Source organism: Schistocerca americana, chromosome 2, assembly GCF_021461395.2.
Source record: "Schistocerca americana isolate TAMUIC-IGC-003095 chromosome 2, iqSchAmer2.1, whole genome shotgun sequence".
In the NCBI taxonomy this organism is placed as follows: Eukaryota; Metazoa; Arthropoda; class Insecta; order Orthoptera; family Acrididae; genus Schistocerca; species Schistocerca americana.
This window is the reverse complement of record NC_060120.1, coordinates 189,033,511-189,105,599: the sequence shown is the minus strand read 5'-3', so window position 1 is coordinate 189,105,599 and position 72,089 is coordinate 189,033,511.

Below are 72,089 nucleotides of genomic sequence, written 5' to 3'. Positions count from 1 at the left end.
ATTCCGAAGACTGGAAGAGCTGACAAGTGCGAGAATTATCGCACAATTAGCTGACAGCTCATGCATCGAAGTTGCTGACGAGAATAATATACAGAAGAATGGAAAAGATACCTGAGGATCTGTCAGATGACTCTAAGCACTATGGGACTTAACATCTGAGGTCACCAGTCCCCTACTCTTAGAACTACTTAAGGACATCACACACATTCATGCCCGTGGCAGGATCCGAACCTGCGACCGTAGCAACAGTGCGGTTCCGGACTGGAGCGCCTAGAACCGCTCGGTCACATCGGCCGGCTCAGATGACGTCCAGTTTGGCTTCATAAAAGGTAAAGGCACCAGAGAGGGAATTCTCATGTTGTGGTTGATAATGCAAACAAGACTAAAGAAAACTCAACATAGGCTCATAGGATTTGTCGAACTGGAAAAGCCTTCGATAATGTCAAATGGAGCAAGATGTTCGAAACTGTGAGAAAAGTAGTGGTACGCTAAATGGAATGACGAGTACTATACAATATGTACAAGAACCAAGAGGGAATAATAAGAGTGGACGTTCAAGAATGAAGTGCTCAAATTAAAAAGGCTGTAAGACAAGGATGTAGTCTTTCACCCCTACTGTTCATCGAAGAAGCAATGATGGAAATAAAAGAAAGGTTCAGTGGTGGAATTACAGTCCAAGGTGAAAGGATATCAATGATACGAATCGCTGATGATATTGTTATCCTGAGAGAAAGTGAAGGTTGTTTGGTTTAAAAGGGGGGGGGGGGGGGGGAAGGGACCAAACTGCTTGTTCCCAATAAAACAATGACACAAGGGAAAGAAGACATACAGCACAATAACAGGGGAAAGAAGAACAACAAGAACGACAGACGGACAAAATAGGACAAGAAAACCACAGAGAGACGCAAGAAACTGGTAGAAGAGATTAAAACATGAGAGCAGATTACAATGGATGGCTGACCACGAGAATAAAGAGGAGAAGCTAGCTACTCTGCAACACACTGAAACCTCCAGCCTAAAAGCACTATGGTGGAGGACACAAAGGGACAAAGGACATACACTAAAACTTAGGTCGAATGATAAAACCCACCCTCTCGTATAAAACATAGAACCAAATCAGCCGATGAGGCGTTGTCTGCTAAAATTAATGGTAACGAGCCTGGTAACCGAAGATCGTGACGCAGGGCATCCAAAATAGGACAGCTAAACAATATATGGGCCACTGGCGCTGAGGTGAGTGTTCATGGCGCAGGAGATAGCCGTGGGTCACCCAAGCATGGCCAATGCGGAGCCGACAGAGAACCATAGAGTCCCAGCGAGAGGCTCGCACGGAGGACTTCCACACATTCATAGTCTCCTTAATGCACGCAATTTGTTGTGCTTACTGAGGTTATGCCATTTCGTCTCCCAAAGCCGAAAAACCTTGTGGCGTAAGACTGAACGCAGGTCTGTTTCAGAGATGCCCATCTCCAGAAGCGGTTTCCATGTAGTCTGTTTGGCCAGCCTGTCAGCAAGTTCATTGTCCTGGGGTCCATACAGACACCACTGAACGACTGGATGGTCACTACCAAAGGATGGCGAGAGTAGCACTGGTCGATAGCTTGGAGACTTCTCAAGGAGTCAGTACAGAGAAGAAACATCTCGCCAGGGCATGAGCGGATGTGCTCAAGAGCACGAGATATGGCCATCAACTCTGCAGTGGAAACACTGCAGCCGTCTGTGAACATAGGCGAAGCCAACATGACCATCAGTCATCGACCCGTCGGTGTAAACCACTTCTGAGCCCTGGGACATGGCAAGAATCGAGAGGAAATGACAGCAGAGAGATGCGGGAGGAACCGAGTCTTTAGGGCCATGCGAAACGTACACACGAAACCGCGGCCCAGGTATACACCATGTAGGTGTACGCGGATGGACCCGGAGGGGAGATGGCAATGGAAAATAGTTCAAATGGCTTTGAGCACTATGGGACTTAACAGCTGAGGTCATCAGTCCCCTAGAACTTAGAACTACTTAGAGCTAACTAACCTATGGACATCACACACGTCCATGCCCGAGGCAGTATTCGAACCTGCGACCGTAGCGGTCGCGTGGTTCCAGACTGTAGCGTCTAGAACCGCTCGGCCACTCCGGCCGGCTGTCTACAGCAGACCCATGCTATAAACTGCACTACAGCCCCTGTTCCAGCACACCGCTCACTGAAGTGCCTTTCTCCTCGACAAGCCGAGGAAGCTTCACCTGCTGCTCTCCTCCCCTATAGTTCTCCGAAACCCTGAGCGTCCTCAGCTCGTTGGTGATCGTTCCGCGGAGCTTTACTACAAGTCATGTTCACAGCACTCCCCGCTTTCAAAGTTCTCTCATGTAAGCAAACTGGTATAGCCAGAACCATGTTAGATTATAAAATGTTAGAGGAAATGAAATCCTCTCATACCGTAATCTCATTAATCCTCCAAACTATCTCAACTCTCCTCTTGTCGCATTATTAAAGATACAGGGTAACAATTATCGAACTATATGATAAAAACATAAATTATTTACAAACTACGGGTGCACACTCTTTATTCAACAGGTAAAACTCACTACAGATATTCAGATTTAGATTATGACATGTTCGATATGCCTGCCATCATTGGCAATGATGTGGCGCAGACGAGTAGCGGAATTCTCATGACCCGCTGTTGTGTCGGAACATCGGTGCTGTTGGTGACACCTCCCGAATGGCTGTTTTCAGCTCAGCAATGGTTTTGGGGCTATTGCTGTACATCTTGCTTTTAACATAGCCCCGTAGCGGTCGCGCGGTTCCAGACTGAAGCTTATAGAACCACTCGGCCACCTCGGCAGGCTGATGGTAAAGGAAAGGACTTCAGTTCATACAGGAGCATCGGGTACGAACTGTGATCGTAAGCCCTGACCTGGGCTATCGATGTGGGAGATGAGCCGCCGTGGGTGGGAGAAGGAGACGATAATTCGTATGCTCAGGAGAACTACGAATGTGTGCAACATAACTGAGCAGTTGTGCACACCTAACCTTCAATGGAGGGACTCTGGCGTCCATCAGGACGCTGGTCACCGGACTTGTCCTGAAATCTCCCGTCGCTAGTTGAACGCCACAGTGGTACACTGGGTCGAGTAAACGCAACGCTGAGGGCGCCGCCGAACCATAAACCAGACTCCCACAGCCAAGGCGGGATTGAACAAGGCCTCTGTAGAGCTGCAGCAGCATAGAGTGATCTGCACCCCAGTAGGTGTTGCTCAGGCAGCGGAGGGTGTTGAGGAGCAGCCAGCACTTCCGCTTAAGCTGACGAAGGTGAGGAAGCCAAGTCGATCAGGCGTCGAAAACCGGTCCGAAGAATCGATATGTCTTCACTACAGTGAGTGGATCGTCATTAAGCTAAAGTTTTGGTTCCGCATGAACGGTACGACGCCCATAAAAGTGCATGACACAGGACCTTGCGGCTAAAAACTGGAAGCCTTGGGCCAGAGCCCATGACTGCGCCTTGTGGATGGCTCCCCGTAGGCGCCGCTCAACAACACCCATAAAAGTGCATGACACAGGACCTTGCGGCTAAAAACTGGAAGCCTTGGGCCAGAGCCCATGACTGCGCCTTGTGGATGGCTCCCCGTAGGCGCCGCTCAACAACACCCATACTGGTGGAGCAGTACGAAATGCAGGAGTCGTCTGCACACAGAGAAGGTGAGACGGACAGTCCTACAGGTACTGCTAGACCGTTAATGGCCACTAAAAATATACACTCAATACAGAGCCCTGTGGCACCACATTCTCCTGGATATGAAAGGGACTATGGGAGGCACCAACTTGGACACGAAAAGTACAGAGCGTCAGGAAATTTTGGATAAAAATCGGGAGCGGGCCCCAGACAATATGATGTCACCAGGTCGTGTTGTAAACTTTTCGTAAATCAAAAAAGACAGCAACCAGGTGTTGGCGTCTAGAAAAGGCTGCTCAGATGGCAGACTCAAGGGACACAAGATTATCAGTGGTAGAGCGATCCTGACGGAAACTGCCCTGGCACAGAGCCAGTAGGCCACGTGACTCCAGGACCCAACCCAACCGCTGACACACCATACGTTCCAGCAGCTTATGAAGAACGTTGGTGAGGCTGATGGGCCGATAGTTACCCACAGCAAGTGGGTTTTTTATCGTGTTTGAGCACCCTAGTGATGGTGCTCTCTCGTCATTGCGAAGGAAAGGCGTCATTGCACCAGATTCGGTTGAAGATGACGAAGAGATGGCGCTTGTAGTCGGATGAGAGATGTTTAATCATCTGACTGTGGATTCGATCCGGCCCAGGAGTTGTGTCAGGGCAATGTGCAACGGCACTGAGGAGCTCCCACTCTGTAAATGGGGCGTTATAGGGTTCACTGTGGCGTGTAGTGAAAGAGGGGACTTTCCTTTCCATCCGCCATTTGAGGAAAATGGTTCGAATGTCTTTGATCACTATGGGGCTTAACTTCTGAGGTCTTCAGTCCCCTAGAACTGAGGTCATCAGTCTCCTAACAAACCCGAGGCAGGATTCGAACCTGCGACCGTAGCGGTCGCCCGGTTCCAGACTGTAGCGCCTATAACCGCTCGGCCAGTCTGGCCGGCGCCATTTGAGGATTCGAAAGGCTCGGGGGGTGGGGGTTGGGGGTGGGGGGTGAATTCTGCGACGCAGAGGCTCGAGCATAGTCCTCACCAAAGTGTTCGGCAATCTCTCTTGCGTCGGTAGATAACACGCCACTGATGTTAACGCCAGGGACACCTGTTGGAGTCTGGTACCCAAAAACACGTCTGATCTTCGTCAGACTTGGGAAGGTGATGTATGGCACCCAATGGTCGAGATGTACCCCTCCCAACACTGCTTTTTCCGTCATTTGATAAGCTGGCGCACGTGGGCACAGAGCCTTTTAAAAGCTTAGGTGCTCCATGGAAGGGTGCCGCTTATGTCGCTATAGACCCCGTCTACGCTCTTTAGTGGCCTCAGCAATTTCCGGCGACCACCAAGGTACTGTCTTTCGCTGGGGGCACCCAAGAAAAAGGGATCGCGTTTTCCGCAGCAGAAATGATCGTTGTAGTGACCTGCTCAACCACCACATCGATGGCACCATGTGGGGGAGTTTCAGCGGTGACAGCACATGTGAACGCTTCCCAGTCTGCCTTGTTTGAAGCCCATCTGGGCCGTGAGCATGACACCGGGGGAGGGATAGGAAGATGGGGAAGTGGTCACTACCACACAAGTCGTCAAGTGCTCTCTAGTGGATATATGGAAGGAGGCCAGGACTGCAAACTGAGAGGTCAATGGCCATATATGTGTCATGTGCCACACTGAAATGTGTGGGGGCACCTGTTTTGAGGAGGCAGAGGTCAAGGTGAGTGAGTAGGTCCTCGACATTTTTGCCATGGCCATAAACCTTGGCTCCACCCCACAAAGGATTATGGGCCTTAAAATCACCCAGAAGGAGAGAAGGTGGGGAGGGGGGGGGGGGGTAGAGTTGCGAAATGAGAGCAGCCAGCACATGGGGTGATGCTTCACCATGTGGAGGGAAGTAGATGTTACAGATGGAAATGTCCTCACTCTGACAGCCACAGCTTCTAAAGGTGTTTGAAGGGCAACTGGTTCGCTACAGACAAAGGTAAGGACGAAAATACATACACTACCTGACAGACTGTCACAGGCAGGACGGTTTTTGTAGTACCCCTGATAGCCACAATAGGCGGGGGTCTGCATTGCAGGAAACCATGTCTCTTGAAGGACAATGCAAAAAGCAGGTATACTACTTAAAAGTTGATGTAACTCATCCAGGTAGGTGAAAAACCGCCTCAGTTCGACAGGAGGATGACGCTTTTTGTCGTCTGGGGTGGCATGGAGTGACCAAGGAGGCAGATTAGGCCTCAGTATCACCTGCCGCCACTGGTTGAGTGTTTGCATCCAATCCGAGGCATCAGCAAGATCTAGGTCCTTAGGGGACGCCAAAATCTCCACCTTGTCCTTGGACAGAGAGCCCTGGTGGAGTGCTGGTGTAGGGGGCACCAAAAGCTCCCGTTTCTTACTGGCCCTCTCGCCACTCCTTAGGGGCTGGCTGGGAGGGCTTCTCTTAAGTAGCCTCAGGGACAGAGGAATACCTTGAAGCCTTTCGACCAGCAGCTAGTGGCTCTTTCAACCACTGGCTGGTGTCCACTGGACCACTGTGGAGGGGGCGGGGGGGACTGTGGAGGTTAAAGTTGCAAGGGACCCTTCCACGTAAGAGGAACTGGAGGAGGCCATTGCTTTCTCCGGCTGGGGGGAGGGGACCGATATCCCTGGCATTATGGGGGGGGGGTGATGCTCTCAAAGTAGAAGCTTTGGGAGCAACAGAAGAAGACGTGCCCACAGCCAACTGAACGGGGAAAGAAGATGGGCGGCCCTGAGGGCCCACTTGAGTAACCATAGATGATGAGCGCAATGGTGTCATCGATGGCGCGCCATCGTGGCGGCAGCATAAGAAGATAGGATGGGAACAGAGTGTAGTCGTTTATATTTGACTTTAGCCTCGCGGTAAGACAACATGTCCAGGGTCTTGTACGCCATAATTTTGCGCTCCTTTTAAAGTACTGGGCAGTCTGGCGAGCAAGGGGAGTTTTCCCGTCTACAGTTCACACAGGTGGGAGGACGCGCACATGGAGTAGTCGAATGCAGCGAACGTCCGCAGTCTCGACATGAGGCGCTGGAAGGGCACCGGGAGCGCATGCTCCCGAATTTCCAACACTTGAAGCACCGCATAGGGGCAGGGACATAGGGTTTTATGTCACAGCGGTACACCATCACCTTGATCATTTGAAGCAATGAATCGCCCTCAACGGCGAAGATGAAGGTACCGGTCGTAACCCTATTGTCTTGGGTCTCCTCTAAGCGTGGCGGACGAAATGAACACCATGGCGTTCTAAATTGGCATGTAGCTCGTCATCGGACACCCTATACAGAGTTTTGACAGCGCTATCACTTCCCCAAACTTATCCTCCAGGCGCTCGACAAAAACACAGGCTTCGTTTCCAGAAAGGAATACCCATTAGACCTGCTGCACACTAAGTAACGTGTCGAATATCGATCATGTCGTTCTGAAGCCCTACGTTCCTCCCAAGGTGTTGCGAGGGAGGGGAACGATTTGGGATCATACCTGTCAGCATTAAAATCAACCTTACCTACTTAGAGACTGCTGGGGCCATTCGGTCTCCAGAAAAAGATGACTTACTCCGCTTCATCGCAAGTCATCCACCCTGATGCCACCCACTCTGATCACGGACTCCACCAAGCCACAGCAAAGGCCACCTGGCATGACGGTCATTGCCAGGAGACCTGATGCCCGAAGAAGACAGGCATCTACTCGTTGGCATACGTGGGGGGTTTACAGCTCAGGCAACAGCAGTGCGATCCCTGTGTTGTCAGAGGGCTACCACAAAATGGGTACATGATGGCCTCACCACAACGGACTGGCTACCGTGCTGGATATTGGGCGCAGAGAAATCTAACAATGTCATGGGGGCGAAAGAGGACAGGGGACGACCAAAGAAGATGACGTACCCCGGAAAGTGTCCTCACCCAAATAGTTGAATTGCAGCGTATAATATTGTGCCCTTCCCACCACGTAATAACGTACTATTGTCTTTTTCTATCGGAATATTAAGGTTTAAAGATATAATTTAACCACTGAGTCAATGAACTGCGCTGCAAGTCAGCGAATATGTACGCCCAGAAAAATGAGAGAGGTGTATCAGTATCATCTGTATTTTGTTCTATATAAGAATGCGCGCTCGTCTTACCTTTCTCTTTTTTAATCGCGCGCCTTTCCGACAGCATCTTACTCTATCAGACTCCTGTTTTCTTCCACTTTGTTCGAATGAACTAAACTTGTATTCCTGCTGGGAATTTATTTAATCTTTCTATTATTATCGCCAACTGCGAGTACTAATGTGACCGTATTATGAATGCTTTATTCTTTCGCTCCAGAGTTCAGCTAAGATTATTGTAATTTCCAAATATTTCACCGAAATACGGCACAATTCTTTGTTATGTTTAAAACTGTGAGAATTATTCACAAAATGTTAGATTTCTTTACAAATTATTTACTTCGTTAAATAATAAATGCTTAATTTAACATTTCTGCTTTCATTGCGTAACAGCAGTCCCAAGTTTCCAATTTATAAATGTTATAGATATTTCTTTACTACATTGTTTTCTTACGGTGCCAACTCGATACTCGCGAGATTAAATCAAATTATTCTGAATTTCTCACGAGGCGAGAATACAGTTATAAATTTCTCTGAGATTACAAAAAAACACAAATTAACCGTTTTTAGCACGCTGTTTGCCTACTGATCTTCACTTCAAGAAAAAAGGGTAAAAAGAGTAAAATAAATTAAGAAGTGATGTGATAATATTGTGCGTTCAATGGCATCGTGTGCATTATATGATAAAAATAATTTTTATTATAAAGTAAAAAAATTGGCGTGTGTGTGAAATATTTAATTCATTTACTTTTAATTAAGGATAAGAAGTGAGACCTCTAATTAATCCACATACTAATAATTGTGTGTGAATATTTGATTATTAAAGGTAACTAGTCTCATGCGTATATTTAAATAATAGTAAAGCAGAAAATTTAATTGGGATACATTAAGTTTGAAGAAATTTTATTTAACAATCATTCAATTTCTGAACTATTGCCAATATATGAATATACTATAAGCTTAAGTTACAACCATCGTAATTTACGCTAGCCGAAGCATAAATTTCCACAATTCCATAGTAATATTCGTCCATATTTATAAAATATATCATAATCAAAAAGATTAAGTATAAGGTGGAGATGCAAAGCCCTGACGAGAAGAGGTTCAGGAGATCCAATCTCTTACCACTATGGATAACTGGGCAGCACGTAAGGCGTTCTTCTCCATATAGCCCGCACTTCTGTAGAATTTGGGAAGTGGCAGGTCAAACCATGAAATGGGACCTGAACTTACAGGGCTGAAAAGTGTGAGACTCCTTTTAGTCACCTCTTACGACAGGCAGGAATACCTTGGGTCTAATCTAACCCCTGACCCGCAGAGTGAAAGTGAAGAAAAATTACATGATCTGCTGAATGGAATAGGCAGTCTATGGAGTGAGAGTAAATCGAAGAAAGACAAAAGTAGTGAGAAGTAGCAGAAATGAGAACTGCGAGAAACTTAACATCAGGATTGATGGCCATGAAGTAGATGAAGTTAAGGAATTCTGCTACCTAAGCAGCAAATTACCAATGACAGACGGAGCAAGGAGGACATCAAAAGCAGGCTAGCACTGGCAAGAAGATCATTCCTGGCCAAGAGAAGTCTACTAGTATCAAACATAGGCCTTAATTTGAGGAAGAAATTTCTGAGAATATACGTTTGGACGACAGCATTGCATTGTAGTGAAACATGGACTGTGGGGAAAACGGAACACAAGAGAATCGAAGCATATGAGATGTGGTGCCACAGGCGAATGTTGAAAATTAGGTGGAATGATAAGGTAAGAAATGAGGAGGTTCTGCACACAGTCGGAGAGGAAAGGAATATGCAGAATTCACTGACAAGGAGAAGGGACAGGATGATAGGATATCCGTTAAGACATCAGGGACTGACTTGCATGGTACTAGAGGGAGCTGTAGAAGGCAAAAACTATAGAGGAAGACAGAGATTGGAATACATCCAGCAGATAGTTGAGGACTAGGTTTCAAGTGCTACCCTGAAATGAAGAGGTCGGTACAGGAGAGAAATTATTGGCTGACCACATAAAACCAGTCCGAAGACTGATGAGTCAAAAAAGTGTATCCACAGGACATGTGGCCTGTAACTGAAAAAGTGTCATGACGATCTCTCCATAATCAAATGATTCCGAACCTGGCCCTTTCGGATCTCCTGGAGGAGATTGTCAAGGGGGAGGCGGCCATGAGAAAAATATCGAACAACTTTCTGCGAGTCAGAAGTCTGAATTTGGTAGCAAAGCTAGAAAATCTGAAAAGGGAACTACCAAGGTTCACTCTAGGTACATTGAGCGCCAGTGAAGTGTAATGGAAAGAAGTTAAGGCCTTCTGGTCAGATGAGTGTAGGGTAATATCAACAGCAGCAGAATGTAGTATAGCGTGAGAAGGATGTTTTATGTAAAGGAAAGTAGAGCAAAGAGTGAGTTACTGTGAACAGTTCAATGATAAGGCGGTTCACATCAGAATCGACCGCAAACCAACACTTCAGGCATACAAGCCAAACATCAGAAGCAGAAGATGAAGAGTTCAGTATACGAGGATAATGAACAGGTAGTTCAGCACGTAAAGAGAGACGAAAACCTAACAGTCATAGGAGATCGAGATTCTGTCGTAGCGGAAGGAGTAGAACAGAGACTATGGGCTTGGTTGCAGGAATGAGAGAGGAGAAAGACTAATTGAGTTCTGCAATAAATTTCAGTTAGTAATAGCTAATACTCTGTTCATGTATCACAAGAGGAGGAGGCATACGTGGAAGAGGCCAAGAGATACAAGGACATTTCAGGTATATTACATCATGGTCAGGCAGAGATTCTGAAATCAGATGCTGGATTGTAAGATGTACACAGGAGCAGATATAGACTCAGATCAAAATTTAGTAGTGATGAAGAGTAGGCTGAAGTTTGAGGCTAGTCAGGACGACATAATGCGCAAAGAAATGGGGTACGGAAGTACTAAGGAGTGAAGAGAGACGCCTGAAGTTCTCTGAAGCAATAGATACTGCGGTAAGGAATAGCTCAGCAGGCAGTTCAATTGAAGAGGAATGGGCATCTCTAAAACGGTTAGTCACGGAAGTTGGAATGAAATATGGAGGTACAAGGAAGGTAACTACGAGAAAGCCGTGGGTAACAGAAGAAATACTTCAGCTGATCGGCGAAAGAAGGAAGTACAAAAATATTAAGAGAAATCCAGTAATACAGAGATACAAGTCTCTTGGGAATGAAGTAAACGGAAAGTGCAGGGAAGTTAAAGCGAAATGGCTGCATGAAAAATTTGAAGAAATCTAAAAAGAAATGATTGTCGGAGGGACTGACTCAGCATATAGAAAAGTCAAACAACCTTCGATGGTCGGCAACATTAAGAGTGAATTGGGAATTCCACTGTTAAATGCAGAGGAGAGAGTACATTGAATGCCTCTGTAGGGGAGGACTTTAGTTATGACGTGGTAACAAAAGAAAAACGAGTCGACAAGGAAGAGGCAGGGGATCTAGTATTAGGGTCAAAATCTAAAAGAGCTTTGTAGGACTCAAGATCGAATGACGCAGAAAGGGTACATAACATTCCATCGGAATTTCATTCTACACTTAGTACCATCAGTCTTTCGGAGAAACATTATTCACACAATTCCTAAGATAGGAAGAGCCGACGAGTGCGAGATTTACCGCACAATGAGCTTTACAGCTCATGCATCTAGGATGCTAACAAGAATAATCTAGAGAAGATCTGCTATATGATGATCAGTGTGGATTTAGGGGAGGTGAAGGCACCAGAGAGGCAGTTCTGACAGTTGACAATGGAAGCAAGCCTGAACAGAAATCAACACACTTTAATAGGATATGTCGACCTGGAAAGAGCGTTCGACAACGTGAAATGGTAGTTGTTCGAAACAGTGAGAAAAAAGGAATAAGCTCTCGGGAAAAACGGGTTGTGTCCAGAGTGTTTATAAATGAATATCAGGGTTTTAAAACTTTACAATATTTGTTATATTAAACTTGCAGTTATAAATGATATGTCAAATGAAAGAGCAACTCAAACAGTTTTACCAAGAACCTTACAAGTGTTCAGTGTGAGCACCATTTGTCACACGGCACACATCAAGTCTATAGCCGAGTTCTTCCCAAACGTTGATAAGTGTGTCTTCAGTGATTGTAGCAACAGCTGCTTCAATCAGGTTTCTTAATTCAGGGAGGTCTGCTGGTAGTGGAGGCACGTACACACGATCCTTGGTGAAGCCCCAAAGGAAAAAATCGCATGGCGTTAGGTCGGGTGAACGTGGAGGCCATGGATAGCAAGCCCTGTCATTGGGCCCCTTGCGGCCTATCCAGCTCTAGGCTATAGACTTGATGTGTGCCGTGTCACAAATGGTACTCACATTGAACATTTGCAAGGTTCTTGGTAAAACTGTTTTAGTTGCTCTTTCATTTGACATATCATTTAAAACTGTAAGTTTAACGTAATAAATATTATAAAGCGTTAAAACCCCGATTTTAATTTATAAACACCCTGTATAATATGTACAACAACAACAATAGTGGGAGACCAAGAACTAAGTGCTCCGATTAAAATAGGTTGTAAGACAGGGACGTTGTTCTTGGCGCCTACTGTTGTAAGTAGGCTGTTTATGTTTTCTCTATGTAAGTAGGCTGTTTAGGTTTTTTTTATTGGTAACGCCACCTCTGTATGAAAATCACTGGCTGTGCTGTGTGCAGTCTGTGGCTAGTTTGCATTGTTGTCTGCCATTGTAGTGTTAGGCAGCTGGCTGTGAACAGCGCGTAGCGTTGCGCAGTTGGAGGTGAGCCGCCAGCAGTGGTGGATGTGGGGAGAGAGATGGCGGAGTTTTGTAATTTTTCATGAACTGCTATATTTATATATGATGATATCAAGGTAAATACATTGTTTGTTCTCTATTAATATCTTTCATTTGCTAACTATCCCTATCAGTAGTTAGTGCCTTCCATAGTTTGAATCTTTTATTTAGCTGGCAGTAGTGGCGCTCGCTGTATTGCAGTAGCTTGAGCAGCGAAGATTTTTGTGAGGTAAGTGATTTGTGAAAGGTATAGTTTAATGTTAGTCAGGGCCATTCTTTTGTAGGGAATTTTGAAAGTCAGATTGCGTTGCGCTAAAAAAAAAAATTATTGTGTATCAGTTTAAGCACAGTCGTATGTATAAATGTTCAAAGGGGACGTTTCATATGTCGACCCTTAGCCTAGGATACCTCACTGGAATCTTCTGATTTTTCTTGTAGTTTGTGTAATTAGTGTAGCTATTGTTTATTGCTAGCGCGTAACTGTAGAGAGAATCTCCTTTGTAGTTGCAGTCTTTCATTGTTGTACAGTAAAACAGTTGTGGCATGCATGTAGATTTGCACCAAGTATTTCGCAGCTGCGCTGGCAATTAAGTAGACATTATTTCCATTGCTATGTTATTTTATTTTTGCTCTTCAAATTGTGTTTTTCTGTGTTGTCGTGTGAAATACTGTAACAATAATGGCGTGTGAAAAACGTAATACTAGGCTCCAAAGTAAATTGAGAAATGACAGTGAAAATGAAAGCAGTGTGTTAGCGCCACCGAGTAATGAATTAACTGATGTTCAAAGTAGTAATTTGATAATTGTGCATAGGGAAATGGAGCGGGCGGCAAACAATGGCGTGGACAGTGAAACAATTAGTGAAGAGGGAAGCATTATCGATCGATCGGTCGGCAACAGCTCGCCTCAGGAATCCGAAATGATAGGACACAATTTTGCAAACACTGTAGATTCAGGTTTTGCGTCCTCACCGTTTTCTCAAATGAGTCAAGACACGTTTTCCGCTTGTCAAAATGTGAATGTTGCCGGTGCAAATTCACTGCCGAAAAGCACTGAGGAACATGTTTCAGACACCAGTGCATTGTTATTACAGTTAATGGAACAAATGGGACAAAGGCTACAAAAGTTAGACACAACGCTTGAACAAAATCAGAAACAAACACAGCAACAGTTACACACAATGGAACAAAATCAGAGACAAACACAGCAGAATCTTAAAAAGTTAGACACAATGGAACAAAATCTTCACACCACGCTTGAACAAACACGTGAAGATTTAACTACTGAGTTACATAACATTGAATCGAAATGTCAAAAAGTCTGTAATGACGTAAAAACACAAATTTGTGAGCATTTTCAACCAATTTTTTCGCGGCATGAAAATGCATTACAGAATCACGAAGCAGCCATAAAAGAACTGCAAGCCATTGTTCATGAAAATCATGAGACCTTGTGGGCTAAAATTGACTCAGTTGCATCTACCGATTCGGTTACGCAACTTGCAATAACTCAGGAAAACTTAAAGGACACAGTAGATTCGATTTCAACACAAATGGACACTCTGAAACTTGGTTCAGAAAAACACACTGAGGAAATGTGTTCACTATCGGAGAAAGTAGCCGAACTTTCGGATCAGGTCACTAACTTATCTACAAAGGTAGATGATGATCTGAATGACACAAGACCTGTAGCCTTCACTGACACTGAAGAGTGCGAACAAATTAGGAAATTCAAACAAAATCAGAATCAGATTAATACGCAACACCAAAGAGAAATCCGGGAAGTACAAGATCAGCTGACACAGTTAATACAAGAATTACGTATTTCAGAGGATACTCGTGCCCCAACACGGGAAGAGGGACTTAGAAACACGGAAAGCCGCAAAATAATAACACAGGGCATTTCGGAAGTTATGAAAGAAATTGGCAATGTGCACCGAATTTTGAGATGGAACGGCCGACACGACCTAACAATGACCGATATGCGACTCGCCGACATGATGATTTTGACTATAAGCTGTTCATTACTACACGTAAATTCAAAACATTTAAGAATTCTGGCAACGACATTCATCCACAAGCATGGCTCCATCAATTCTCTCATTGTTTTCCTCCCAACTGGTCGTTGGAACACAGATTAGAATTTATGTGTGGCTACTTAGAGAATGAACCAGCTGTAAGAATGTGATCGGTCATTCACGATTGCCACAGTGAAGGAGAATTTTACCATGCCTTCCTCTCAGCATATTGGTCTCAAGCCACACAAGACCGAGTAAAACATGGTATCATAATGATGAAACATTTCGAACAATCTGAATTCTCCAGTCTTGTGAAATATTTTGAAGACATGTTGCACAAGAATCAGTACCTGTCAAACCTATACAGCCCCTCAGAACTCATCCGCATTTGCTTAATCAAATTACCTGAACATTTACGGCATATTATTTTAGCAGGACGTTGCAAAGACGACATTGAAGCTTTTCAGGGACTGTTACAAGAACTAGAAATTGACACTGATAATCGCGGAACGCGAAAACAAGGACACAACAATTACAGGTCACATCCGTCACAATTCCGTGACGACGGAAACAATAACCGGACATGACTGGTCTATTCTTACAACGCAAATCGTGACCAAAATAGACACCACCTGTACGACAACCGTTGGCAGAGTAGTAATAATTACAGGGAAAGATCACCTCTCCGCGGTAGTGACTATCACAGAGACAATCAGAGAAACAGACAATATGGGAACCAAAATAATTATTATCAAGGGAGACAGAATAACTTCAGATGCAACAGTTCAGCGCGCAGTTACGATTCAGGGAGAAATTCTCCACCACTTAACCGACAAGAAAGAAACTACAGGAACTACCAACATGACGACAGACGATGTGATCGTAACGACAGACCTGAATTGCATCAGATCTGGTGGGATTCAAACAGAGCAGTGCCCTCTCGAGGAGGTGAATTTGTAGAAGTTAGGTCTCCAAATCCCAATAACAACGCGCGCCAACAAAGAGACAGACAATGACTCACGCCGCAGGCACCCACGTGCGCCGGCTGGCTCAGAGAAAAATAACATAGACGCTAACCTTGAGAAAAATTCCGGTATTCTTTACCGACGTATACCGCATGACAATTGCATTCAAGTTCAAACTCTGAGTACTATGAAGAGTAAAGGTTTACACCAGATTTCACAACTTTTCACTTCACATTTCTAGTATGCTTTGTCAGACTTAAGAAACTGTTAACATGCAACAATGTTTGAAGTTAAATATCCCGTCTATAACCTAGGGAACATTTTTAAACAGAAATTACGAATGCATTGTTATTGTGAACAGACGACACAGTGTTGTATTTGTACATTCTTGCTTGTTAGTTGCACGATTACGTAACGACTATCAGGCTTACATACTTAGGACACATACTGGTACTGCTAATGAGATCTTAATGCAACATTTTGGTTTACTTGAAAATACTTTCTTGGTTTAATGTACTTTCTGTGAGATACCAGACGACACAGTGGTTAGTTTAAGTGACAACTACACGGTTTTATCACGACGCTTCTAATGAGTGACAATTTACAATGTTGCTTTTGTAGTGTTTCTGTTTTATTTCTGCACAGTTTTTCTGTTTTATTCTGCAAAGTAAAACATGTTTTAGTAGTAACTTTCGTGGTATAGCTACAATGAGATTGCCTTTTCCATAGCACAACAATACGTTACAGCACAGTACTTTCTTCATCATGGCAATAAGCGCAATAACTAAGATATCTATACATAAAGCATTTCACTTTTGTTTATCATGAGGTAAGTACATTGACTTCTGCAGAACTTAGCTTTCGGAGGAAAATTACTACGACACTTCCACAGAGATTATCTTACAACAAGATGCACATTTAGCGCTACAGGACACGCATTTCAGTGATTAATTTTGTACTTAAAACATTTATTTTTAAAGATTTTTGAATTACAAAGAAAGTTTTCCGTGATATATTTCATTCCATTGGTGTAATCTGTAACACCTGAGGGTATAATTACATTAATCCTCAGGGGGGTACACGCTTACTTTGTGTACCATGTGTGTGGCAACCACAAGGAACCCTAGCTAATATGGTATTTGCTTATACAACTTTACACATCGGTACCATATTTCTCCAACACACAAATTACACAGCTATCTGATCATGTAACTGAGAGATAAACTTTTTTATTACATCAGTGACAGATGTTTACGCAATACACAGTTGGGTAACTTCACACTTATGAAACTGTATTTTGTCTGTACTTTGTAAACTGTTCATATTTTTTCGGAACCATTGTGATACTATGAGAGCTTTGAATGATGTATTTGGTATGAGATCATGATTTTTAAAGTACGTTTGAGGCTGCTGACACTTTTGACATGAGCAGAGAATTTTTTTAATTATTGGAGGAAGCTACGACGATTTTGAGATTTGACTGAGGTGTTGTGATGTTATTTTTACGACGACGATGTGTATTATGCTGCTGAGGTATGTTTATGATTAATAGGCTGAGGCTATATGAGTTATTTGATTATGCTTCATATTTATAATGACGAAATATTGACGAGTGTCGATGGATACGTATATGTGTAATAAGGTAAGGAGTAATGAATAGTGGGTAGGGACTCTTGACTTGTGAAACAGGATGTTGGAAACCAAGAAACGTACTTTAAGAGTTATGAAATGTGTGACTGTATCACAATGCTGACGAATATTTTTTTTGGACACTTATAGTTATAGGATTTTGTTTCTACAGATTTGCAACGCTAATTCTTGACCTGTGAAATATTTTTATGTGAGACTGTCACTGTAGCGGAAACTGCTGTCGTAAACATTTCCGTAAGAAAGTTAAGTGGCCACCTGCACGTAATGCGTCGCGGGCACCCACCTGGGCGACAGCCGCCCGAAAAAAAGCCATTAGCCTTACAGTGGCACAGGTAGAACAAAAAAAAAAGGGGAGGCCATTATCCTTGGAAATATTCTTACATCTGCAAACCTGATAATGACAAGTGTCTTTCTACGAGAATTGAGAGCTACTGACTTACGAAATGCCACATAGCTATTGAATGATGTTTTTATGCTTTGGTTTGCGTAATTGCTTATTTCATTTGATATCTGGTTTCCAGCTGTGTTGGAGCATTGCTTTTATAAAATGAAATGCATTTGCTAATGTGAACACTTTCTGTCAACAGATCTATTAAATAATTATTTTATGATCCACATTCTTTAAAAAAGGAGCACTTGGAAAGGAAAGAACAATAAGAAGGGACTAATAACAGTAACACATAATTTTCTTTTCAAGTACTTGGTAATTTCTTTTGTAGAATAAATTGTGATGCATCACTCTAATGTTAAGATGTGACATAGGTATTAGACATGGCCATTTTAGTGTAATATTTTTTCTGCTTGAGCTATGTCATGTTTTGGTATAAGTTATTACAATTGCTGCTGCTAGCTTTGCCAATCTGTATTTTTTGTCATTGCTGCTTGTGTTAATTGTTTTATGTGATGCTGCATTGCCTCGTCCCTTAGTTTAGCATCTGAGCTCAGTAGATTTAAGTTAGCTTAAGAGGGGGTAGACTATATAAGAAACTAACTATGATGAATTGGAAGAAATGCATTTAGACGCTATAAGAAAATGGTTTGGCAAAAAAAAAAAAAAAAAGTATTTTAGGTACGATTTTCTTGGAAATAAATGATGAGGTAAGATAATGGAAAATAAAAATGAGGTAAGAAATGTGTGAACATATAAACACAGAAAGCATGCTTAGATAGAATTTTTTTGGTGGAAACAAAGGATGAAATAAGAGGAAAGATATATGAAGTTTTGGGTTGGACTGCAGTACCAAATGTTACACTGGAAACGAACCCTGTCCTTTCCTATCGGTGTTATCCCACTATGTGTTTGTGTACCCTTGTGTATTTGTTTTCTTCCTGTCTCTCTGTAGTTTCATAGAATTTTTTCTTCTTTTAATATTAAGCTACATTCACTATGATGAGGAATACTGTTACCCTCGAATATAATTGGCATTAATAATATGTTATTTACTTTGTAAAGATGTTAGATATTATTAATTCTGTTCTGTTTAATGCTCATGTGTGAAGTTGATGTTTCGAAAGTTACTCTGATCTTTTATGTATGTACTCATGTCATAATTCCTGTAACACTGATGTATATGTTATTTCGATTCTTTTGTAAAGCCCATATTACTACAAATGTTATCTGTACTATTATGTTCTTTAATGATGTATTTTGTACCTTTGTAATTGTATTCTTATGTTATAAAATTGTAATTGTCACCAGTTCATGATATTATTAACTTGTTAGTTACATTTCACTGCACACGTTTCTGTTGGTCATAGTATATGGACAATATGTGAGAAGTTGGGACTGTTCGTGTTTGCACATGTGTTACTAATTCAGCAAAGGACTGGATAACAGCATTGCTGGTTCTAAGGACAATTCCAAAAACTTTGTGAGTGCACAAGTGATGGTTTATGGACTTGCTATATTCTCCGCAAGACTCTTCGATGGTGAATGTGCACCTGCAGAATCGCAACAGATGGCTGCTGGCCATCTCTACAAGGACTACAGTGGGTCTGCACCTCTGGTGGCCCACCAATACCACAATCTCTACCAGGACTCTAGTGGGTCTGCTCTGTGATGACCTACCTACCAATATTCTTCCAAACTACGACTGACTCTGCTGTGGGTTTGCTCTGTTGTGGCCCATTACCTGTATGCATGTCAAGAGTCAGGACTGTCTTTCCGTTGGAAGGACAACACTACTTCTTCAAGACTGCATGGAAATCCACTACTTCCGTGTGCATTTTCTTCTACTGCTCAGACTTTGAGAAAAACACTATATTTTACCGTAATGAATGATCAGGACTGTCTTTATGGACTGTGACAAAATTTTAGCTTTTGACCAACGTTGTATCAATAAGTGTGTGCATTTGATATCTTTGTTATTGTAATTATGAAAAATTTTTTCAAATCTGTATTGGCCACTGCCCAATCCAATTTGTAAAAATTTTTGTGGGGAGCATGGGGGCTATGTAAGTAGGCTGTTTATGTTTTCTCTATGTAAGTAGGCTGTTTAGGTTTTTTTTATTGGTAACGCCACCTCTGTATGAAAATCACTGGCTGTGCTGTGTGCAGTCTGTGGCTAGTTTGCATTGTTGTCTGCCATTGTAGTGTTAGGCAGCTGGCTGTGAACAGCGCGTAGCGTTGCGCAGTTGGAGGTGAGCCGCCAGCAGTGGTGGTTGTGGGGAGAGAGATGGCGGAGTTTTGTAATTTTTCATGAACTGCTATATTTATATATGATGATATCAAGGTAAATACATTGTTTGTTCTCTATTAATATCTTTCATTTGCTAACTATCCCTATCAGTAGTTAGTGCCTTCCATAGTTTGAATCTTTTATTTAGCTGGCAGTAGTGGCGCTCGCTGTATTGCAGTAGCTTGAGCAGCGAAGATTTTTGTGAGGTAAGTGATTTGTGAAAGGTATAGTTTAATGTTAGTCAGGGCCATTCTTTTGTAGGGAATTTTGAAAGTCAGATTGCGTTGCGCTAACAAAATATTGTGTGTCAGGTTAAGCACAGTCATGTAGAATTGTTCAAAGGGGAAGTTTCACTGTTTTATCTGTACATCTAAGAAGCAAAGACGGAAATAAAACAAAGACTCAAGTGCGGGATTAAAGTTCAGCGTGAAAGGATATCAATGATGAGATTCGCTGGTGACATTTCTCATCTCAATGAAAGTAAATAAGAATTACAGAATCTGTTGAACGGAATGAACAGTCTAATTGGTACAGAACACGGATTGAGAGTAAATTGAAGAAAAACGAAAATAATGAGAAGTAGCAGAAATGAGAACAGCAAGAAACTTTACATCAGGATTGGGGATCGCGAAGTAGCAAAGTCAAGGAATTCTGCTATCTTGGCAGAAAAATAACCCATGACAGAAGGTGCAAGAATGACATAAGAAGCAGGCTAGCACTGGCAAAAAGGGCATTCCTGGCCAAGAGAAGTCAGTTAGTACCAAACATAGTCCTTAGTTAGAGGAAGAAGTTGTTGAGAACGTGCATTTGGAGCATAGCATTGGTCGGTGGTTAAACGTGGACTATGGGGAAACCCGTACAGAAGAGAATCGAAGCATTTGAGATGTGGTGCTACAGAAAAATGTTGAAAATTAGGTGGCTGATAAGGTAAGGAATGGAAGGTTCTGTGCAGAATCGGCGGAGCAAGTGATATATGGAAGACAGAGGGGGATGTAGATATTAAAAACTTTAGAGGAAGACAGAGATTGGAATACATCCAACAAATAACTAAGGAGGTAGGTTGCAAGTGTTACTCTGAGATGATGAGGCAGGCATAGGAGAGGAGTTCGTGGTGGGCTGTGCCAAAACAGTCTGAAGACTGATTGCTCAAAAATAAGTGTGTAAGAGGAGATATTTTTATATGTAATTGTTAAATACATACACACGTCAGTGTGTCGGTTGCTTTTTATGTCGAACAGTCTTCCCGCAAACATCACCAACTTTACTACCTGATGTTTTCTGCATGGCTGTACCTGCAGCACTAAGCGGACTAAGCATGCAATATAGACTAAACATCCACACTTCAACAACTGACCTGCAGCCGAGGAGGAATTGATCATTAATGCCTTGCTCTTCCAACAGATATTTGGAGATAGTAGCCAACTGATAAACATAGTACTCGTAATAGCTATAATTATTCGTCTGCATATGAGGTAAATAATGATATGATGTTCAGTACACTGTTCTGTCACCAATAGCAGTACCTCCAATTGTGCTCAACACATAGTGTGAAGAGCGCTGGCGAAAGCGCTGGCGCAGTATAGCTACTCCTCCACCACCTTTTATATACGGTGATTTCACTGCTAAGGACAAGGCTGGCCATCGACGTGGAAGCTACGATCGGTAAAAATCACCTACCTGGCTATTGTACAGTTCTTTGCTGCTGAGAGGCAAAATGAAGTAATATGCACACATTTGTTGATAGTATGTGATTTAACAGATATACCTGGAGGTCCCAGATTTAGCCCCTAGTAGGAGCGGCGATTTTTCCTCGTTTCATTCCTTCCAGGACGGCCCGAAGTCCAGTCGGTGTGCTGTCTTATTGATTACTTTTCTTTCCCGGGTGGCGGGGAGCGGAAAAGGCAGTTGGGGCGATGGGCTCGCCATCCCCTTCCCCCTCCTAACGCCGCGGCGAAAATAGGTAGTACTGTACCTGCAGTCATGCCAGATGATAAACTGACTCGCCCTAGGGAGCCGGAGTGTCCAGAGGCGCTGTACAACTCCTGAGAAACTATTGCCGCGAGAGAGATGCTCCTTCAATATGCCCGGGAAAGGGAATTACGAAGACAAAGGGCTGCTCTCAGGGTTCAGTGTGTGGGCCATAGTTTTGGAATGTAGCATGGAGTCCGTGCTACAGAAGTTACATGATAGCAGTAAAGTAAGAGGATTGCTAGCATTTGCACATGACATGCAGTTCCTTGTAAGTGGTGGCTCCAGAAGAATTATAGACAAAGGTAATGCAGCGCTCCTTGAACTTCAAGGATGGTGTCGATATGTCAAATTGTCATTAGCACCTCACAAAACTACGTACCTTCTGCTGAAGGGGAACCCAGCAAGAAACCCTGCGATAAAAAAAAACTGATGTGACAAGTAGAAGCGAAGTAACGATACATCTAGGGCCACTCTTGGATGGACGTCGTAACATTGCGTATCATATGGAGGAGGCAGGGAAAGGTACAAACGCGATGAACGAAATTATAACCGTTACAGATACGCTATTTCGGCTTCCTTTGAAAATAGTCAGAGCATACTGAAAGTCTATATTAGCATTAGTCTTAGGATATGGTGCAAGCGTTTGGGCTCATAGATTACAGCTTGTGAAGGCAGCCTCATTAGTGAGAATAGTTCAGCGAGGAATATTGTTAATTGTAAGATTAACTGGTGCCTACTGCACTGCCCCAAGTGAATCATTCTTAAAAATTTCAGAAATATGCCCATTGGACTCGGAAATTAGGAAAAGGGCAATCAAATAGAGGTACGGAGGACATTTGGAACTGAGACCAGTAAGAAAAAGTTAAAAACGGGTCGTACATTATAACTGCGGCAAAATGACTGGGGCACTTTAGGCACAGGTAGGAGAACGTGAATTTCACTGTAACATCAGGGAGAGACTAATAAAGAGATTCCTTACCCGTCGAGTGGACTGATACATTATGTCACTGATCTCTTCTCGTACGTTACGTATCTGTACAAAATTAAGAAGCAGATAAATGATAATTGCACTTACAGCTGTGTGGGCACTCACGACGTGGGACTGCGCGCTCTACGAAGACACGTCGATTAATGGGCGTCAGGTATTAAGGATCTTGGATCCCAAGGCAGCACAGAGGAGCGAGTCGACGTGGTGCATTTGGACGACACTGCAGCCGCAGTATCCAGGAAGGCCAAGGAACATTTCTCGAGGCATTGTACCACGCCTCAGCATGCTGCCATCCCGGCTGGACAACAGGAAACACTGGGTTCTCAAGAATGTACAGTGCGTTGGTGCTAGTGACCACGGAAGTGTGAATTGTAAAACGTAGAAGTGAAACGAGGAATCGTTTGTTATAGCGGAAATGCTGCTGACGTGCTACACTTCCCCTCCCCCCCATCTCCCCCCACCCCCTCCCCCAGCCCCCGAAGGAATCCAGTGATCAGTGGCTGTTGATCGAGTTGCATGAGGGCGGAGCCAGGAGCGGAAACAACCATCTACAGTTTAAATGCGCCAGTATAAGTGAACTGAAACAAAACAGATTCTGTAATACTAACAGTAGTGTTAGTAGTTGGATATTTGGTTTGGGAGTTCTATTCCAGTTCTGTAGTGGTAGAAGTAATTGTGTTATTAACTTTTTGTAGTATCTTTTTTTAAATTAAGTACCAGGAATATATAATTAGTATATACATTCATTATAATCCACGAAAATGTGAATTGTATGGCCTACTTTAGCTTGTCAGGTAACAGGCTGTGGTTGTGAAGATTCTTTCTCCAGCGACAGCAACCATCAGAGTGTAGGACTTGTAACGTGTGGACATCGTGCGCCTCACCGTCCATAAGTACATTCAGTTTGCGGACAGGGCAGTCCAGAATTGTACTTTCTGAAAAATATACGTTTCTAATAATTTTATTTATACTAGACTTTTATGCATACGAACCTGTGCACTTATTACCGCGCTGTATTCCCATCTTGAACAACAACATCGACTTTAACTGAATATATCCTGAGAATTTAATTGACAGACTCGCCACTGACCACACAGAGATTTAAACTACTTGTCCAAAAAGATCTTTTTATTTGTTCTGCACACTGAATATGTTGTAGTCCAATTTTTCAAGTTTGCACAGCCTTGTTTTTGACTTCAAGTGAAGTGCAAAAATTGTATAATATTTCATTAAAAATTCCTAACTCCGTTGGCAAATTTTGTGTAATATATTTTTAGTATGTGTGAGTTCTAATATCTCGAAAATTTAATTTATCTTAAGAACATTATAATTATTTTTCTTACTGTTAAATTAAGCCAATTTAAAATAAATTCGGTATTCGCTATATTAAATCCAGTCGAACGTTCCAGCACTTAGCGAACACCACAAAAGCCTCGTACTCAAATGGAGCCTCATTTTCGTAAGTGCGCAGTTCTAGAGTCGTTTTGATTGGGTACTTTGCCACACCAGGCTTACTCGAATACATCACAACACTGTAATTGAGCGAAGTGGGAAAATGGTTGGGGCACTGAATTCGTTTTCGGAAGGAGTGGTGTTCGAATCCAGATTAAGTTTCTTGTGGTTTCCCTAAATCTATAAACGTCATTCTTTTGAAACAGATACGACTGATTTTTTTCTCTGTTCTCCTCCAAATAGATAAGGACCTTTGACTCTAACGACCACTTCGTCCACATGCTAAACTTCATTATCCTTTTTTACTCGGTACGGTGTACAGTTTAAATCTATCAGAACAGCATACTCTCGGCTGAAAAGTGACAGACTCGTTGTGTATGGTGGGTTTAATGGACGCTTTCGACACTGGCTAAATCCCTATTGTACAGTAATAAAAAACTGGTATTTGGACGCTTTTGTAAACTGACGTGTGTCCTGTGTCTTGTGTTACATGCTTTAATTTCGACACACAGATCTGAAGAAGCTCTCATTGGTAAGTTAAATTAGTAAGACAACAAATAATGTCAATCCTTTGTGTTTACGTTAATTTTGAACGGCGTGTGCGTCCAATGCAGACAATGCCTCTTCGTTGTACATGTACATGCACATCTACATCTACAAAGATATTCCACATGCCACCGAACAGTGCATGACGGAGGGCACCCTGTACCACTGCTAGACTGTCTGCTTCGGTATGAGTCCTAATGTCTCGTATCTTACGTTCGTGTTTCTTACACGCAATATATGTTGGCGGCGGTAGAATCGTTTGGCAGTCAATTTCAAATGACGTTTCTCGGAATTTTCTCAATAGTGTTTCTCGAAAAGAACGTGGCCTTCCTTCCAGGAATTCCCATTTGAGTTCCCGGTGCATCTCCGTAACACTTTTGCGTGTTGTTCGAACCCACCGGTAATAAATCTAGCAACACACACCTCTGAACTGCTTCATTGTCTTCCTTTAATGCTACCTGATACAGATTCCGAACAGTCGAGCAGCACTCAAGAAGAGGTCGCACTATCGTCTGTTGCGGTCTCCTTTACAGATGAACCATGCTTTCCTAGACGTTTCTTAGTATGGTTGTTACTATGCCGTATATCGCGACACGCCTGCCTTACACACGGGCACGTACGCTTTTTCAATATACGATGCCAATTAGATGTCTATCCATTAAGCGAATTTAATAAATCGTTCTCGTTGTAGCGGAAATTATATTCAGGGTCAGCAGCTTCTGACCCACTGAGCGACATTACGCATCAAAAGGACCGATCGCGGCCTCGCCAAATCGGTCACCGTTCTGGAAGGATGGGCGTCAGAAGAGCAGCCGGCCATGGTGCACTTTCTCTGAAGGAAAGGTCTTTTCCCGCCGGGAGTTCGCCAGGAAACAATATCTAGAAGTAAACAACAGCGTCGCTAAAATTTTCCAGCACATATCTACGTGTGCACCCATATGTGCATCACTGAAAACAGTTTGACGACATTTGTGATACAATTTCTATTTTTATTACAATTTGATGGTATATTGGTGGACTAATTCCTTCAGTACCGAGGTGGATCTGTTAGGTCTTCTGTTGATGGCATAGTCTTGAATTGCACACTTTCTGAATACTATAAACTCATAAAAAACCTTGAAAAAATCGATACTTAAACAACTTCGTAAAAACAGAATGCAATGAAAACAATCTCATAATCTTTCTGAATGAAATTATACCAAACACTACACATATCATTGCCTACAAAAAGAGCAAACACGGTCCGAACAGGCTTTGCAGGCCCAATGTACCGACCGACCGTCGTGTCATTCTCAGCCCTTAGGCGTCACCGGATGCGGATACGGAGGGTCATGTGGTCAGCACTCCGTCCTCCTGGTCGTTGCCAGTTTTCGTGACTGGACATCATTTCCTAGAAAGTCATAATTTTTTATCATCTTGTAATCCCTCCCTTGTCTACTTCTTTGAATAACTGAAGTTTTCCCTCATATTTTACGGCTATCGGACGCATAATTGTTAGTTCTGGAAATAAACGAATCAATCTTCTAACATGTTTTGCATATTACCGCTCAGTAATAGTTTATAGAATAATTTTCTGGTGTAACTCATCATTTTGAAATAAAGTACTGACTGCACAAAAGCGAGCAGTAAGGACAATATGTGATGTTCCCCAGTAGTCTTCCTGCAGATACTTCTCCTACGATTTAGGAATTTTAAATGCACTTTCGCAATATATGAGGTCAGAAACAGTCTAAAAAGTTTGTATTTGTAGGAATGTTGCACTGTGGTTGTGCCGAGAAATAATTAACAATTCGATACGTTGCAGCATTTACGAGTTAATTAGCATTGAAGTTAGCCAATCAGGCTCTTGCGTGCGCAAATTCAAGCGGTTTGTCCGGTGCAATTAGTGTCAGCTGTTCTCACAGAGTAGACGATAGTACACAAGACTGCTCTACCTTTGACTGTGGTTCGTTCCTTACTACCGCTACGGCTTGACTCGATAACTTCAGTGCTAAGAAAGTCGGAAATGGCGCAATGCAAGAAAAACAAAAAACATAAAAATTGTTATTAAAAGCGGCGGGAAATCTATAAATGATCCTTTACATATTGCCACTATATTGATTAGCCACTATACAAGTATAGTACAAAATCTTATAAAAAACCAAAGTCATATAAACGGTAATTATAACCTCTCTGTAAATCGCAAAACTATGGTTTCGTACCTTGTAGCAGTTCAAGCGGTAGAGAGTGCAGTCAGAAAATTAAAAAATAAATTGTCCTCTGGTATAAATGTCATTACAGAATAAGTAATAAAACGCAGAAAATATATTGTACCTCTGCTTGTTGCTATAATTAATTCTTCTTTCAGCGCTGGTACTTTCCCTAGCAAACTTAAGCTATCAATAATAAAACCGTTATATAAAAAACACAGTGATCCTTATGAAGTAAAAAACTAGAGATCTTTATCAAAGTTGTCTTGTTTCTCAAAATTTTTTGAAGAATAAAGTACGAAAAACTCTGTTTTGTAACTAACGTGAAACATTTGCCAATAAACAAAATTATTTTAGAAAAAATAGATCGACTGAAACAGCTATACATAATTTCCTAAAACTTGTTCTAAATTTCATTGATCATAATGAATTAAACTGTACATTATTTCTATATTTATCTTCGGCATTTGATGTTATTGATCATAAAATGTTGCTTGACAAATAATACAGCTATGGCGTTCGTGCCACTGCTCATATATGGTTTAAAACGTACTTATAGATACTAGAAAGCAGAAATACTTCATGAAGGTAAATCCTACTTTCCTAGATACGAGAAAGTTACTCAAGGAGTATCCCAAGCATTGGTGTTCTTGATATTCATAAATGACTTATCAAGTTGTTTAACACAAGCTGATGCTGCTCTTTTTTGCTACCGATACTAGTCTCTTTGTTAAAGCTCAGAAGGTAAATGACTTCCACAAAAAAAAGGAAAATAGAAATAACAACTGAAAAAGCAGTTGGATGGTTTAGAGGTAACTGTGTATTTGTCAATGACAAGAAAACGGTATGGATGAATTTCAGGCATACTTAAAATGAAATAAACCCTAATATAATAGTGACGTTAGGCGAACAGATAATACTATGAACTTCAAATACTCAATGTTTTGAAATTTCCCAGAGCATCTTGAACGGGATAAACATATAAAATACCTCAATAAAGAGTTAAGTGAATTCTGTTACGTATTTAGAATGCTCAGAACTTCATGCAATGAACAAGGAGTGATGAGTGCCTATTATACATTTAAGAGTAGTCTACACGATATGGTCTCTTATTTTAGGGTATTTCAAGTCTAGCTAAACACTCCGTTACTAATCAGAAACGAACAATAAGAATTATAAAAAGGGTTGCACCTTTGAAGTCCTGTTGGGAAATATTCAGAGAACTGAAAGTTATGACTCTTCCATCTGTATAGGCCTAGGACTAAAAGCTATGACTCCTCCGTTTATATGCGTCTATGGAAGTCTATGCTTTTTTAAAATCCCATCCCCAGTCCTTTTCTTTGAACAGTGATTACCGTGACTATGAAATTAGACACTGAAATGACTTTTATGGAGAAATACACAAAAGTAGCCCAGTATCATAAAAGTGTAATACATCATCCGAAAATTCCTTTTAGTGCCCTTCCCCTAAGAATTAAAAAGATGTCAAAGCTACAGTGGGGTCGAGCGGAGAAACCTCTGTATGAAGTTGGAATAACAGTTGGATACCTGTGAAGCGTCTCTGACGTTAATAAAACATTGTCTAAGTTCAGTTATTTATTAACCATGTTTACAGTGGTATTGTTCCACATCGGCCTCGTAGACGATGCCTCATTCAGCTGCATTTTCGATTCCCGCTGACGGCTGCCGAATCAGCTCCTCGTCTGCAGACCCAGGCTAAGAGTGAGTGATCCCGAGCAGAGGCGCGCTGCCGGCGCGGCTGTGGTCCAGCACCAATGGTCTCGTATTGGCTCCTGGAGTGTGCTCGATCCTTCTCCGAATTCTATGTTGACCCTTGATGAACCAACCGTGACGTAGTGTTGTCGGAAGTTGCGTAGTAGATCGAACTCCTTCCTACCGATCATGTAGGTTTCAGCACACAGAGGCGCCTAAATGTTGAACAGACACGTGGACGAGACCCTGCTGCCGGTTTTCGCGCTGAAGTTTGGTGTTTTCAACACTCCGCGATATGGTGTTGTCAGAAGACAACCACCTTCCCCATCAGCAATGGTAGGTGGCGAAGAGTATGAGCTTCACCATCTCAAGTACATCTTCGGCTGGTTCACGACTGTTCGTGGTGTATCTAGGACATAGATTCACTACAGTATTGTAATCATGGAATCGAGTGCTATTACTGTGAACATCATCTATCCCGTTGATCGATTCCTTGAGACCTGGAGAGCTCGAGTGTTCAAAGGGACCTAACGTGAGGCTATGACGTGATGCTCAGTTCGTAATGATCTCATGTGTCCTCATTATTTTGCTACATTGGCTTAACAGGCTCTTAGGTGCTGTGTAGGTTCTCTCATACTTGCTCTTATGAAATTGGTACAGGTTCTTTTGACATCTCTTACGAGATAATGAAAATGCGTGTCACGTTTCTGTTGGGTTTCTGTCCAGAACTATTTTCTGCTGAGTTCGTCCTCCCCCACCACCCCCCTCTTTCTCCGTTTTGGCGCAGTGTTGTAATGTACTGAGGGCTAATCCATTTGATACACACCGTATATTTCCTAGTTCTTTCCCTGGCCTTGGCGTAACCGCACTTTGCTTGTAGCAAGGTGAGTGAGTTTTAATAAAAGTTTCTAATTTTCAACTCCTTACTATTCTGTGCTGTAATAAATCTGTACAATTTTAAAAATGAGCCTCAGAAAATGCTTGTAAGTGATGGCTTTTAAAATGTTGACGAGTACATGAGTTTTATGAATTCGGGGATGCCAATTACTTAAGTTAAACGTAGCCATGTGTCACTGGATATAATGCAAACTTAGAATTTGTTTGGTTTATGTATTTGATTATCTATATGATTTGTTTGAGTTTATGTATTTAATTATCTGTATGATTTGTATACAGACACTATTATTTAAATATTTTTTCGTATCGACATATGACAAGCCCTATATCATTGTATATGATAAAATAGATGATCAATAAATATCAAATATCAAAGGTACCGAATTTCTTTCTTAACAAATATTTGTCAGTACAGCCTACGCTGTAACACCCTTATAACTACAGTACTACAAGAAAAATACGTCTGACGCTGTCAGTACCTCAGAAAAGAGTTCAATATGCATCAATTTTTTTTTATTTGCCCAACAACATATCTGACAAGTAGTAGTAAAGTAAGTCTTTAATCGAATCTAAAATCATTTCTTCTGGACAATTCCTTCCGTTCAGTAGATGAATTCTTATTTGAATACTGCTAACCTGCTAAAAAAAAAGAAAAAAGAAAATAGTGTAGTTGCATCAGGAGGACTGAAAAATAATATTTTCATTAACGTTAAATGTGCAATTTAGGAACTTGTAAATGGCCAGCGTGTAGGCATCCACTGCTACTAATGGTGTATACATATCCTGTAAAGTGAATCGTTCAACATAATTTCGATAAAAGGACTCATTTAAATGATGTATGGAACATGTACGCAAATAATTAACTAACAAGTGATTCAGGTTAGTCCCTTCTCGATGGGCATTGCTAGTTCATACCTCGCGATCATACGCCATCATAGACGGTTAATTGTGTTTCTCATTTCGTGTGTTACGACAATTGGAGCAATGAAAATTTGATCGTCGGTTTCAGACCACTTTTATCGGACTAAATGTGGTAAGTGTGACGTACAAAAAGTTGCAACAAGTATTTTGGAAAACAGAGTTTGATGTTTCTGAGCAACAGTCATAGAATAATTTTTAAATGAACACTCCGCCATTTGACTGTCTTGTCATTTCTCGCATTTTAGCTGTGAGTATGATGCAGTTAAATGTCGCGAATGAAATTACAAATACTTGAACGGTGTATTAATTACCATCTTGCTTTGGATTCATAGATTCGAATAGATTATGGCTCAATTTTAACCGAATCTGTTCTGGCAACCCTTGTAGGGGAGACACTGATCATATTTATGTTCTTTATTATGCGTCAACATTACAGCTTGTGTTAGACTTCATTAGGATCACTGCTGAAAACGATGTGAGGTGAGCAGTTTCCACATCACCAAAACTATTCTCGACAGTCCTACATAAAGATTCCGGATCCTTAAACAAGCGAAAATATAGTAATTGCTTAGCTCAAAACATGTCTGAACTAATTTCTTTTTGTTGAAGATTTGATAACCTTTTACCCTGTAGCAGATGAACTTCAGCAACTTTTAGGACAAGTTAGATAGTAGACCATAAAAACAATTACACCAAGAATACAATTTACAATCGAGCAGGAACTTGCAAATGACGTTCAAAATGACTAGTTATTTTTCAATTTTCGTACGATAAAATTCAGTAATGAGGGGAAAAATTCATGTAATTAATATGTTAAGTTTACATCTATCTATAGCTCAAAAGTTGACACAGGCTGTTCCATGTACAATGCAAGGGCTATGTCTGGGGTTAATAGTGGGCAGTTGCTCGGACTCTGGCTGGTGGAATATTAGCCTTAGCACAACACAATACATTGTAGAATACCCATCTGTCGGTCTCCATCTGAGATCGGTTAATCACTCAAGGCACGGACTGTGTCCGTGTGCGTAGCTGAAATGATTATAAGGTGGCTATAATTTGGCACTTTATAAGGACTCATCTACGTACTTTGCCGTAATTTACAATCGGAGTTAGGTATCATTTGTTAAGTTGCACATCATATGAAGGTTTTATTTCAATAGTGGTACAAGTCCATTTTTGTTCATTTTGAGATACAGAGTCCTAAAGTTAAATGAGCACTGAAAAATCTGCAGTTGAGATACCAGAAATATTCAAGCATGTGGCTTCTTGCTAGAGATGAACCTTTTTTTCTGTTTGTTTGGACCATTAATTTCAGAAATATTATAGGCAGAAAAGTGGAGGTAATGGACTTGTACCACTATTGAAATAAGCCCTTGATATATATGAATATTTAAAGAAAACTGACATTGTCACGTACACCTTGTAAATAGTTGTTAAGGCTTATTGCATGAAAAGTGATGCATTGTCTTGTAAGCATAGACCTGTATCGTTGACTATCGATAGTAGCCTCTTTGCCGAGAGCAGAGCAACAATGGGGAGTCGTGGCGTAGCTTTCATGGAGCGTGGGTGGAGTGTTGTGTTGATGCCAAGGCTGCAGCACGTATCTTATAAGTTATGGTGAAGTAATTGAAAATGTTTGCCACATAAATTTTGTTTTTAATTTCCAAAAGGTGATGTTTCTAGGTTTCGTGTGTCGTGTCGGCAGAACAGTAGTCAACCGCGTCGCGACGGTTTCGGAAAAATAATGTGGACTGGTGTGATCCTTATTGCAATTTCTAAATGAAAGAAACACATATCGTTTTGACTGGCTATTACGAGCGCAGGTACTTTCTCGTTCGTATATCGTACCCGAAATTTTATGGAGCATCCGCGTCGCGATTCGGTCACGCACATGCTCGTGCTATAAGCTACTCAATTGTTTAGTACTGTTGGAAGAACTGCGCCAATCGTCGACTGGTACAACATCCGTTGAACAGTGATTATTTTGTGTTCTATGCACCATGTTTTTGCATTGGATGCCATCATTTAGACAGCAGCTTTACACGTCACAACGGTCACGTACTTGAAGTACAAATACTGACCACGTCCATTCTGGAATAATGTTAATTGTGAACAGTGCAGCCCCACCCTGTGCGAATGTTTAACAGAATACAGCGAATTCCACCAGATCAACTTGGTATTGTTGGTGTGAGTGGCTCCTGTCCCGGCTACACAGTAGTTATTACAGGATACATCATAGCAGGCAGTGCAGAGAGCAACGGATCAACCGCTGCAGGAAAGACCAGGTACGTGGGTTTAGGCACACGGTCGTTAAATATCCAGCCTCGTTCCTGTGTCTAGGCAGTGTTGTATAGTCTCGAGTGCTAAAGCCTAGCCTTTATTAGCACTGCATATCCAACCCCTCTCCTCCCGGGCGTGTTACAGTCTTTATTATCAAAACGGAGTAATGAATGATTGTTTATATCAGCAGAAGTTGGAACGCTAGTGGAAACGAAACGGCAGGCGTGACTCAGGACCTGGGTGGAAAAGCCTGCTCAAGGTGTTGGTCAGCTTAACACAGGTTGAGTGACAGGAAATGGCTGGTGTGAGATCCTGGCTGTCTAACACAGCAAGTAGTCTAAGACAGATGGTTCGGGGCACCTGAGCCCTGAAGCACAAAAGAGCAGTGGCCGGCCAGTATAGTAGCGAGGTTGGTCGGCGTTCCGAAGAATCTGCAGAGCGGGAGAAAATTCTGTCGTTTCGAGAATATGATTCGCCTTCTGCAATTACAAGGGAGGGGAGCCGAGCTTTGCTGCGAAGCCAGCGGTGGAGAGAAAGGAGTCTTTCGTTTTGAGCGACTGTGCTCGACAGTCGCTCAGTATCAGCTTTTGTTGGTACAGACGGACTTGCTGTCTTTGCTCCCAGGAGATTTTATAGTTAAATCAGCGGTTAGATATTGTACTGTTGCGAACTTATACGATTCTGGACTTCGCCTCCAGGTAGGGAGTCGCCGTTAAGTACTGAGCGTTCGGTGATTGAGAGCGCTTCTTCTGTCTATACTCACGATGAAACATTATCTGAATTCCGTCCTTGTGGCTGGGAATTCGCGTTTCTCGTCTGTAGAGCACAGAGAGAAGAAGACAATATTAGATTATACTAGTCAGAGGACCGCCTGCCGTCCTAGTGTTTGAATGAGTTTTTTTATATTTTGTGGCTGGAGGTCTTGCGTCGTCACAAACGTGTACAAGAACCATCACTCCGATTCACTGGACGCAGGACATGTGGTGATATAGCTAACTGCTTTGGCTTATTAGGGATGTAGAACTAAATAACTGTGATCACGTAATTTTATTTCCTCTGTGGTTGCACGCCACTGTAGATCATCTTTGAAAGTAGTATTTGGTACCTAGATGATGTCAGCCATCTCGCATTACTTAAACTAGATCACGTATGGATAAAAAGGACAGATTTGGGCAATTAATAAGTAATATTAGTTCGGAAATTCATTTGTATCTCTATGTCTATTTTACATTGCTATATTAACATATGTGATATATAAAGGGGTTTTAATCTACAGTAAAAGTATAAGCAGAAACAACATTTATCATTTTGTAGCTACTAGCTCCCTTAATCATTCATTTGTTTTATGTTGTAATTTATATGTTAAAGAGTAAGAAGGAGGAAATAATATCACCATTAAGAGATCCTGCTTCAGGGGGTAGTCAGACAGGGCCAAATCTTCATTTTTGCTTCCAGTATTTTCCATTGCGCACATCCATTTTGACACCCACCTGGAGTAGCATCTTGGATATGGCGACCCTGAACTCTCCAAGTTTCTGCTCATCATTATTTCCTGTTTGATCCTGTCCTGTGTCTCCCCGGACCAGTATCTGTTTAAAAATGTGTCATGAAAATATTCACATGAAGTACACGTTTTTTAAATGTTCCGTATGCATTCAGCTGGTGTTACCTTGATATGTGAACAAACGAAGTTCAGTTCGTACATCAGAGACCAATGATGAGGTAATGATAAATCAAATTGTCCAATATAAGTTTTTGGGTGTAAAACATTACCCTCGTCTTTGTAATGCTAGAATTTTCGAACAGAGATAAAATGCTTAAACTCAAAAATTTCATCAGAATTTCTTCCCCCTTGGCCTACCATATTCTCACTTGGCGCTAACGTTTCCTCTTGGGCATCCTCTCTTCTGCTCCCTGTCACGTTTTGATCACTGGAAAAAATGTCATGTGCAGCGCATTATCGGGTAACAATTATGCATATGAAATGTCTGATTGCTGTTCTCTGTATTCGCAATTTGCGACCCAGCCGTGCCCTGTGTTGACGCGGGGGTCACGGCTCTAGCGATATTTCGTTGCTCTGCAGATACGTTTTCAGTCTGTAGTTGACGAGCAACTCTTACATTCGAGCACATTCTAGTATCGTCTGGGCTTGGACATAATCGTGCTGAATTTGAAATGGCTCTTTCGGTTTCTGCTATTTCCCAATCGCTTACTATTTCTTTTCTGAGATGTGATTTTTGACTATGTTGCGACCTGACTTCCTGAGATAATAGCTTAATTTCGCTTGCTACGTTTTGTTTAAATTGTGAGAGCTCCGGGGTCAAAGCCTTATTTGGAACAATTACTGTCTTTTGCAGCTGCGTTATTTCTACTTGTTTCATGCGCCACTGCAACTTCGTTAATGCACCCCTACCTATCTTTGTCGTATTTTCTGTCTTCTCTAATGTTTCAAGAGCAATTCGCTCTGCGTCCCTTGCTAGTAATCGCGCCTCGTTCGCGGTTCTTCAGACCTCCGCAATCTTTCGTTCTAGTTTTGTTCGGAACGTCACTACCTCATTTTTCACTTCCCTCGTTTCATGTTTTATCGACTGAATCTCGGCATTAACGTTTTGAATTTTATTTCCCATTTCAGAGCGTACTTCATCATTCCCCTTTTTTATTTGGCTTCCCAATTCAGAGCTGACCTTTTGAATTTTGTTTCCCATTTCTGAAATGACCTTCTGAATATTACTTCCCCTTTTCTGAGCTGACCTGTTGAATTTTACTTCCCATTTCATTTCTCATTGCTGTAGGCACGCAAGGATGTCTAACATACCTGTGTTATCTAAATATCTCGTATTGTGACTTTCTGTACTATTCTCAAGTGATCTTCTTCTCTTTTCCCTTTAAATTTCTTGGTATTCAAGAAAGTCATCACCGCACGCCCCTGATATGCTGCCTCATCACGATGTCACTGACGGCGATCTACCACGATTCTTAGTTGTTCCCCATTCACATGGACTTCCTACATTAAAGTCCCGTATCTTTACGATTGCCTCAGTGTGTCTCTGTTCCTCGTCTTGGCTATCAGATTGCCCACTTGACTGTGACTATCATCCTCAGAAAGTTCCCTTGGATCGGTATTCTCCTCACCTGTGCCTTGTGCTGTTAACAAAGCTAACTCTTTCTCATCCCATAGGCTTTCTTGACAACCTCGTGTATCTGTCATTTCTATTTTGTTATAACTAGTGATCTGTTGTGCTACTAAGCGTGCTATCGCCCTAATTATCATGGAGTGATCCCTGACAACAGTTCTATCTTTAAAGTACACACAATTTACATTGCCCACATTTATTACGTAACGGGGACGTAACATATCTTCAACAAACACGCTAACACTAATGGCAAAGTTGTGAATGAGCAATGTCGTTACAATACAAACAAAATACAGCGACAAAGGACATAACATAAATATCAGCCAGCCGGCTGAAGCGCAACGCCTCTTAAAAAATACAATAAAATACACAAATATTGTTTTTAATGTTATCTCGTGAGATTACCACTGTGAACTGTACACGCAAGCTGGTGATCACCATCAATAATACCTAAACATTTAAAAATGTGGAATTTCTTTTTTTTTTTAAATTTCCGAGGCTTCAAACCACTTTATGACTACTATCAGAGCATAAATACTGTCACCAGATGAACGTAATTCTACTGTTGTTCTGACAGAATGATCGCATACATTAATGAAACGAAAATACTCTGGAACAGAGAGGATCGGTTCGATTCAACTTGCAAGGTTGGACAGCAATAATTTCGCTGTGAATTGATTACAGAGCGGCAAAATGAGAAGAGGTAGCCACAAACAAGCTAGTATCTTGACTGGGTATGCAAACAAATTTATAAACACAACACTCATGATAAAAATGCATATACTTAAGGCACTGCAGTGCTCGAGGTGTAACAATAAAAACGCAAAGAAATCAGATAATCGTGGGAGAAACAATAAGAGAAATTGTGCCATGATTCTGCTATGCACGGAGAGTTTTCGATTATGCTGCAATGTGGGTTACTGCGTCGACAGTGACATTAAAACCGCACGGATCCGGCGTCAGAAACAGGGCTCATCCATCATGGAGGCGACCGCAAAACATTTCTATTCTCTGAAGCCACTCAATCACAGGCCGACCAGTCAACCAACACCCCTTCTCCTCCCCCCACCCCCCACCCCACCCCCTGCCGAGCTGGTCTGCTCCCAACAAGTTCGCCTTTGTGTTGTACTGTTTTACAAAAGTCGGGACAACTGGCGCACTGTTACCTGGTAGACCTGACCTCTGCCTCCCACCCCAGACTCCGTCCATTCCCTTCTGGGCGCACTTAGGGACCACCTCACATTCGTTATGCTCACACACATTCAGATGTGTCGGCAATCCCCTCTGCGGGGGAGATTCACTGAATCATTGGTCTGTGAATGGGTTGCTTCACACTGTTTTTGAGGCAACCCGAAATTCGTTGACCTGTCTCCTGGGACTGGCTTCAGAGAATCTGCTGCTCTGGTTCCTCCCATGTTAGCAGCACAACTGGTGTCGTGGGCAGGCTCTTCTCATAGGAGAGGCAGAAGAATCTGGGTCTGTTAAGTTTCCTGGCATGGTTGATTTTACACTCGGCCTGAAACTGAAAATGTATGTATGTATGTATGTATTAAACTGGGGACCTAGAAACGACGGAGAGGTTTCAGTGGTACACAACCCCACAACAGGCCACAGCAGTCCACCCACTCCACCGACGCCCCACACCGAACTCAGGTTAGATGTGCGATTCGGCCCCGTGTGTCCCCCACCCTCCCCCCAGGAACGTCTCATACCAGACGAGTGTAGCCTCAAATGTTTGCGTGGTAGAATAATTATGGTCTAAGCATACGTGGAAAAGATGTCTGCACAGCAATCGCTGACACAGTTTAACTGAGGTGGAATAGGGGGAACCAGCCCGCACTCGTCGTGGTAGAAGGAAAACCGCCTTAAAACCACCCACAGGCTGGCTGGCACACTGGACCTCGACACTAATCCACCAGTCGGATTCGTGCCATGGACGGGCATGCCTTCCCGCTCGGGAAGCAGCACGTTAGAACGTGCGGCTAACTGGGCGGGCTCAAACTTAAAATACTTCTGTCGAGTTTAAACTTAACAGCCTTGTGCTCACTCCCAGTCCCAAGAAGTGGCCATTGTACAACATTCCAACCAAAACGCTACAGTGAGCCGTGTTTCACTAACAAACACAATTCTGCTGCACTCCCATCTCCATCGCTCACTTCATTGACGGTTTACATATACACTGTCTGATCAAAAGTATCCAGATTCCTACAGTCGAAATTAACCTTTCACCTTTATGTGGCTTGAACTCTGCTGGGGACACTTTCACTAAGGTATCAGAACGCCTTTGGTAGAATGGCACCCTAGTTTTCCTCAAAAGCCAAAACTGGAGAAGATGGTGATATTGGACACAGGGGTCTAAAGCGAGGTAAATATACTAACTAATGCCAAAGGTATTCCATGCCGTACAATTTGGGACTTTGGGGCAGTCTAGTCCATATGAGGAATGTTATTGTCCACAAACCATTGCGTCATGGATGTAGGATTATGATAGTTTGCATTATTACACTGATACTTTTATTGACTCCTTACTGGTCCCCAACTATACACAGTACACAAAGCCGTTTAATGCGTTCATATCCTTCCACATTTAGCGTTTTCTTAAGGGAACCACACACTACCCACAAAAGACATTCCATAACACCAAGTCCTCCATATTTTGTGTGATGGCAGGTAACATTCTCAAGGTATCTGTTGAACCCAAACACTTCCATTGGACTGCTGCAGGGTATACCTTGATTCATTTTTCCCAACCCTCGTACTCAGTTATGCGCTATCCAGTGTCGTCACTCTTGATACCACCTGGCTTGTCACTTAATAGTGACCACAGAAATATCTGACTGATGGGAAACTGCATGACCATTGTACTCTTTTCTTTTTAAATCCCTATACACAGTCACTGTTATAACTGCACTGATTGCAGCTGGTATTTTCTTCGCATTCCACTTCACAACCACATCACTAACTGCCGATATGCGCTGCTTTGGGAGGACTGCAATATCCGTGATGGATTTGTTGCTTAGGTGATATTCAACGACTAGCCTATGTTGCAAGTTACTGAGCTCTTCTGACTGACACATTCTCCTGTTGCTGCTTCTGTCAATACGATACTCCTCGGTTTCTTTAAGACTGGCAGGTCCACCTTTCGTGAGATCTAGTGGTCAATTCTATTTTGCTGGCTGTATAATACGGTTTGTTGTGATCAGACGAAACTACTGCCGTCTGGCAGTAGCTGCAGGTTCTTTAATTGCTCTGGGAGAAGGCTCCTCAAACTAGAACACATGAAATATTAATTCACTTTATTACAGTAATGAATAAAAGCTTCACTGAATTTTGCCACATTCTTTGCCACAGGGGTACTGGATAATTTACAACTATCATTGACTATGAAAACATCATTTGATGGAGTAAATAACAAATTGTTCTCCTGAAGTATAATGTTTGAGAATTACATGAGCAGAGTCCGTGCAGGATACGGTGGCCGATGCTCAATGACTGCTTTCCGTCCAAAGGTCTGAGCGAGTCCATTCGTTTGTTCAGAAGGGGAGGCCGCCAGTGTGTGACACCTTTCGACCGGTCGGCGATGACAGAATCTAGCCGTTCGTCCTGCAGTCTTTCTCAAACGATTTCACGGAAACTATTAAATGAAAAACTTTCATTTCTGCCATGCGTATAGCTTTTATGTCAGATTCATAATGATGTGACCACAATGTAGCTGCACATGAAATTTTTCTTTATACTTGAGTGGGGGTCTCAATTTGTCACCAATCTCGAGAAAACTGATCTGATATAGCACACTCAATTGCGACCGCGCCGCGCCAGCGATAAAACCACCGTGAAATATTTACAACGTTCCTCGTATTTCATACACGATTTGAGATATCGAAAAGAGATTTTCGCAAATGATAGCAAAAAAAGGGAAGTATTATGCCATACGTTTACGATGCAAAACTCCATTATCAGCCATGCTATTCCATTACCTGCAGACTTTTTTAATGAAAGAATTTCATTTCTAAGGGCCATCGATAGCCGATGAAATGAGAAATGCTATGAGTTTGGGAACAATTTAATTGAAGACATTACACATTTACTTTCTACCGAGGACATGCTTTTACATAAGCTATTAACCGTACATTTCCTCAGTAAGTAAACTTAACAAACCTCAGAATTCTCTTGCAGTTGTCTGCACAACATGTTAGTGAGGTGACATTTTGTAAACTGCGCTGTGTTTTGGCAAAAGAAGCAAATTTTAACATGTCAACAACAATGTTGGAAATGTGTAGCTTTTACTCAGAATTCTTCACTCATGATGCTTCTCTGAAAGTCACAAATGGTTAACAAACCAAGTGAAAATAAATCGCAGCATTTTCAGCGGAATTCTTTCTAGACACTGACCAAAGCAGAGGTGACAGACTTTTTTTGAATGGTCACAATGCAAGTGTGATCGTGGAGGGACTCCACTTAATACAATTACGCAAAGAATGGTAGCTTCGCTTTAGAACGTCACTTCCCCTCCAGAGCTCGACGTTTCCCCTGCAGCGCCTGCCTGGCCGTAGTGGCCGTGCGGTTCTAGGCGCTACAGTCTGGAGCCGAGCGACCGCTACGGTCGCAGGTTCGAATCCTGCCTCGGGCATGGATATGTGTGATCTCCTTAGGTTAGTTAGGTTTAAGTAGTTCTAAGTTCTAAGGGGACTGATGACCTTAGAAGTTAAGTCGCATAGTGCTCAGAGCCATTTGAACCATTTGCAGCGCCTACCTGTAACCCTCACCACTACCATTCTCCCCAGGCATGCTCTGCCGACTGCGCATCTACTGGCCACGGTATTTTTCGAGGATTCAGGTTCATCTAAACTTTAATAACTCTCACTGTCCTGCACGATGGTTCTGACTGCTGTAGCTGAGGTCACGAATTGCGGCAAAGCTCTTGCATGCTCGACACTATGTTGATCTCAGCAGCAATGCTGGGGGGAGAGGTGTGCTCTTCAGGAGCGCCTCCCATGCAGGGGTACAGGGGAGCAGTAGCACAGCCATGGGCAATATTTTTATTGATTCTTCATTACTAGATGGGCATCCTGTTAGTAAAAGGGTGAATGGCCTTTCAGACCATGATGCACAAATTTTAGCACTGAAAGACTTTTGTACTCAAGCAATTGTTATATATAATTACAAACTATGTAGGAAAGCTAATCCAATGGCAATAGAGAGTTTTTTAAACCTCGTTGAGAAACAAGAGTGGCACGATATTTATGGTCTTGATAGCATAGATGAAACATACAGTATAATGCTTATCATAATACATTTCTCATGCTCTTTGAGAGCTGCTTTCCATTAGAATGCTCTAAACAGCAGTAAAAGGCAGCCTGGATGACTAAGTAGTGGGATAAGGATATCATGTAGAACAAAGTGGGAATTATATCAAAATGTTAGAAGTAGTCACAATCAAGCTACAGTAGCCCACTACAAATAGTATTGTAAGGTGCTTAAAAATGTTATTTGGAAGGCAAAGGGTGTGTGGTGTATAAATAGAATAGGTAATTCATAGGATAAAATTAAAACAATATGGTCAGTTGTGTAGGAAGTGTCTAGTGAACAGCACAAGGCCGACAATATAAAGTCAGTTCACACTAAAAATATTTCTGTTACTGATAAGTCAAATATACGTACAGCATTTAACAATCATTTTCTGAGCATTGCTGGTGAATTGAATAAAAACTTAGTTTCTACAGGGAATCATAAAACTCCCTTGGAAAATACCTTTCCGAGATTTATGTCTGAAATACTCCTCTCTGATACCGATAAGAGAAGGAGTCAATAACTAGGTCACTGGAGACTAACAACTCTCATCGATATGACAGAGTGCGTAGCAGAATATTAAAGTACTGTGCTGAACATGTAACCCTTTACTTAGCCATATTTGTAATTTTTCTTTTAAGAATGGTCAGTTTCCTGAACGATTAAAGTATTCAGTAGTAAAGCTGCTTTATAAAAAGGGAGAAAGGGATAATGTAGACAATTTTAGACCTATTTCTACGCCATCAGTGTTTGCTGAAGTTACGGAAAAAGCTGTGTATATAAGGATGATTGATCATTTTAGCCGGCCGGTGTGACCGATCGGTTCTAGGCGCTTCAGTCTGAAACCGCGCGAACGCTACGGTCGCAGGTTCGAATCCTGCCTCGGGCATGGATGTGTGTGCTGTCCTTAGGTTAGTTAGGTTTAAGTATGAAAATGGCGGGGTGTTCTCCCGCCGAAATATCGGCGGTCGCTGAAAGTGTTACCTGGCTGAATTCCCGGAAGTTATTTGAAAGTTGTATACGCCAGGAGAAACTCAGGTCTCACATAGGTTTAAGTAGTTCTAAGTTCTAGGGGACTGATGACCTCAACTGTTAAGTCCCATAGTGCTCAGAGCCATTTGAACCATTTTTTGATCATTTTATTTCACATAGTTTGCTATCAATGTACAGTTCGGCTTTAGAAGTGGTTTAACGGCTGGAAATAGTGTTTTCTCTTTTCTCTGTGAGGTAATGGATGGATTAGATAAAAGGTTTTGAATGCTAGGCATATTTTTTGATTTAACTAAGGCATTTGATTGTGTTGAGAAAATTTTGCTCCAGAAGTTGGACTATTACGGAATACGGGGATTAGCTCACAACTGTTTCACCTCTTACATTAACAACAGACAGCAAAAGTTCATTACTCACAGTGCTGAGAATGGCTGTGGTGCGGGGTCTGAGTGGGGCACAGTCAAATGGGGGATGCCCCAGGGATCAGTGTTGGGGCCACTCCTGTTCCTTATTTACATAAATCATATGCCCTCTAGTATTACAGGTAATTCTAAAATATTTCTGTTTGCTGATGACACAAGCTTGCTGGTAAAGGATGTTGTGTGCAACATTGGCTCGGTTTCAAAGAGCGCAGTTAATGACATAAGTTCATGGCTTGTAGAAAATAAACTAACGCTAAATCACAGTAAGAGCCGATTTTTACACTTTCTAACACACAATTCAACAAAACCTGACGTTTTATCTCATAGAATGGACATACTATTAGTGAAACTGAACAGTTCAAATTTCTAGGTGTTCAGTTAGATAGTTAACTGTCGTGGAAAGCCCACGTTTAGGATCTCGTACAAGGACTTAATGCTGCCATTTATACTGTTCGAACTGTATCTGAAGTAAGTGATCGTTCGACACGAAAATTAGTCGACTTTGCTTATTTCCATTCTCTTATGCCGTATGGTATTATATTTTGGGGTAACTCTTCCCATTCTCAAAGGAAGTTCGGTCAATAAGTGGTGTAAGTTCACAAACCTCTTGTCGGTCCTATTCACTAATCTGGGTATTTTGACATATACAGTGTATTCTTTACTGTCGTTTCTTGTTAACAATATCAGCTTATTCCCAAGAATTGGCAGCTTTCACTCAGTTAATCCTCGCAGAAATCCCATCTGCATTTGGATTGCACTTCCTTGATTCTTGTACGGGAAGGTGTGCAGTATACAGCTGCATCGAACTTCAGTAAGTTACCACAAGAATTCAAAAATCTTAGCACTAATCCACGCGCTTTCAAATCTAAACTGAAGAGTTTCCTCATGGGTCACTCCTTCTATTCTGTGGAGGAGTTCCTTGAAAAATTAGTCTGATTCCCATGTTATATTGTTGTTTGCGTTTACTTGTCTTTTTTTGGGTTCATTAACATTTTATTTTTAACTGTTATTACTTCTATGTTGTAATTTTATGTACTGAACGTTTAATGACCTTGGAGATTTGCTCCTCAAATTGGTCCTACGGAACTAGACGTGTAAAATAAAATAAAAATAAAAGTCAACCTTGTGGATTGCAGCAAGCCGTCGCTAATATCTATGGCACCCATCGCGTTGACGACTTTGGTGTGGCATAACGATAACGATCTCTGGACGATACCACATAATCTGTGTCCAGAGACTCTTGGTGTAACAGATATATGCTGTTGACGAGCTTCGATGCCTTGTGGTCAGATCACAAACCTGTCTTCAAACTTGACGCTGCACAAAAATTATGCAAGAACGGTGTCGTGAAAAACCTGCTTTCCCATGTACGAGCAAGTTATTAATTTTGCGGGTTGTGTTAAGTAATATTTGCTTATGAAATATGAGTGTATTCTCCCGGATGAGACTATTTGGCATCTGGTTGTCAGGAGTAGGCGTAATGAACGAGGCGAGCACGCAGAAACGGCTGCTGTCACTCAGAGGAGACAAATGAAGTGCGTGCCAAGTCCGGGGAGCTGTTTCTCAACGCCCACTGCTGAAGGTCGCAACCGAGCCGGAGGTATTAATAATGGATGAGCTCCCTCACTGACCTTTCCCACTGCGCACGGCAGTCGGCGCCAACTCGCCTGCTAAACTTAACAGGTGTGCACTCGTGTTCATTCAGCAAAGGCAGAACTGTTGCACGAATCGTTTAAAATATAAGTGCCAGGTCGCTGCCGTGTAAAACGACCACTTTTTTACACTGCACGCTGACGTGACAAAAGTGATGGGACAGCGATATGCAGATGGTGGTAGTATCGCAGCGACAGAGGAGTCATTTGTACTTGGCTGATTCATGTGAAAAGGTTTCCGACGTGTTTATGGCCGAGCGTCGGGAATTGACAGACTTTAGACGCGGAGATAGACACATCGGACATTCCATTTCGGGAATCGTTAGTGAATTAAGTATTCTGAGGTTGAAGAGAGTGCCGAGAATACCAAATTTGAGGCATTACTTCTCACCACGGATAACGCAGTGGCCGACGGCCTTCGCTTAACGACCAAGAGCAGTGGCGTTTGCGTAGCATTGTCAGTGCTAACGGACAAGCAACACTTATGTGAAATAACGACAGAAATCAATATAGAACGCATGACGAAGGTATTCGTTAGAACAGTGCGGCGAAATACGGCGTTACTGGGCTGTGGCAGCAGACGACCGACGCGAGTTTTTTTGCTAACAGCACGACATCGCCTGTAGCGCCTTTCCTGGGCTCATGAACATATCGTTTTGACCCTAGACGACTGGAAAATCCTGGCATGGTCAGATGAATTCTGATTTCAGCTGGCAGGGTTCGAGTGTGGCGCGGACCCAACAAAGCCATCGACCCAAGTCGTCAACAAGGTACCTTGCAAACTGGCGGTGGCTCCCTAATGGGGGGGGGGGGGGGGTGTTTACATGGAATGGACTGGGTTCTCTGGTGTGGCTACTTGGAGACTATCTACAGCCTTTCATGGACTTCATGTTCCCAGACAACAATGGCATTTTTATGGGTGACAAGCGCCATGTCGCCTGCCCATAGTTGCCCGCGATTGGTTTGAAGAATGTTCTGGACAATTCAAACGAATGATTTGGCTACCCAGATCACCCGACCTCAGTCCTATCGAATATTTTTGGGCAATAATAGGCAGTTCAGATCGTGCACGAAATCTGCACCGGCGACACTTTCGCAATTATGGACGGCTATTGAGACAGCATGGCCCATTATTTCTACAGGGGACTTCCAGCGATATGTCGAGTTCTTGCCACGTCGAGCTACCGGACAAAAAGAGATCTGACATGATGTTAGTGTAAGTAGGCTCTTTAGGTTTTTATACTGGTAACGCCACGTAGCTATCTGTATGAAAATCACTGGCTGTGCTGTGTGCAGTCTGTGGCTGGTTGGCATTGTTGTAATATTCGCTATTGTAGTGTTGGGCAGTTGGATGTGAACAGCGCGTAGCGTTGCGCAGTTGAGGTGAGCCGCCAGTAGTGGTGGATGTGGGGAGAGAGATGGCAAAATTTTGAGAGCAGACAGTCTGGACGTGTGTCCATCAGAAAGAGTAAATTTGTAAGACTGGATATCATGAACTGATATATATATTATGACTTTTGAACACTATTAAGGCGTGTGTGTGACGTCCTTAGGTTAGTTAGGTTTAATTAGTTCTAAGTTCTAGGCGACTGATGGATGACCTCAGAAGTTGAGTCGCATAGTGCTCAGAGCCATTTGAACCATTTTGAACTATTAAGGTAAATACATTGTTTGCTCTCTATCAAAATCTTTCATTTGCTGACTATGCCTATCAGTAGTTAGTGCCTTCAGCAGGTAGAGTCTTTTATTTAGCTGGCAGTATTGGCGCTCGCTGTATTGCAGTATTTCGAGTAACGAAGATTTTTGTGAGGTAAGTGATTCATGAAAGGTATAGGTTTTTGTTAGTCAGAGCCATTCTTTTGTATGGATTATTGAAAGTCAGATTGCGTTGCGCTAAAAATATTGTGTGTCAGTTTAGTGATGATCAGAATAAGTAAAGAGAGAAATGTCTGAGTATGTTCAGTTTTGCTCAGCTGTTTGAAAATCAAATAACTTAGAGGTTTATCAGCACAGTAATTCATTAATTTTTCTAAGACGACGTTTCATTAGGACTTTCGTTACCTCAGGAAATAATATCATTCAGCAACTGTAAAAAATGGATCTATTGAACAGTTATTATAATCTAAATGATAATTGAAATATGAGGTCGTACTGAAAGAAAAGCCCCGTGTAGGTCACGTTTTATTCTATTGGATAACCGATTTCGTCCCTTTTTCTACGTCATCCTCAAAATCTTTAAACACTAATGGGGAAACAAAGGGGGTAAGAGAGAACAAAAATAAATACAGGGACAGTATGCAAAATATGAAACACCATGAATCAGTCATGCAGAATTATTGTGAAGTGCAAGTCATCATTTGAGAAAGATTCACTTAATACAACTGAATGTGTGCAAATTGAACAAAAAGAAAGGCATTAATTGCTCTCCTGTGACAAGCCCTTATCTCTGAGTAGCACTTGCAACCTATCTTCTCAGTTATTTGTTGGATGTATTCCACCGTCTGTCTTCCTCTACAGTTTCCACTCTCTAACCTCCTTCTAGTGCCATGGAAATTTTTCTTGATATTCTTCGATCCTGTCCACGTTGTCATATTTTCTTATCCTTTCCGATTCTGCGCAGAACCTCCTCATTCCTTACCTTAACAATCAACCTAATTGTTAACAATCTTCTGTATCGCCACATCTCAGACTCTTCGATTCTCTTCTTTTCTAGTTTTCTCCCAGTCCATGTTTCACTATCATACAATGCCGTACTCCAAACCTACATTCTCAAAAATTTCTTCCTCTGATTAATGCCTATGTACGAAGGCTATTCGGAAAGCAAGGTCCTATCGGTCGCGAAATGGAAACCACTGTGACCTTCAAAAATGCTTTATTTGAAACGGTTAGCTAAATCTTCCCATCTACTTCTCTGCATAGTCGCCGCTCAGACCTAGACATTTGTCATAACGTTGTGCCAGCTTTCCAATGGCCTCGTCATAGAAGGCAGTTGCCTGTGCTTTCCACCAAATCTCTAAGCTGGTCTACAGCTCGTTGTCTGTGCCAAAATACTGTCCTCACAGCCAGAGGTTTATGTGAGCAGGAACTAAACTCAGTGGGAGCCAACTACGAGCTTTATTGTTGGTAATGAAACACTTCTCATCGAAAATGTTGCAGGAGCATCTTCATTGCCACTGCAGAGTGCACTCAAGAATTGTCATGAAGAAGGAAACGTATGACAGTCGTGCAATGTGGGCTGAATAGCTTCATGCGAAATCCCTCACCAGACCCTCACACTTGGCAGGAGACACTTCTTTCTAGGCATCTTTACGTACTCACTGTGCGCTCAACACTGAAAAGAGCGACGTGATGCGATCGACGGGCACAGTAGAGACACTGCCCAACACATCTGTGCAAAGGTTCATCGGATTTTGGCTGTCGTTTTCATTTCCCGATAGATCGGACCTCACTTTCCGAATGGCCGTCGTATGATGCTAGTAGACTTCTCATGGCCAGGAAAGCCCTTTTTGCCAGTGCTAGTCTGGTTTAGATGTCCTCCTTGCTCCGTCCGTCAAGGGCTACTTTGCTGCCTACGTAGTAGAATTCCTTACCTGCACCTGTTTCGTGACCATCAATCCTGATGTTAAGTTTCTTGCTGTTCTCATTTCTGCTACTGCTCAATACTTTCATCTTTCTTCGATTTACTCTGAATCCATATTCTGTACTCATTAGATTGTTCATTCCTTTCAACAGGTCTTGTAATTTTTCTTCAATCTCACTGAGGACAGAAATGTGATCAGCGAGTCTTACCATTGATATCCTGTCATCCTGAGTTTTAACCCTGCACTTAACTCTTACTTTTATTTCCGTGATTCCTTCTCCGATGTATAGTTTGAACAGTAGGGGCGTGGGACTACAACCCTGTCTTACATCCTTTTTAATCCGAGCTCTTTGTTCTTGGTCTCCCATTCTTATTGTCCTCACATATTACATATTACTCGTTTTTCCCGATAGCTTACTCCTATTTTTCTTACAATTTCGAACAACTTCCACCATTTTACGTTGTCAAACGCTTTTTCCAGGTCGACAAATCCTAAGAACGTGTCTTGATTTTTCTTTAGTCCACCAAACTGATGGTCATCTAACAGATCCGTAATTTTCGTTCCCATTCTTTTGTGCGTAATTCTTGTCAGCAACTTGGACGTATGAGCTTTTAAGCTGATTCTGCGATAATACTCGCACTTGTAGTGTTTTGTGATTTTGGGAATTGTGCGGATGATGTTTTCCGAAAGTCTGATGAAATATCACCAGACTCGTACATTCTGCACGCCAATGTGAATAGGCGTTTTGCTGCCTCTTCCTCCAATGATTTTAGAAATTCTGATGGAGTGTTATCTATCCATTTTGCCTTATTTGATCTTAAATCTTTCATAGTTCTTCAAAATCTGTTTCGAATATTGGATTCTCTATCACTTCTATATCGATTCCTCTTTCTTCTTCTATCATTTCATCACAAGCGTCTTCCCCTTTGTAGAGGCCTTAGTATACTCTTTCCAACTATTTGCTGTCGCCTCTGCATTTAACAGTGGAATACCCATTGCACTCTTAATGTTACCACCCTTGCTTTCAATTTTACTGAAGGTCGTTTTGACTTTTCTATACGCTGAGTCAGTCCTTCCGACAATGTTTCTTTTTTCTCGATCTCTTCTCTTTTCCACTCAGTCATTCCGCCTTGGATTCCCTGCACTTTCTATTTATTTCATTCCTAAGTGACTTGTATTTCTGTATTCCTGAATTTCCCTGAACATTTCTGTACTTCGTCCTTTCATCGGTCAACTGAAGTATTTTTTCTGTTACCCTTGGTTTCTTCGCGTTGACCTTCTTTATACCTATGTTTTCCTCCCCAACTTCTGTGATTGTCTTTTTTACAAGTCGTCGTTCCTTTTCAGCTGAACTTTCTACGGAGTATACCTCCTCCTCTTGTAATTCTTGGACAGAATATTCACTATTACTAGCTGAAATTTACTGTAGAGTTCATTCCTAGTAACCATTTCTTCTACTCCTTCCCCTACAATCGCATTCTAGTACCCATGACTGTTACCTTTTCATCTCCCTTTACATGCTGAATTACTTGTTCAGTATCATCACATACTTTACTTCTTCATCTTCGGCTTGCGACATCTGTAATATACCTGAACTATAGTTGCCGGTGTTGGTTTGCTGTCGATTCTGATGAGAAAAACCCTATCAGTGAACTGTTCACAGTAGCACACTCGCTACCCTACTTACCTATTCATAATGAGCCCTGTCCCCGTTTCACCATTTTCTGCTGATATTGATATTATCCTATTCTTATCTGACCAGAAATCCTTGTCTTCTTTCCATTTCACTTCACTGACCTCCATTATACCTAGATTCCATTTTCTAGCTTACCTACTACTTCTAAACTTCTGACACTCCACACCCCGACTTTCTTTGGTTATTCAACTTTTTCTCATGGTCACCTCCGCCTAGCAGACTGCTCCTGGAGATCCGAATGGGGAACTCGTTAGGAATCTTATGCCAATGGCGAGATCAGCATGATGCTTTTTCAGTTATAGGCCACATGGACACATGGCCTGTGGATACACATTACGTGTCTTTAATGCAGTGGTTTCCATTGCCTTTTGCCTTTTCATGCTGTTGATCATTGTTGATTTTCTATCTTTAAGGGCAGTTTCCCACCGAATGGGCGACATTGCCCAAACCTTTGGCCTCTTCTCCACCCTCTTTGACACGGCCTTTGGCCGAATTAGGGTGACTTCTTACGCAGGATGTATTCGACTACCATTGCTAATGATTTTTATTTATAATTTTAACTGTGAAGTTGTTCGAAGCTGGGATCGAGGACGGCAGCGAAACTTGGTTTTCTAGTGCTTTAATGCGAAACCGATTTAAGCTGGACAAAGTTTGTTCCAATTTTGGCCACCAGGTGCAAATCTGGCGATCTGCAGCATCTCCTCGACGTCTCTGGTGCTCATACTGAACAAATTGTGTAAGCAGCAGTTAATAATAGAATAACATTACGCCTTTCTCACTTTTTTGACCTTTTCTGACCACATGTAGTTCCTGTTCCATTACATATTGAAACATCTCCATCAGTTTACTTGAGGGATTTGCAGCAGGTGGTAAAAATTTGAACCTTTTTCTCCCAGTTTAAATCAGTTCCCCATTAATGCAGTAGCACGTCTACCTAGTTTCGTTACAGCCCACAATGAACCTCTGTGAACAGCTGCACTTGATAACCACCATGTATTTTGAAACAGGCATTTCATTCTCAAACTTTTTTCTAACACGGATACAGAGTCCCCGGGTGCGTCATTTCAATCTCTGAAGTCTATTACGTTTGACTTCATTTACTAAGTGCAAACAAAGTGTTGCCCTACAAATGGCAGCTCTCTTCCTGTTCAGTTCGGAAACGCTGCACGAGCGCCAGTACCAGATCTAGTTGTTTTCATTAAGTCTATGGTAGCTCCAATCTGTCGGCTCGCTCTGAAGTTGGGCGAAAGGTATAAGCCTAAATATTAGAAAAAACACAATTTATAACGACTGCACTCTCGGAATTTAATGGATCAGTACTGCGATGCGAAAACGTGAAAATGCACAGCCTTCCGTTCCAGTCACGGACATAGGATGGGAGAAATGCTTGTACCCTTCTGTGCTAGCTACTGTTTGCCTAATTTTATCGGCAGAACACCTGCGCTTTAGACACGTGGGGGTTGCAGAGTATTCATAGCTTCTGTCGTTAAAGACGCTTTTTGGAGTTTTCTCTGCGTGTCCTCACGAGATATCCGGCAGCTGAGACTCCATCACTGCTGTGTCGGGCCGCGGCCTTGCAGTAAGAAGAGTGCCTAGAAACCGAGAGGTCGCGGTACCGGTTCTCGGTCGGAGCACGGAAATTCTCGGTCTAGCTTTAATCTAACCTTCACCTCTCAGCGATGCGGGGAGTCAGCAGGAACGACACGTGGTTCGGATTCCACGTTAAACTGTATTTCTCCTTTCTCCGATTAGGTAGCTGGGCTACATTAGGGAGACCCAAGTCCCTGAAAGGGTGTCGAACTGAATGATTTGCATTCGGCCATTGAGCCACACGATTATTATTATTATTCTTTCAGTTGAAACTTCCGGGCTGAGAGGCCGTGGTCGATGTATAAAATTTCCACCTAACGTTTCGTCTCCATCTGCGGGAGACATCTTCTGAGGTCGTCCGGCTACTGCCACTGAGGCTCCAGGTACTCTCGCATAGAGGGCACCACCATTCGTCACGTGATGCCGACGGTATGCCTATCTTTGGGAGGCGTCATCATTCTCGATTAAGAGTAATCGATTGTCATTCTGCTCTCGCAACGTCGACATCCATATTTTGTCCAACTTTAAAACTTCCTCTTTTCTATTAAAATTATAATGGTGTTTGTGAATCTCTATTGCTTCTCTATACATGCGCATATGATAATGGGATGTTCGTGCTAGAACGCTTGTCTCATTAAATTTAATTTCGTGGTTCCCATCTCGAAAAACATGCTCAGTTACGGCCGATTTTTCGATGTGTCCTATACGTCAGCTTCTTTTATGTTCGACTAAGCGGGTGTTTACACTTCTTTTAGTTGTTCCAGTATATACTTGTCCACAACTGAATGGAATTTTGTATACCCCAGGTGTTGCTAGGGGGCGTCGGGCGTCTTTTGCAGTTCTTAAATATTCCTTAGTCTTCTTGGTGGGTCTGAAGATTGTTTCGTTCCCGTACCTGGCCAGATCTTTCCCGATACAGTCCGTGACTTTATTAATGAACGGTAGGAAAACTTTTCTAGTAGGTCACCGTTGTTGCTCTTGACTTCTGGCTTCCTTTCTTCTTTGATGGAGGGCTCGATCAATTTCCTTGCTGGTATATCAGTTTTTCATGAAGGCTGACCGTAAGTGATTGAATTCATCTTCCAGGTAAGCCGACTCGCAGAATTTGTTGGCTCTGTCCACCAAGGTTTTCATGACACCTCTTTTTTGCCTAGGATGATGGTTAGATGCCTTGTGGAGGTATCGATCCGTGTGAGTGTTCTTTCTATATACCTTGTGGTCCAGCGTCCCATCCACCCGTTTAATTACCGGCACATCCAAGAAACTGAGTTGACTGTTGCTCCCTTTCTCCATCGTAAACTGTATATTCGGGTTAATGCTGTTCAGGTGCACCAAGAAGACATCCAACTCTTCTTCACCATGAGTCCACACTACAAATGTGTCATTAACATAGCGGTACCATTTAGCTGCTTTTTACTGGCGGTCTGCTGCGCTCGCTGTTCGAAGATCTCCATAAATGAATTGGCAACAGTTAGGCTGAGAGGGCTTCCCATCGCCACCCCGTCGATTTGTTCGTAAAACTCGTTGTTGTACTGGAAATAAGTTGTCGTCAGGCAGTGTTTAAAGATAGGCATACCGTCGCCATCACGTGTAGAGATGGGCAAAACTGTTCTTTTCAGAGATCGGATCAGAACTGTTCACTCCCTGAAATGAATTAGCTCTTTTTCATGACTCACCACTCATTTACAATAGAAAATAAATGGAAGGCACATTGCCCTTTAAACTTGGTTTATTCCAGTACTATACCTGTATTTTGATCTTATTTGATCCTATTTTGAAGTAACACAGACAATGAGTAAGAATTTTGTATTGTTTATTGAAATTTTCACGATATGACAAAGTTTTTGATTATTGATTTATTTTGCACTATCGTGGTTTTTTGGGTGATCGGAAAATGTAGTAACTTGAGATTTACATTAACACTATATATTTGGCTACAATGTATTAAAATTTCATTAACCTCATACAAATACATCGCAAGCCATATATTTTTAAAGTGAACGTTTCCTTCTGAAGACGCCTAAAATCGCAAAATCCGTACCAGAATAAGAAAAAAACTATAAATTTGACTGTAAAACGAAAGTGCTGCATATAGCCTTACGCAGAATAAAACAAGTAAAATATTGGTGTATCACATTTTGCGATACGTTTATCGGTTCGCTCATAATTAAAGCGTAAATTCGAGTGTCCATAATAAAAATCCTATAGTAAGAGGAGTCGTCAGGAACCTAATCTAATCAGTTTAAACAAATAAAAATAAAATAAAAACAAATGATGTATACATAATATAATAATGTAATATACGTAGCGGTATTACTACGAAGAACAATATCCAGTAGAGACGAACTCCGATGCAGAGCCGCTGAGTCGAGCAGGTCGAGCCGCGAGCTGTATTACTGCGTGAGCCGAGACCGCAGAGACCAGAGTGACACCTGAGTTGCTTTGCTCAACGCTCTGGCTAGAGTCGAGACGGTGGGGTGAGCGTCGAGCGGGCGAGTTCCGAGGGTGGGGGGAGCGGTGAACTCACCCGTTCCGAGACTAATCGTCTGTTCTCTTGCGAGCAGGTTGTTGCAAGTAGTTCCTATGTTATCCGCTAGGTGGCTCTCTGTCCTGTTGCCCGCATCAACTGCCCAGAGGGCAGGACGTGCGACTAGAGATGGGCAAAACTGTTCTTTTCAGAGATCGGATCAGAACTGTTCACTCCCTGAAATGAATTAGCTCTTTTTCATGACTCACCACTCATTTACAATAGAAAATAGATGGAAGGCACATTGCCCTTTAAACTTGGTTTATTCCAGTACTATACCTGTATTTTGATCTTATTTGATCCTATTTTGAAGTAACACAGATAATGAGTAAGAATTTTGTATTGTTTATTGAAATTTCCACGATATGACAAAGTTTTTGATTATTGATTTATTTTGCACTATCGTGGTTTTTTGGGTGATCGGAAAATGTTGTAACTTGAGATTTACATTAACAATATATTTGGCTACAATGTATTAAAATTTCATTAACCTCATACAAATACATCGCAAGCCATATATTTTTAAAGTGAAGGTTTCCTTCCGAAGACGCCTAAAATCGCAAAATCCGTACCAGAATAAGAAAAAAACTATAAATTTCACTGTAAAACGAAAGTGCTGCATATAGCCTTACGCAGAATAAAACAAGTAAAATATTGGTGTATCACATTTTGCGATACGTTTATCGGTTCGCTCGTAATTAAAGCGTAAATTCGAGTGTCCATAATAAAAATCCTATAGTAAGAGGAGTCGTCAGGAACCTAATCTAATCAGTTTAAACAAATAAAAATAAAATAAAAACAAATGATGTATACATAACATAATAATGTAATATATGTAGCGGTATTACTACGAAGAACAATATCCAGTAGAGACGAACTCCGATGCAGAGCCTCTGAGTCGAGCAGGTCGAGCCGCGAGCTGTATTACTGCGTGAGCCGAGACCGCAGAGACCAGAGTGACACCTGAGTTGCTTTGCTCAACGCTCTGGCTAGAGTCGAGACGGTGGGGTGAGCGTCGAGCGGGCGAGTTCCGAGGGTGGGGGGAGCGGTGAACTCACCCGTTCCGAGACTAATCGTCTGTTCTCTTGCGAGCAGGTTGTTGCAAGTAGTTCCTATGTTATCCGCTAGGTGGCTCTCTGTCCTGTTGCTCGCATCAACTGCCCAGAGGGCAGGACGTGCGACTAGAGATGGGCAAAACTGTTCTTTTCAGAGATCGGATCAGAACTGTTCACTCCCTGAAATGAATTAGCTCTTTTTCATGACTTACCACTCATTTACAATAGAAAATAAATGGAAGGCACATTGCCCTTTAAACTTGGTTTATTCCAGTACTATACCTGTATTTTGATCTTATTTGATCCTATTTTGAAGTAACACAGATAATGAGTAAGAATTTTGTATTGTTTATTGAAATTTCCACGATATGACAAAGTTTTTGATTATTGATTTATTTTTCACTATCGTGGTTTTTTGGGTGATCGGAAAATGTTGTAACTTGAGATTTACATTAACAATATATTTGGCTACAATGTATTAAAATTTCATTAACCTCATACAAATACATCGCAAGCCATATATTTTTAAAGTGAACGTTTCCTTCCGAAGACGCCTAAAATCGCAAAATCCGTACCAGAATAAGAAAAAAACTATAAATTTGACTGTAAAACGAAAGTGCTGCATATAGCCTTACGCAGAATAAAACAAGTAAAATATTGGTGTATCACATTTTGCGATACGTTTATCGGTTCGCTCGTAATTAAAGCGTAAATTCGAGTGTCCATAATAAAAATCCTATAGTAAGAGGAGTCGTCAGGAACCTAATCTAATCAGTTTAAACAAATAAAAATAAAATAAAAACAAATGATGTATACATAACATAATAATGTAATATACGTAGCGGTATTACTACGAAGAACAATATCCAGTAGAGACGAACTCCGATGCAGAGCCGCTGAGTCGAGCAGGTCGAGCCGCGAGCTGTATTACTGCGTGAGCCGAGACCGCAGAGACCACCAGAATGACACCTGAGTTGCTTTGCTCAACGCTCTGGCTAGAGTCGAGACGGTGGGGTGAGCGTCGAGCGGGCGAGTTCCGAGGGTGGGGGGAGCGGTGAACTCACCCCTTCCGAGACTAATCGTCTGTTCTCTTGCGAGCAGGTTGTTGCAAGTAGTTCCTATGTTATCCGCTAGGTGGCTCTCTGTCCTGTTGCTCGCATCAACTGCCCAGAGGGCAGGACGTGCGACTGAAACAGTCGCCGACAGAGTGCGATGCGAAGTCAAGCTGCGCCAGACACTGCGCGCGGCAGACGACGCACAGAGACGGCACGGCATATGTGAAACACAAAATCCAATGGGGCACTGCACAATGCAGGCAGCGAAGGTAGAAGCAGGGCAGAGGCCGGCGCTGGCTGTTGTGTGGCGTGCACTGTGCTGTGACCAGCAGAGGCGCCGCTGATATGCTCCGTCTCTCTCTCTCTCTCTCTCTCTCTCTCTCTCTCTCTCTCTCTCTGCCGTGGGAAACGTTTGGAGCTACCGTTCTTTTTTTCTGAATCACTGATTGTTCACTCCTTTGAAAGATTCAACTCTATGAATTAGTTCAAGAGTGCATCCCCCATCTCTAATCACGTGGCGAATGGTGGTGCCCTCTATGCGCTCTGTAAATGCTACAGTACTTGGAGCCTCAGTGGCAGGAGCCAGTCGACCTCAGAAGATGTCTCCTGCAGATGGAGACGAAACGTTAGGTGGAAATTTTATACGTTGACCACGGTATCTCAGCCCGGAAGTTTCAACTGAAGACAACACCGGCCGTGAAAGCCTACATTGTATGATTATTACTATTATTATTATTATCATCACAACATTTTTGTAAGACTATATGCCAGTCAAACAAGACTTTGACCATTCGTGCCCCCCTCCTTTGTCTTCTCTCAGAAATGATTAGTATTTAGTTATGGGTGGTACAATATTTTGTTGGCAATGCCATTTCTAAACAAAATGCAGTAGTCCAGTAGCTCACGAAATGAATGACAACCTACCATTTACTTTATCTGCTGTCATTGCCGTTATTGTTCATGTACAAGAAATCTTTTTTATTCCAAATACGACATGTGAGGGTTTTTCAATGAGTAATATGCCACTTTTCTCTCTCGGCCAGTTTTGGTTGAAAAAAAGCGGAATTAGTTGTGGGACATCGTGGAATAGCCAGCTTCAGCCCCTACAGTTTCTTGAAGTTCTAATAGGTGGCAGCTGTATACGTTGCCTTCAAAATGGCGTTTGTAAAGGAGTTGCGTTCCAAGCGGTGAGCTGTCATTGAGTTCCTCTTGGCGGGAAACTAGAGTATTGCAGATGTTCCCAGACGTTTGCACAATACCTAAGGAGACCAGGCAGTGAAAAAAAGAACAGTAACAAACTCATACAATCTCCGGCGCGCCGGCCGGCCCCACACGGCTGTGACTCCTGCAACATAGGGACACTCTCATTCGAGGTGATCGACGGATAACAATCAAACAAGTAGCTGCACAGCTGGACGTCTCTGTTCGTAGTGCTGACACGCTCGTCCATTAGTTGGGGTGCTGAAAGGTAGATGCCCGTTGGATTCCTCGACGCATAACAGGTGACCACGAAGAGCGACGAAGGGCCATCTGAGCGAAATTGCTTGCGCGTTAAGAAGCTGATCGTGGCTTTTTTTGTTGAACATCGTTACAGGTTATGAAACTTGGATTCATCACAAAAAACTGCAATCTATGAAGTGGTATCAGACCACCTCTCCTCTGAAGAAAAAGTTCAAAACCTCACCGTCATCCGCCCAAAGTCATGACGACACTCTTCTGGGATTCTGAAAGGGTTATTCTGCTTTATATCCTCCCTCATGGTCCAACGATCAAGTCTGAAGTGTATTGTGCTACACTCGGGAAACTGAAGAAATAACTTCAGCGTGTTCGTCGCCACAAAGACGCAAACGAACTTCCCCTTCTCCATGACGACCCAAGGCTCACAAAACTTCATTGACCTGTTTTCCTCATCCACACTACAGCTCTTATCTCGCACCTTCCGATCTCCATCTCTATGGCCCAATGAAGGATGTACTCCACGGATGGCCGGCCGAAGTGGCCGTGCGGTTAAAGGCGCTGCAGTCTGGAACCTCAAGACCGCTACGGTCGCAGGTTCGAATCCTGCCTCGGGCATGGATGTTTGTGATGTCCTTAGGTTAGTTAGGTTTAACTAGTTCTAAGTTCTAGGGGACTAATGACCTCAGCAGTTGAGTCCCATAGTGCTCAGAGCCATTTGAGCCACTCCACGGATGAGGAAGAAGTTACTGATGCAGCAGGACGTTGTCTCCCATGTCGACCAGTAGAGTGGTACCATGCTCGCATTCAGGCCCACCCAGTAAGGTGGTTTAAGGCCATCATATTGAACAGAGATTATAAATCATGCAATCCACAACATCTTTATTTTACGTAGAGCGAGGTGGCGCAGTGATTAGCACGCGGACCTCGCATTCTGGAGGACGTCGGTTCAAATCCGCGTCCGGTCATGCAGATTTAGGCTTTCCATGATTCCCCGAAGTCGCTGCAGGGAAATGTCTGGCTTGAAGCAATCCAGCTTGCGCTCCATCTCTAGTGACCTCGATGTCAACGGCATGTTAAACTTTAATCTTCTTTCTTCCTTTTCACTTTATTTAAGATTATTTATTTTCTAAGAATTGTCACAGAAAGGAAAGAAAGTAAAGGTGATAATCAAGGGATTTGAGGATATCAAGTAAGTGACATTTGGGACTCGCTCGGTTAATTTTTTTTTTAATTTTTGATTATTACACATTAGCCTTGTATCTAGAAAATTTAAAGTAGCTTCTAAATATTAGAAAATGCTAACAATAGAGAGTTGAAGAGATTTTTGCTGTATAACTATTAATTAGTTCTAGTATCTCGATCTTTTTAGTCTTAGGTGTTAGTATTGAGTTGCACGTCTCTAGGGTCGTGGACAGATTGCTATTAGTTCTCTGCTAAGAAACATTCAATCTAAACTCTTCATTTGTATGTATAACTACAGGAGAATTTTAAATCATAAACCAAAAGAGAAATAATTGTAACAATACATACGAGGGTAGGAACTTAAATAGTGGCAACCATTTATTCACAACCGATACAAAAGAGTTACATGTTTGCACCTGTTACTGTCCTTCAAAGTAGACACCAGTGTTGTGTAGACCCCGTTGCCAGCGATGTGAAAAGTGTAGTATACCGTTAGCAGTACCTGTTCTGTTGATGGTGCGAATGGAGCGGTCTACTGCTTGTCGAATGTCTGGAACAGTTCTGAAGCGAATGCCACGAAGTGGTTCCTTCATCTTGGGAATCAAATCAAAGTCACAAGGACTTAAGTCCGGGGAATATGGTGGATGGTACAGTACTTCCCAGTCCCATCGACCGAACAGAGCAGCCACAGCTTGCGCTGTACGCGCCCGTGCATTGTCGTGCAAAATGATGGGTGGGTTGCGCAGAAACTGTCGCCGCTTCTTTCGCAAAGCTGGTCGCAGAGCCGGTACGCCGACCGGCACGTGCCCGGTTTTTAGGCGGACTTCCACACCCGACTATGTGAATATCGGGGTGGTATCCACTTCCCGCCTCAGTTACACGATTCGCAAGCATTTCGAAAACGTTCAAACATTTTCACGTGGAATAACACTACACGCAGCATACTCTGTGGTCTAGGGGTAGTGTCATTCATTAGTGATCAAAACGTCCTCGATCCCGGGTTCGAAAACCCAATATCGCTTAAATTCTGATTAACGGCCTTGTCACAGAGGGCGGAAGGGCGGATATAGGTTCAGGACACTCTTGTCCTTGGGGTGGAAAACTACCCCTAAAGGCGGAAGAATTATCAATGAGGATGCAGAAAGTAATGGAATCCACTCCATCAAAGACGCATAACGTATATCCACATAACATGTGGTCTGTAATTGAAGAAAGTGTCATGATTATATCTCTATTGGCAAAAGATTCCTGAGTAGTCCCTCATTCGGATCTCTAGGAGGGAACGGTGACTATGAGAAAAAGATTCAATAACCAAGAAAAGGATAATGTTCTACGAGGTTGGGCGTGGAATGTCAAAAGTTTGAATGTGGTAGGGAAGCTAGAAAATGTGAAAAGGCAAACGCAAAGGCTCAATCCAGATACAGTAGGAGTCAGTGAAGTGAAATTTAAAGAAGACAAGGATTTCTGATCAGTTGAGTATAGGGTAATATCAACAGCAGCAGAAAATGGTATAACGGGAGTGAGATCGTTGTGAATAGGAAGGTAGGGCAGAGAGTGTGTTACTGTGAACAGTTCAGTGATAGGGTTGTTCTTATCAGAATCGACAACAAACCATCACCAAAACGATACTTGAGGTATACATGCCGACGTTGCAAGCCGAAGATGAAGAGATAGTGAAAGTGTATGAAGATACTGAAAGGGTAATACAATACGTAAAGGGAGAAGAAAATTTAATAGTCATGGGAGACTGGAATGATGTTGTAGGAGAAGCAGTCGAAGAAAAGGTTAGAGGAGAATATGGGCTTGGGACAAGGAATAAGAGAGGAGAAAGACTAATTGAGGTATGTAATAAATTTCATCTAGTAGTAGTGAATACTGTGTTGAAGAATCGCAAGAGGATGAGGTATACGTGGAAAAGGCAAGGTGATACGGGCAGATTTCAATTAGATCACATCATGGTCAGACAGAGATTCCGAAATCAGATACTGGATTGTAAGGCATACCCAGGAGCATATATAGACTTAGATCACAATGCAGCAGTGATGAACAGTAGGCTGAAGTTTAAGAGATTAGTCAAGAAGAATCAATATGCATAGAAATTGGCTACGGAAGTACTGAGGAATGACGCGATAAGCTTGAAGTTCTCGACAGTTATGGATACAGCAATAAGGAATAGCTCAGTAGGCAGTACAGTTGAAGAGGAATAGACATCTCTAAAACGGCAGTCACAGAAATTGGAAAGAAAAACATAGGTATAAATAAGGTTACTGCGAAGAAAATAGGCGTATTAGAGAAATACTTCAGTTGATCGAGGTAAGAAGGAAGTACAAAAATGTTCAGGGAAATTCAGGAAAACAGAAATACAAGTGACTGAGAAATGAGATGAATAGGAAGAGCAGGGAAACTAAGACAAATGCATGGAAAATGTGAAGAAACTGAAAAAGAAATGATTGTTGGAAGTACTTACACAGCGTATAGGACAGTCAAAGAAACCTTCATTGAAATTAAAAGCAATGGTGGTAACATTAAGGAAGCAACGGGAATTCCACTGTTAAGTGCAGAGGGGAGAGTGGATAGGTGGAAGGAATCCACTGACGGCATCTACGAGGGGGAAGATTTGTCTAACGTGTGAGAAGAAGAAACAGGACACGATTTAGAAGAAATAGAGGAACCAGTAATAGAATCATAATTTAAGAGAGCTTTGGAGGACTTAAGATCAAATAAGGCAGAAGGGATTTATAACATTCCATCAGAATTTCTAAAATCGCTGGGGGAAGTGGCAACGAGACGACTATTCACGTTGGTGTGTAGAAATCAGGCGGACTACTTTCGAAAAAATATCGCCCACATAATTCAGAAGACTGAAAGAGCTGATAAGTGCGAGAATTATCGCACAATCAGCTTAGCAGCTCATGCTTCCCAGTTGCTTACAAGAATAATATACAGAAGAATGGAAAAGAAAACTGTGTGTTAGACGACGGTATGACGATTGGCTTTAGGAATGGTAAAGGCACGAGAGAAGCAATTCTGACGCTGCGGATTACAATGGAAGCAAGGCTAAATAAAAATCAAGAAACGTTCATAGGATTTGTCCACCTGGAAAAGGCGTTCGACAATGTAAAATTGTGCAAGATGTTCGCAATTCTGAGAAAAATAGGGTAAGCTATAGTGGGAGACGGGTAATACACAATACGTCCAAGAGCCAGGAAAGAATAACAAAAGTGGACTACGAAGAACGATGCGCTCGGATTAAAAAGAGTGTAAGACAAGGACGCAGTCTTTTGCCCCTACTGTTCAATCAGTACATCGAAGAACCAATGACGGAAATAAAAAAAGGTTAGGGAGTGGACTCAAAATTCAAGGTGAAAGAATATCAATGATACGAATCGCTGATGACACTGCTATCCTGAATGAAAGTGAAGAAGAATTACAGGACCTGCTGAATGGAATGAACAGTCTAATGAGTACAGCGTATGGATTGAGAGTAAATCGAAGAAAGACGAAAGTAATGAGAAGTAGAAACTTAACATCAGGATGGATGGTCACGAAGTATGTGAAGCTAAGGAATTCTGCTACCTAGGCTGCAAATTAACCAATGACGGACGGAACAAGGAGGACATTAACAGCAGACTAGCACTGACAAAATCGGCATTCCTGGCTAAGAGAAGTCTACTAGTATCAAACATTGATTTGAGGAAGAAATTTCTGAGAATGTACTTTTGGAGCACAACATTGTATGGATGTAGACATGGACTGTTGGAAACCCAGAACAGAAGAGAATAGAAGAATTTGAGATGTGGTGCCACAGACGAAGGTTGAAAATTAGGTGGACTGATAAGGTAAGGAATGAGGAGATTCTGCGCAAAATCGGACATGAAAGAGATATGCGGAAAACACTGACGACGAGGACATAATGATAGGAGATCTGTTAAGACATCAGAGAATAACTTCCATGACACTAGAGGAAGCTGTAGAGAACAACAACTGTAGAGCAAGACAGAGATTGGAATATATCCAGCAAGTAATTGAGGACATAGGTTGCACGTGCTACTCTGAGTTGAAGAGGTTGGCACAGGAGAGGAATTCGTGGCGGGCCGCATCAAACCAGTCAGAATACTGATGGAAAAAATAAAAAAAACCACACACACTACGTAGACTTGTACACAAATCCAGTCCCGGTGCGAAAGGGGTGTGTGTGTGGGGGGGGGGGGGGGGGGGGGGAAGGAGGGATGCCATATGAAAGGGGATCTCCCCTACCACCAACATTTCTAAACGCAGATTAACACACCGACCCTTTGAAGAATTCCAGTAAGGCCACGAAAAAGAAGTGAGTAACATACGGACATATCTATCAGAATCTTGGCAATATTTTTTTAGATGTTACATTTTGAATGCGTATGGGACTGTTTCATAGTTGATATGAGTCGCTCATTACAGCACTCGCATTCTAGCAAGTATGAAACTTGCCGAAACGCCGTTACGCATCTGTCAGTTTACTAGATTGCTATCCCAAGAAGATTTCATCACGGAGGCTACATTCCAACTTAAGATAATATACCTTTTTTTTAACATTTAGAACAAAATTTGTCGTTCATGGCCGTGTGACTTACGTTGGAATTTTGACTATTTTTATCGAATTTTCATAAATGTTGGTGTTAAAAATTGGAACTGTATTAAGATATCAAATTATTACTTGGGAACGGAATTCGAAGTAGCTGAACGCGCAAAGAAGAATTGTTATGTGTTTGTTGTTAACAGATTTGGTCTGCGTTTCATCTTTGACATCCCTCTACCAATTTGGTAAGAGATACTCCTAATTTGGACGCGTCATCGTTCGCGTTCTGCTGCTAAGAACTGTAACCAAATCTGTTAATGCTACCCACATCGTCTGCCAGCTTGAGGTACATCAAGATAATTCCGAGTCGGGTGTGAAGCTTGAAAACGCCCGGTTTCCTTTTGCACACCGAGGGGTGAAAAGAGAACTTTGATATGGTAGACTTTTCTGAGGAATAAGGAAAGACCATTCTGGCTTAGCAAGAACTTTTAAAGATCTTATAAGATGTGGCTTAGAATGATGCCTAGAGAACCACCGCTATCACAAAACATGGCATGGCCTTCATAAGGACAAAAGAACTGTAGAGTATATCACATCTCTGCCATTGAGAACTGAAAAAACATTTTTAACTAACGAATATTACTTTACTAACAGATTTTGGAGATCTTATTGTTACGTCATGGCGCATGCATGTACTTTAAATTCTTGTTGCATTGCTAAATATTTGACAGCGAATTGTGTATAAATTTAAAATCGCGCTACAGGTTTTGTTGACTTACTATATTTTAAGGTGACAGAACAGCTGTTGAATTTATTGCGTTTTATCTCTGCATAAATTGTTATGACTTTTGGGAAACTTATTTAAAAAAAAAATGTTTCTATATCTGTAAGCAAACGTTCAGATAACAAGGAATGCGCTTCCTGTACAAAACTACTCTAAGAATTGACATGTTTGTAAAGTGGTCATGAAATTTAACAACGGTTTCCTCAGTTCTTTGAAAAATGTTGTTGTCAGTTAGTGAAGTTTTAGTAATTCAGTTTAACATCTGTGTAAAATTTGTTCAACTGTAAAGAATACGACTGTATGCGTGACACAGCCTGAAGCCATTTCACTAAAATAGAAAAGCGGACTCTCTTAGTAATTACATTTTATGGAACACATACAGAGGAAATTGTTCAGAAAAAGTATTGCTAACTTGACGAAACAGAACAATTCTGTATAAAGAATGGTATGAACAGAGGAGAAACACGAAATATCTAGTCGGACCATGGCTCGCTGTGGGATTGGAGCAGACAGCACACGAGGCCATTCGAAGACGAGAGTCGAGAAGTGGGGAAGTAAATAGGCGCGCAAGGAATTTCAACGTATGTGGGAGGATGTGTTCCGTTAAGAAGGTAAGGGTCCTTCAGCGGAGGAAATACCACTAGAAATGTAGAAGGCACCGTCTGTTCTCCACGTTAGGTGTTGCTGCCGACAGCGACAGAAGCGGCTGAACATAGGATGAAAGTGTCAAACTGAGGTGACGCATATATGGACCGAGATATCACTGGACTAAAGGACTAAAGTATAAAGCCAATACTGACTTATTTCAGCCATTGAGAGGTGGACTGGGGACACCGGTATCTACGTCGAGACGGCTGAAGGAGCCAACTCAATTGAAGCTGCCAACGTTACTGTCCTCGGTAGTGGGGCACTAAGCCGGCCCGGTACAGCAGTGGAGAAGCGCTCCAAGAGCCGAAGATGCGGTCGCTAATGAAATGGGGGGATACTGGGATGAAGAAAAAGAACAAGAAGAAATGTGATGCCTCTCAGCAAAGACGCAAAAGAAATAAAGATTGGATCTGAAATGTGACAAAGAATACAACCATTAAATCGCTGTCTAAAAGGATATTGTCGAGATCTAGAGGCTAGGCATAGAAAATGTGAGGTTAAAATCCAACAGCAGATGAGGAATGACAAAGAAAACCCTTTAAATAGTAATCACGAAAAGAGTGAGTCTGATAACAACAAGGATTTACGCGACAAAGTTGTACGATAGAATGGGCACTGATGCTGGCCTGTAGAAGATGCGTAAAAGATGCGCTATACTCAGTACGTCAGGTTATCGCGTACCAGCCCCCTGAAGAGGCAGTGTGACAATGCTAAATGAAACAACGAAAAGACGTGAAACAATAGCAGAGTGACGACTATTTGAAGACGTCAACAAGCAGTAAATCAACACCTTGGAGGCAGATTTATGGCGGATTTGTGAAGAGCGCGTCAGAGTAAAACAACACAAGAAGCTTTCGTGAAGCAGATACGACTTCTATTTTCTGAGCATGGTGCAGGATAACATCATGTTTGCGGGAGTAAACATGTTATCGCAGCACCAACCGCCTCATAGGAACTCAGGTTTAACGAAGAAAAGAAAAAAGGGATCGGGGACGAGGAGCAGGAAGCTCCGAGGTGATCTCTTGCCTACTACCTTGTGTTCACAAGGCTTGGGAGCAAATTCCCCGCCTAGGGAAGAGGATCAGAATGATTAAACCGTTGCTCTATTATTCCAGAATGGTAACGGAGGCAATACTCGACCTGTTCCTAAGAACGAAACCATTAACATTTCATCCGCTACGTCCAAACTGCTGGAATATACACTCCTCAAAAGAACTAGGGGAGCATGGGTGTCTGCCATACTTCAAAAAGAAATAATTGAGGACTGGGTATGCTATCAAATTGTACATTTGCCTTTCACAAATGAAGCACAGAATAAAACAGCCGCTATGGCGAAGTCGACACCTGGTACCCGGTGAACTCGAGCTAGTGCTCTCCGGCGGGGGAAAGGGGTAGGTGACAGTCGGTCCGAATGTAGTTTGGGTGGAGTCTTGGAGAAGACGGCGCACGAGGCGGAGTGTACTTGTTTTGCGCTAGCGTGGCGTGTTCCAGCAGAGGGCCCCGTGTGTTGGCGCTGGCGGTGTAGAAATCTGCAGCAGTTATTTGCGGCTTGCCAGCCGTTGCTTGCGCATCCCAGCCAGACCGTTTGATGAGTAGTTTGAGCGGACATTTGCCATGCTTACTTGCCATTTTTCGGCCACTTATCTAGCCTAGAATCCTGAAGCAACTTTTTGACTACTTCTGGAACAGTAAAACCAAAAATATCTGGTTTAAAGAAGTACGAAGTGATCTGGTTGAACTGAACATCACCACACACCAAATTCAACACGGAAAGAGAAACTGCTTCTGAAGAATAAATACACACGGCTTACATTCAGACCATCAGAAAGGAAGAAGTATGTCACATCTGCAGAAGAACGAGCAGCCAGATCACAGCGAATGAAGAAGTTTTGGGAAACTAAGAAATTGCTGACTGCTTAGACCTAAACTTAATCATTGTAAACTCCGTTGTATTATGTTTGATTTTAGTGCTCCAATGTGGGGGTAAACTATGTAACTAAATAACATAAACATGTAGATCTCCTAATATAATCTAATACAAGGAAACGGTGCACCAAGAAGGAAATATCCGAATGGGACAGAAATCGGTAGGTGTGATGAACATATTTTTGCAATTGCAGATATTCGGAGAAAGAGCTTCACAAATTGAGCAAGTCGATAACGCGTTGGCCCACCTCTGTCCTTTATGCAAGGAGATATTCAGCTTGGCATTGATTGATAGAGTTGTTGGATGTCCTTCTGTAGGAAATCGTGCCAAATTCTGCTAAATTGGCGCAAGCCGAATGATTGAAGTTTGTTCTTGGAGTAATTTATTTATTTATTTTACTTTGTGCTCTCATGTTATCGCCAGTCTGATTAAAATATTTGCCCTTATATTGACTTTAGTACGCGTAAAGAAGGACAAATTACATCTCTGTGCAAAGTAGGCCTATGCCATATCTTTCTGTCATGATCTATGTTACAAGCAACAGTTGTATAGCGCATGGTGGACGCTGGAAAAGTCTTGTTGTCAGAATGTAAATTAATATAGTTTGTATGGAAGTGTATGTAGTGATATAACAACTGGACATCAAAATGGAGGCAGACAGATGGACACTAACCGAAAAAATCCGCCTATACTGTCGCAGGAAGTAAAAAACTAAATTCACATCCATATCGACAGATAAGCTGTAGTCACGGCGATACGTTAAAGCGTGTTTCATGTTATTGTCATAGAGCCAGTAACCAGCATTATGCCAGCAATAATGATGTAACTTCCTGAAACCATCTGAAGATGAACCTGAAAAGGTTCATCGGATAAAACATAATTATTCAAAAAAGTGATTGGTTGCAGTTTTGTATAACTTATTTACAACCAAACTCTCTTCCTGAACCGAGTCGGAAAGAAAACTAATTTATTTCGCAACGTGACTGGAAGAAATTGTAGGTTGACAGGCACTCTAAGTCATTAAATGATAGGTAATTCCGTACTGAAGGGAATTCTGTGGGGAATACTGTAGAGGGAGAGCCAGGCTTCACTAAAGATGCACGTTCAAGTGCATGTAGGTTGCAGCTGTTACGCAGGGGTGAGGAAACTGGCAGAGGATAGTCTTTCCGCAGGGAGAAGCAGCAAACCAGTCTTCGTCTGAAGATTGCAAGAACAACAGAAATGAAATGGGCTGGTAAAGTACGAACCAATGTGCTGGGAATAACAGGTGAGAAAATGAGGTAACAACCAACTTTTACAATAAGAAGGGACAGGCAGTATAGATAGTTAAACTGGTCTCGAAAGATATGTATAGCGGATAAAGTGTGAAAGCAGAGTAATAAGATTTGTTCATTGTGGACCATAGGAGTAATACATGTGAAGATATAATACTGTTCGAGTGATACAAAGAGATATAAAAGACAGTGCCAGTTCATTCGAAAGAACTAGGCAGAAAATGCGAACTTATTTGTGAGCTTAATGGGACGTGATTTTCAATTTTTCTATACATTAGACAACATCCGCTAGTCTTCTACGAATCGAGTTCCTTTGTAGCTAGCGGGAGAGCGGTAAACTTTGCCTAACGCTGCGAAGGAATGGTTTTGCGTTTTGTGCGGCTGACCTCCAGCAGTTTGCTGGCGCCTGTTTTCTTTTCTTCCTGTCTTTGTCCTCTCACTGTTCATTGAAGTCCAACGGGCTCCTAGAAAAATGACTGGGAGCTGCAATTCCAACTCAAAGGCACCTCCGTCCTCAATTGTATTTGGCAAAGCAGGTGGTAAATATGTGGTCAACAGTTCTCAGTACGGCTACGCTGTTTGACTTTCTTTGTAGGTTTGTCAGCATTTCTCTTGCAGCGTATGCTTTACTACGAAAATAACTACGCACCTACAAGTCAGAATGGAGACAGGATGACGGCTAACTTTTTGTTCACCTTGTCCTGCACTGAACTACATATTGTTGTCGTACTGAGCACGTAGCACTCCTCTCGACTCAGTAAACGGAACAGTTCCACGTCGCCTATTCGCGAAACATCACATCACGTTGTGAACCGCTGAACAACAGTTGCAACCAGAATGGAGGAGGCAGGGGATCTGAGCATTTTCAGAGACTTCTGAGAGCTTCTTCGATTTAAGTTCTTTGAAAAGTTAATCGTTTCAGAAAACAGCGCGTCTCTCACAACTACGTGATTAGAGTGTCTAGTTAAACATAGAGAGACTGAGGTAACTGGGAACCAAATACTTTCATAATCTATTTAATAACTTACGTACTTATTCAAGTACGGACTGTGGTCATGTAATGGTATTAGGGCCATGTGTTGCATCACACCAGAAACGTCATAGTTAATGGCATAGGGGGCGCTTACTTGCATGTGAATACGTTACAGTTACTGACAGTACAGGGGAGTGTGTTACTGATTTACACTAAAATACTTATAAGTTAAGAGAGATGCGAGATGGAGTAATTGCCAGGGGCACTGATATTGCTTAAAGTGCGGAGCGCCGTAAATAAAAAGAATTGTACACCTAATGAAATCTTTGTTTTCTTACATTTTCAGGGCGGGAATCATTAACTGGAGACGCTACTAGATTATTTCAAGATTTATGCATGTACATCATCTACTCCGGGCACCACAGTAATTACTCCAGGTTCCTGTTGATCCACGATTTCTGAGCCGAAAGATACAGTGTCGGCGAGCCTCCGTGCTACCTCGAATTGTCTGATTTTACCGTCAGACATTTGACAAGGTGCACGTGGGAGGAAGTAATATGTTGCTCTACTAAAAATTCTCAGAATTTTAATAGTAACCTTCCGGGTGCTGCACAACGACTATCTTCTAACGCATATGGTTCTAAACGCACCTGTGACAAAACACGACGCCATCTTTTCGATATTTTATACTTCGATTAATCCTGTCTTAGAGGGGTGCAGATAAATGTTCTGTACTCAAGAATAAATCGAACGAAGGTGTGGCCTCCCTCTATCGCGTGCCCATATATTTCCTTAGGATTCTGCCTCTGACCCTATCTAGAATTTGGCTTTGCCAACAATTATTTTAGGTGGTCGTTCCACTTTAAATCGCTCTTGACACACATTCCTGCAAATTAATCAGCTACCTCTGATTACACTGACAGAGCCAATCGTACAGTAAAATGTAAATGGGGATATCCACCTATTTGTACCCAATACTCTGGGCAGAAGGGATAGGTAGCATTTCATCAGAATTTCTAACATCATTGGGGAAAGTGGCAAGAAGCTGGTTATTCGGGTTGGAGTCTAGAATGTATGAGTCTGGCGACATACCATCTGACTTACGAAAAAATATCATCCACACGGCTCCAGACACTGCAAGAACTGACAAGTGCGAGAATTACCGCACAATTAGCTAAACAGTTCCTGCATACAAGTTGCCGACGAGAAAAATATACAAAATAATGGAAAACAAAATTGAGAATACGTTAGATGACGATCAGTTTTGTTTTAGGAAAGCTAAAGACACCGGAGGCAGTTCTGACGTTGTGGTCACTAATGGAAGCAAGACTAAAGAGTAATTGGATCTGTCGAACTGGAAAAAGCATTCGACAATGTAAAATGGTACAAGATGTTCGAAGTTCTGAGAAAAATAGGGGTAAACTATAGGTAGAGACGGGTAATATACAATACGTAGAAGAGCCAAGAGGGAATCATAAGAGTGGACGACCAAGAACGAAGCGTTCAGATTAAAAAGGGTATAAGACAGGGATGTAGTCTTTTGTCCCTGCTCTTCAATCTGTACATCGAAGAAGGAATGATGGAAATAAAAGAAAGGTTCAGGAGTGGAATAAAAATCAAGGTGAAAGGATATCAATGATACGATTCGCAGACGACATTGCCATCCTGAGTGAAAGTGAAGAATTACATGATGTGCTGAATGAATTGCGAGTAAATCGAAGAAAGGCAAAGTAATGAGAAGTAGCAGAAATGTGAACAGCGAGAAACTTAACATCTGGATTTATGGTCAGGAAGTAGATGAAGTTAAGGAATCCTGCTACCTAGGCAGCAAAATAATCAATGACGGACGGAGGGGGAGGACATCGAAAGCCAACTAGCACCGGCAAAAATGGCACTCCTGACCAAGAGGAGGCTACAAGTATCCAACGTGGGCCTTAATTTGAGAGAGAAGTTTCTGAGAAAGTACGTTTGTAGCGCACCATTGTATGGTAGCGAAACTTGGACTGTGGGGAAACCGAAACAGAAGAGAATCGAAGCATTTGATACGTGGTGCTACAGACGAATCAGACGTATGTTGAAAATTAGGTGGACTTATAAAGTATAGAAAGAGGAGGTTCTGCGGAGAATCGGTGAGGAAAGGAATTTGTGGAAAACATTGACAAGGAAGGGGAGAGAGGATGATTGGACATCTGTTAATACAACGGGAATGACTTCCATGATACTAGAGGGAGCTGTAGAGGGCAATACAACTAGCAGATAACTGAGGACGCAGGTTGCAAGTTCTACCCTGAGATGAAGAGGCTGGCACAGGAGAGGAATTCGTGGCGGGCCGCATCAAACCAGTCAGAAGACTGATGACAAAAAAAAAAAAAAAAAAAAAAAAAAAACAACAACCTGTCTTTTCAAGTATCTTATCTTCGTGGTCGTTGCGCGCAATCTATCTTGGTGGCAGTAAAATCGTTCGACAATCACCTTCAGATGCCGGTTCTCTAAATTTTCTCAATAGTGTTTCTCGAAAAGAGCTTCGCCTTCCATCCAGGGATTCCCATTTGAATTCTCGAAGCATCTCCGTAACACTTCCGTGTTGTTCGAACCTATCGTTAACAAATCTAGCAGCCCACTTCGATGTCTTCCTTCAATCCGACCTGACACGGATTCCAAACACTCGAGCAGTACTCAAGAACAGGTCGCACCAGTGTCGTATATGCGGTCTCCTTTAGAGGTGAATTCTTCTTTCCTAAAATTCTCACGCTAAACCGAAGTTAACCATTCGCTTTCCACACCACAGTACTCACGTGCTCGTTCCACGTCATATCGCTTTGCAAAGTTACTCCCTGATATGTAAACGACTTGACTGTGTCTACAAGACACCAGTAATACTGTATCCCAACACTACAGGTTTGACCTTCCTACTCATCCTGGTAACTTACATTTTTCCACATTTAGGGCTAGCTGCCATTCATCACACCAACTGGAAATTTTGTCTAACTCATCTTGTATCTTCCTGCAGTCACTCAACTTCGACACCTTACCTTTTAACATGATATTTGTGCCTACCAACTGCTGAAAGAGTAGCATCTTCTGGAACAGATGCTTTGATCTCAGCTGTCTACAGCAGACCCATGCTCTAAACTGCACAACAGCCCCTGTACCGCCACACCTATCACTGTAGCGACTTTCTCCTCGACAAGGCGAGGCAGCTTCACCTGCAGCTCTCCTCCTCTATAATTCTCCGAAACTCTGAGTGTCCTCAGCTCCTTGGTGATAGTTTCGCAGAGCCTTACTACAAGTCATGTTGACAGCACTCCCAGCTTCCAACGTTCTCTCATGAAAGCAAACTGATACAGCCAGAACCCTGTTAGATTATAAAATGTTAGAGGAAATGAAATAAGCTCATACAGTCGTTGTAATCTCATTAAATCTCTTAAACTATCTCAACACCCCTCCAGTCGGATTATTAAAGATACA